The following is a 72,089-nucleotide window of genomic DNA, read 5'->3' on the forward strand; positions in this document are numbered from 1 at the left end:
AACTATTTTAACAAAATTAGTATGTTTGAAATTGCCCTATTTTGACCACCTATAACTTTCTCATTTTTCCGTATATGGGGCGGTATGAGGGCTAATTTAAGCACCCTGAACTGTAGTTTTTATTAGTACCACTTTTGCTTAGGTTTTACATTTTTATTCAAGAAATACCGTATATACTCGAGTATAAGCCGAGTTTTTCAGCACGATTTTTCGTGCTGAAAACGCCCCCCTCGGCTTATACTCGAGTGAACTCTCCGCCTGTCAATCCCTTTCAGTAGTCTTCAACCTGCGGATGTCCAGATGTTGCAAAACTACAACTCCCAGCATGCCCGGACAGCCATTGGCTGTCCGGGCATGCTGGGAGTTGTTGTTTTGAAACATCTGGAGGTCCACAGGTTGAAGACCACTGCGGCCTTCGTCATCATCCAGACCCCCCCCCCTTTTTTCTACTCACCTCCCCTCGGTGGGAAGGAAGGATGAGCTGGTCCTGGCCATCTATGCTGCAGGGACCGTCCGGTGGGGAGGGTTAGTCGTTCCAAGCTGTCCATTTTCACTGGGAGGCCCTCTTCTCCGCTCTGGGCCCGGCCCTGGAGTAGTGATGTTGCCTTGACCATGACGCAGAGGGACGTCCCTGAACGTCCCTGTGCATCGTCGTCAAGGCCACGTCACTAGTCCGGGGCCGGGCCCGGAGCGGAGGACCTCCCGGTGAAAATACTGGGAGTTGTAGTTTTGCAACATCTGGAGGTCCGCAGGTTGAAGACCACTGAAGGGTTTGACAGGCGGTGATGATGATGACGGGGGTGATGATGATGGGTGTCTTACCCTAGGCTTATAGCCGAGTCAATAACTGGGTTTTTGGGGTGAAATTAGGGGCCTCGGCTTATATTCGGGTCGGCTTATACTCGAGTATATACGGAAGTTTTATTATAATAAAACATGTAAAACATACAATCCTAAACCATATTGTCTCCATAGCAATGGAACAGTAAGTGGCTAAAGGCAACATTATGGCCGTACAATATATTAAATGCAATACCAAACTGGGCGGGATGGCATAACATATCAGTGCTAATGGAGATCGAGGGATTCAGAGAAGGAAGATAAAAAAAAAGGGTAAAACAATGGAATAGTAAGGACCAACTTGGGGAAGGGGGAGGTAAGGTAGGCTAGGGTAGAAGGCACCAGGAAGAGGGGGAGGGGGGTATGGGGGAGTGGGAAAAGGGGGATGGGGGGGAGGAGGGGTGGGAAAGCAAGGAGCATGAGGAGAAAGGGGAGGGGGGGGAGAAAGGAAGGGGTATGGGTAGGAGAGGGGGATATGGGTGCAGCAAGAGCAAAAAAGAGAAGGGGGGTAGAAAAGGTCTCGGGAGACCAACGTGGGTGGGAGAGGAACGGTGAGTGGGATGGATAGGAGGAGAGAACAGGACGAAAACAGTATAAACTACAAACCTGAACGTCACCAGTCCACTAACCCAGAGTCGCGGCCCACGCCAAGCCTCACAGGAGTGACAGCCGTAAGGCCAGAAAAGAGGTCCAGTAAGTGTGTGTACATCTAATCAGAACGATAAAGAGGAGTTTCGGTGAACGCCAACCATGGTTGCCAAACCGCGGTATACCTGGCAGTAGCACCAAATGAATCGGCCATAAGCTCCTCCATACGACTAATGAAGTGTACCTCCCTATACCATTCGGAAATTGATGGGGGGGGGCAGGTCTCTTTCCAATGGCGGGGTATCACCGTCCTAGCCGCCATCAACAGGAAATGCGCCAATTTCTTGGACGGAGATTTCTTAACAGAAGAACTTTCGGATGCTTAGGTTTTACTTTTTATAATTTTTTTATTAATTTTTTTGGTAATAATATGTGATAAAAAAAAGTAGCAATTTTGGATTTTTTTACATTTATGCTGTTCCCCGTACGGGATAATTAACAATATATTTTGATAGTTCAGACTTTTATGTACACGGCGATACCAAATATGTTTATCCATTATTATTTTTTATGCTTTTTGGGGGGTAAAATGGGAAAAAAGGATGATATAAATTTTTATTGGGGGAGGGGATTTTTCACATTTTTTTACACTTTAATAGTCCCCATAGGTCACTATTTCTAGCTATCCTTTGATTGCTAATACTGATCAGTGCCATTTATAGGACACAGCACTGATCAGTATTATCGGTCATTTTCTGCTCTGGTCTGCTCGATCTCAGACCAGAGCAGAGCAGAAGAGCCCAGGAGACGGCCGGAGCCAGGTGAGGGGACCTCCGGCCGCCATGTTGGATGATCAGATCCTCGCAGCAGAGCTGAGGCCGATAGGCTCATCCATATAAAGTACCGCACTGCCGTAGATGCCGTGATCTGCATTGATCCCGGCATCTGAGGGGTTAATGGCGATCGCGGATGTCCGCCATTACCGGCGGGTCCCTGGCTGCTGATAGCAGCCAGGACCTGCCACGCATGACAGAGTGTAAATGTACGGTCATGGCGAAATGTAAATGTACGTCATGGTGCGTTAAGTACCACGGCACCATGACTTACATTGTCGTTAAGGGGTTAAAGTGTTTTTAAATATTTTCTAATTATCACAAAATCTATCCAACTTGAACAGTAGATCTCACTTGTTCACTCCAAAACTTTGTTGCAATTGTTGAGGTTTACTTTAAAATTTATATTCGTATAAATCAGGGCTGTCAAACACCCGGCCCGCAAGCCGAATCTGGCCCGCCAGACCTCGTCATGTGGCCCGCAGCCTTCACCTTTAATCTCGCTTTTTTTTTTTCTTTTTTAAAGAAAGCCGCCTCTTCAGCGCATGCGCAGCGATCCACCTTCAGTCCTCCTGGTCCTTCGCCTCTATGGTTGTACGTCAGTGACGTCCCGTGCGTACAACCATAGAGACGCGGGAGGAACAAGAGGACGTGCGCAGGCCCTGGTAAGTGACCGGCGGCACGTTATCTTCTTCAGCGTTCCGGTCACCGCTCGACCGGTCCTGGCACCTACTGTTATGGTCCATAGGCCATAGCAGTAGATGTGACCCCGGGCCGGAGGAGCGGTGACCGGATTACAGTGGGGGGTCACACAGACATACAGCCTCCAGCCATATACTGTATATGGCTGGAGGCTGTATGTCTGTGGGGAGGGAGGGGGGGGGGTGCTGCCAACCTAATGTGGGGGGAACTATACTGCCATCTAATGTGGGGGAACATGCTGGCATCTAATGTGGGGGAACATGCTGGCTACCTAATGTGGGGGAACATGCTGGCTACCTAATGTGGGGGAACATGCTGGCTACCTAATGTGGGGGGGAACTATACTGCCAACTAATGTGGGGGAACATGCTGCCTACCTAATGTGGGGGAACATGCTGCCTACCTAATGTGGGGGGAACTATACTGCCTACATAATGTGAGGGGAACTATACTGCCAACCTAATGTGGGGGAACATGCTGCCAACCTAATGTGGGGAAACTATACTGCCAACCTAATGTGGGGGGAACTATACTGCCAACCTAATGTGGGGGGGAACTATACTGCCAACCTAATGTGGGGGGGAACTATACTGCCTACCTAATGTGGGGGGAACTATACTGCCAACCTAATGTGGGGGGAACTATACTGCCAACCTAATGTGGGGGGAACTATACTGCCAACCTAATATGGAGGGAACGATACTGCCTACCTAATGTGGGGGGAACTATACTGCCAGCCTGATGTGGGGGGGAACTACAAGGTACTGTACATTGTGGTAGGACGAGTAGTCTTATATGGCGAGTATATCCCAAACTCTACATTTTAACTGTAAAAGTTGGGGGTCGTCCTATACACCCAGTTGTCTGGGGCCCCCGGGACCTCTGCTGCTGCACCCACCTGTACGGCTTCCGGCAACGCTGGAGGCTTCGGAGCCCGACCACAATGGCGGACGAGCGTGACGTCTTGACTCCGCCCCGTGTGATGTCACGCCCCGCCCCCTCAATGCAAGTCTATGGGAGGTCCGTCACGCCCCCCTCCCATAGACTTGCATTGAGGGGGTGGGGCGTGACGTCACACAGGGTTTAGTCATGACATCACGCTCGTCCGCCATTGTGGTCGGGCTCCGAAACCTCCAGCGTTGCCGGTGTGAGATGGAAGCTGTACAGGTGGGTGCTGCAGCTGAGCTCCCGGGGACCCCAGCAGCAGGACCCCCACGATCTGACATCTTATCCCCTATCCTTTGGATAGGGGATAAGATGTCTAGGGGGGGGTGGAGTACCCCTTTAATAGTAATGGCAACAAGAACAAGATTGGCAGCTTACGTGTGTACAAATTTTAATCCGTATACGGTTTGAAAAATGATGTCCGGTTGCATCCGTTTTTTTAAGAAAAAAAAAAACCTAAACGTTTTTAACTTTTCACTCCATTATGAATAAAGTTTCACTTGTTTGATTGAAATTCCAAGAAAAAAAAAAAGTCAAAAACCGTAGGGTGACAACAGGATTGAACCGTACGCACATACGGTTCTGTACAGTTTCCATTGACTCCCATGTTAAAAAAAAAAAACGTACACAGTTTAATACGGATTTTCACCCGAACCAAAAAACGTGTTGGTCTACAGTTTTAGGTGCGGGTAAAAAAAAAAAAAACAGACAAAACCGTATAAGACGCAAAACGGACTAAACTGTATCATGCGTTTGAAATACGGTTTTCTATACGGTTCCGTACAGTTTGTAACTTGGAACTGTATAGCAAAAACGTGTTGTGCATGCACCCTTCGTCTGCCATATCCCTCCGACACATTAAAGTCAAGGGTAGCAAAATCCACTGCGGATTTTCCGCAGGTAATCCGCCCATGTGGGTGTATCCTAAGGATACATGCAGACGGGCGGAGCAACAGCAGATTTTACGTAATGGATCCGCCGACGCTGGACCCCTACAGGGTGCCTCAGATGTGCCTGCTCGGAGCGGCAAGGAGCAGACACGAGTCGCTGCGCGCATGTATACTCGTAACATCGCGGCTGCTCTCTGCCTAGCTCAGTGAGAAGGGGGAGTGGCCATGATGTGTGCAAGTACACCGCGCATGCATGGCGACTCGAACATCGCAGCAGTCTGTCTGCTCGTAGCATATTGCTGCTCCGAGCAGACACATCTGAGGCACCAACTAGGGGTCCATCGTCGGCAGATCCGCAGCGTAAAATACGCTGTGGATACACCCATGTGAACGAGCCCTAACAGTGTTTTTTATTATTTTTTTTTTTGCTTTACAGCCTACTACAAACCATCATGTTTTTATTTTTATTTTTTTCAGGAAAAGTTGTACTATTCATTGGCAACCTTAATTTTACCACAAAAATAAAAATAAAAAAATTAAATTGTGGCTACATTTTGAAAAATAAAAACGCAATTTCACAATTTTGTAGGGTGATCCATTTTTTATTCACATGGTAAATTTATTCTGCAGGTAAGTACAATTACAGCAGGCCCCAATTCACATACCGTATATTTTTTGTTTTATTGTACTATTTGTAAAAATAATAAATAATAAAAAATATTGCATTGCCATATTGTACCCCCTATAACTTTATTTAGATTGCTTTTTGCTCTATGTTGAGGTGACAAAATACACTTTATTATTACCGTATGTATTTGTATTTTTGAAGCTTATAGTAGTCACTGTGCCAAGAAAAAAAATCTACCTTACACTGTAATACTTTGCACTGTAGGAAAAGAATAAACAGCCTAGTGAAGCCCGCAGGGACAAAAGTGGTGGTGAAAAATGTTAAAGGGTACCTCTCATCAAAAAAACTTGATATATTATAGATTAATGTATGCAGAATAACTTTACAATTGCATGTTATTAAAAAATATGCTTCTTTCTATTTAATTTTCCACGTTGAAGAAATGACCACTAGGGGTCTCCCTACCAGTCCTGGCAGCAAGCATTTCAGACTCATGCTGGAGTCCTAAACACTACGAGCTGCCAGTCTGCTTTGTTCACAAAGGAGAACACTCAGAGCTGCCAGCCTGCTTTGTTCACAGCCTGTTTGGCTGTGAACAAAGCAGGCTGGCAGCTCTGAGTGTTTAGGACTCCAGCATGAGTCAGAAATGCTTGCTGACAGGACTGATCGGGAAAAATACAATAGAAAGAAGCATATTTTTCATTAACATGCTATTGGAAAGTTATTCAACAATCATTAATCTAAAATATATCAAAAGTTTATTTGATGAGAGGTACCCTTTAAAGGGGTACTCCGGTGCTCCAGCGTTCTGAACATTATGTTTAGAATGCCGTGTTAGTGACGTCACAGCCATGCCACTTCGGTACGACACGTCTCCTCCATTCATGTCTATGGGAGGGGGCGTGTCTCAGACATGAATGGAGGAGGCATGGTGTGATGTCATGAGGGGGCGTGGCCATGACGTCACGACCACTGCCACAGGAGCCCGGAGTTTGCGTAGAACGCCAAGTGCTGTGGAAGATTGCAGGGGCCCCAGCAGCGGGACCCCCACGATAAGGGATAAGAGGTCTAGCAGCGGAGTACCCCTTTGAAGGGTTATCCAACATCAGTCCCGCCTCGGCCGTCAATAGGCTGAGCAGCAGTGTGACGTTTTCGGCCCAGGCACTGGTGGTCTTCCTGGTGGCGGAACTGAAAACGTCACACTGCCACTCAGCCTATTGACGGCCGAGTCGGGATTTCGCTGCGGCCGGTGATTGGCCGGTGAGTGCAGTATGATTCGGCAACCAGGAAGAGGATCGCGGCGGAGGCCGGAGTGGGTTACCAGAGCCTTATAGCGGAGCAAAGGAATGTATTAGAGATGAGCGAACTTACAGTAAATTCGATTCGTCACGAACTTCTCGGCTTGGCAGTTTATGACTTTTCCTGCATAAATTAGTTCAGCTTTCCGGTGCTCCGGTGGGCTGGAAAAGGTGGATACATTCCTAGGAGACTCTTTTCTAGGACTGTATCCACCTTTTCCAGCCCACCGGAGCACCGGAAAGCTGAACTCATTTATGCAGGAAAAGTCATCAACTGCCGAGCCGAGAAGTTCGTGACGAATCGAATTTACTGTAAATTCGCTCATCTCTAGAAGGTATGTATCTCTTTATTTTTTTTACTTCCGGAAGTCTGAAAGACAATTTTTACATCCCGGAATAATCCTTTATGGTCTAGTCACACGTACAGTATTCTGCGCAGATTTGATGCGCAGGATTTTCTGCTGCAGATGTCAATATAAACTGAATGACTGGACACAGCTTGAAATCCTGCACATCAAATCTGCGCAGAATACTGTACGTGTGAATAGACCCTTAATGAACATGCTTACCAAGGATCCTTGCTTATTTTTGTGGCAAATGCCCGTGTCCTGTGTCCCGCATAACACTGCAGGTTCTCTTTCCTCCCTGTGTCGTCACTTTCCTCCCCCAGGATGCTGTTGTACAAGTCAGGATTCTTTCCCTCCCACCAATGGCAGCACAGCCACATTCCCACCCATTGCAGCACAGCCACGTTTCCTTATGTGCGTGCTGCACTACATCCATACCATACTACATCGGCCTTCACTGCTGCCTCCGTCAGCTGACTTTTCTCCCGCGTTCCGCCAACCCATTGCAGCACATGACTCGCCTGAAATCATGTGACACAAAAGAAGAGGACGAGCGTCATGAGGAAAATAGGTAACTTTTAGAGATGAGCGAACTTACAATAAATTCGATTCGTCACAAACTTCTCGGCTCGGCAGTTGATGACTTATCCTGCGTAAATTAGTTCAGCTTTCCTGTGCTCCGGTGGGCTGGAAAAGGTGGATACAGTCCTAGGAAAGAGTCTCCTAGGACTGTATCCACCTTTTCCAGCCCACGGGAGCACCTGAAGGCTGAACTAATTTATGCAGGAAAAGGCATCAACTGCCGAGCCGAGAAGTTCGTGACGAATCGAATTTACTGTAAGTTCGCTCATCTCTAGTAACTTTGTACCTCTGACATTGTAAGGGGGATTGCTTACAAAAAACAAAGCAGCCAAGCCCAATAGCAACAATAGAATAGTGATACAATGTCTCGGGAAGCAATGCGACATGGGAAAATACAGAGACAACACTCATCTTGTAGGCAGGAAAACAAGAACCCTCGGGGAACAACACAGAAGATAACAAAAGTAAAAAAAGTTAATAAAAGTTAAGTTTTAGAAGCACTGCTGTTTAATGCCACTTTGTCCCTACTCATAAAACTGGCGGCCTCTTCAAAAGATAGGCAACTCATATCTCCGAAAAGTTGCCAAAGCCGCCATGTTTCTTTCAGCTTTGGTTGTGTGGTGCATCATGTAGTCACTGACCACGTATTGCTGCTCATATAGACCTTCTAGGATGTGCAGATCAAGTAACGCAAGTCGAGGAAGGACAGAAATGGGAAGACACTGTCCTCCACATGGTCAGCACTAGAGATGAGCAAACTTACAGTAAATTCGATTCGTCATGAACTTCTCGGCTCGGCAGTTGATGACTTTTCCTGCATAAATGAGTTCAGCTTTCCGGTGTTCCGGTGGGCTGGAAAAGGTGGATACATTCCTAGGAAAGAGTCTCCTAGGACTGTATCCACCTTTTCCAGCCCACGGGAGCACCTGAAAGCTGAACTAAATTTATTCCGGAAAATTCATCAACTGCTGAGCCGAGAAGTTCGTGACGAATCGAATTTACTGTAAGTTCGCTCATCTCTAGTCAGCACCTTCTTCACACCTTCATTTATTTAAAGGGGTACTCCGATGGAAAATTATTATTATTATTTTTTATTTTTTTTTTTTAAATCAACTGGTGCCAGAAAGTTAAAACAGATTTGTAAATTACTTCTACTAAAATCTTAATCCTTCCAGTACTTATTAGCAGCTGAATACTACGGAGGAAATTCTTTTCTTTTTGGAACACAGTGCTTTCTGCTGACACCATGAGCACAGTGCTCTCTGCTGACATCTCTGTCCATTTTAAGAACTGTCCAGAGTAGGAGGAAATCCCCAGAGCAAACATATGCTGCTCTGGACAGCTCCTAAAAATGGACAGAGATGTCAGCAGAGAGCACTGTGCTCGTGATGTCAGCAGAGAGCTCTGTGTTCCAAAAAGAAAATGATTTCCTCTGTTGTATTCAGCAGCTAATTAAGACTGGAAGGATTAAGATTTTTTAATAGAAGTAATTTACAAATCTGTTTAACTTTCTGTAACCAGTTGATAAAAAAGAAAAGAGTTTTCCACCGGAGTACCCTTTTAAAGGAGTACTCTGCAGAAAAACATCTTATCTTCTATCCAAAGGATAGGAGATGTCTAATTGTGGGGGTCTCGCCCAGGGCTGGTGCAAGGATTTTTGCCACCCTAGGCGAAAGCTAATTTTGCCACCCCGCCTTTGACACGCCCCCCCCCCCCCATTCCTACTGGGGTGACACACTGTAACACCCCCCTCCCTGCGACGGTGGTGCTGGCTAGGTGGGTGTTTCGGATATTGGCTGGCTTCTAACTTTTTTGCAGCAGGCAGAGTGGCGCCCCCATCAAGAGGGCGCTCTAGGCCGCTGCCTTTTTTGCTTATAGGCAGAACCGGCTCAGGTCCCACCGCAGGGGATCTCAGCTGCTTCACCCCAGTCATCCGTGCAGGAAGCAAAGTCCGCTCGGTGCCAGATGACTGGCGACTACAGCCGCCACAACCCCCCTCCATTCATGTCTATGGGAGGAGGTGTGACGGCTACGTGATAATATTGCAAATTGTCAGAGAGCACTGTGGTCAAACAGAAAGGAAATTCAAAAAGAAAAGAACTTCCTGTGGAGCATACAGAAGCTGATAAGTACTGGAAGGATTAAGATTTTTTAATAGAAGTAATAGAAGTTTAACTTTCTGCCACCAGTTGATTAGTTTTCCAGTGGAGTACTCCGCCCCTGGACATCTTATCCCCTATTATTACTTGGTACAGTGTTTCCCAACCAGGGTGCCTCCAGCTGTTTCAAAACTACAACTCCCAGCATGCCCGGACAGCCATAGGCTGTCCGGGCATGCTGGGAGTTGTAGTTTTGTAACAGCTGGAGGCACCCTGGTTGGGAAACACTGTGCCAAGTAATTATAGGGGATAAAATAGGGGAGCTTGTCCACAGGATGGGGGGAATGTGAACCCTCGCTTTTGGACTTCTGCAATGCCTATCCTAGATGTCCTCTTTCCATAGAGGTCCAAGATGGAGGCTAAAAAGACTACAGAGTCTTTACGTTTAGACTGTGAGAGGTTGGTGGGGGTATGGAGGCAGGACGGTGTGCAGAGCCTTACTATGAGGAGCGTGGCTTTTGCTAGCCTTGGAGGGGGAGGTTTGTATTATCCCGAGGAGATGGAGAAGATTACACAGCATATGATCTGACCATTCATTTCTATGGGAGCGCCGATGATGCCCGAAAGCATCATTACTGAGAGATGGGTCCCATTCCAGAGATCGTGGGGGCCCCAGCGGTCATACCCCCCCCCCCCCAAGATCAGCTCCTTATCCCCGATCCTGTGGATAGGGGATAAGTTGGTTTTAAATTATTTAAATAGTCTGTATAAATCCTATGTATATCCCCTGAATATAGTGGAGTATTAAAGGGGTACTCCAATGGAAAAACATTTTTTAATCAACTGGAGACCACTGGTCTGGAGACTCCATCCTGTTCACCACACACAGCACAATTTAATCTAACGCTAATCTGTTTAAAGGGGTACCCCGGTGGAAATTGGTGCCAGAAAGTTTAACAGATTTGTAAATTACTACTATTTGAAATTCTTAATCCTTCCAGTACTTATGCTGTATGCTCCACAGGAAGTTGTGTAGTTCTTTTCTGCCTGACCACAAGTGCTCTCTGCTGACACTCTTTTTTTATTATAAAAGAACAAAACACAAAACAAGTTCAATTTACTGTAACATAATTAACAAAACTGAACATAAAAAAAAACTATGCGTCTCAAAATAACAACTTAAACCTTCCTAACCGGCCAGCCCAGATAAACCAAAAATTCATCATTACCTACTATTGTTCAACACACACACACACACACACACCTAATGAACACAAATAAAGCTTTCCTTGCTGTGATTAAAAACTAAAAAAATATGGCTAGTTGCCGTAACTAAAATAATCCAACTTGGAAAAAAAAAATATATAATAACCATATATAATAAATATATATATACACATAAAACGATACAGAATATACATAACAAACAACTCAATAACACAGAAACAACCTATACTAAAATATCCCATCACCCACCACCCCCTCTGGACATGGGTCAGAGTCCATAGGTCACAGTTTTTGTCCACAATTGACCCATGCCAGATCCCAAAAATAGTACCCACTGCACCAGTCCAGTCCTGGGTACACAACACCACCACCCCCCAAAACCCCCCACCCAACCTAAAATCTACCCCTACCCACCTAAACAGAACAATATATACAAAACAATATATACATACTCTACAACAAAGCAATATTAACAATACAATACACCAAAAACCACAAGGCCCAAGTTTGGTTGCCTGCAAGCCCTTTACAATCCAACCATAGAAAACAAAACAAAAGGCTAAGTTGACATGCATAGCCCCCCACCAGGAAGAAGGATGGCAATCCTGATTAAATTAAATTTAAATTCCTCTCCCTATCAGCATCCCTTCATGAAACTGACCCTATACTCACTACACACTACCCCTAGCCAAAATCAAGGTACTTCACCTTAAGTGCCTAGTACCTAGGGCACATCAAAAGAAAAACCTCTCCATAGGAGAGAAGCCCTACTGGTACCAAGACTGCCATACTCCAAAGACCTGATCTTCCCGAGGTCACCAGTGATGTTCCTACAGACCTCCACCTCGGAGAGGATTTTCTGTTGGGTCGACACTAAACACAGTGCATTCCACGTGTAGTACCTAACCACTAAACTGACTAAGAATAAAGTGCCCCGGTCTCGGCCACCCAGGGTCCTGAATGCCCCATAAGCCCACTCCGGATAGGTAAGGCCGGCAAGTTGACTCCAGCCGATGGAAGCACCCACCCTGTTGTAAACCCCTATATTAAAGGGACAATGAAGCAGGAAGTGGTCCATGCTTTCCAGCGTGTCCCCACACTCTTCTCGGGGACATCCCCGGTTATCAGAGTGTCCCTTACATATAGCTTCCCCTGAAAGCAGCGCCAGGCCAAGTCCCAAAACTTCTGGGGGATCCTTTTCATGTTTGAAAGATACAACCCCACCCTCAGATCCCGACCTGGGCAGTCCCTGAGCGCCAGAGGCTTCTGGAAGCGGGTCAACAGAACCCGTTTTTCAAGGAACTGCCTTGACTGGGTCCCGATCTCCCACACTCCCAGACCCCACCGACGTATCGCCTTCAGAGTCGGGGTAGCGTAAGCCGGAAGATATCCATGGGGCGTACGGAGGTCCTTCTCTCGCCCTCCTCTCTCCCATTCCTGGAAGAAAGGCCGAGGTTTGCGATGTTAGCTTTCAAGAAGGTGTTCGTAAAGAACACCACAGGGTTTACCATAGAAAAACCCCCTAGTCTCCTCGTGCGGTACGTAACCTCCCTCTTGACCAGGTTCATCCTGTTCCCCCATAACAGTTGGAAAAACAGGCCGTAGACCCTAGTGTAGTAAGCCTCTGGCAAGATACATACGCTGCCCTGATAAACAAACAAGGGGAGCAGGTACGATTTGATCAGGTGAACCCTTTCCCTGAGGGTCATAGACCAACCCTTCCACTGGTCCACCTTCTGAGCAGCATCCTGGAGCTTACCATCCCAGTTTTTGGTGGGATAATCATCCTGGCCGAATGTGATGTCTAAGACTTTTGCTGATTCTTGGGGCCCTGGAAGGATGTCCGGGAGATCAAACGTGGGTTCCCCCCCTCCCAGCCAGAGACTCTCACACTTATCCCGGTTGATCTTAGACCCGGATGCCTCCGAGTAGCGGTCCACCTCCGACATCACCACATCGACCTCCTCTCTTGAGGAGACGAAAATAGTGACATCGTCAGTGTACACCACCACTCTTTGGGCGACAGCAGGCTCTGCCAGACTCATCCTGACTCCCGCCAATGGTCCGCGACTCACCCTCCTAAGGAAGGGATCGATCGCAAATACATATAAGAGTGGGCTCAAAGGACAACCCTGACGGACTCCGGATCCCACCTCAAAAGAGCGGCCAGACCACCCGTTCACCAGCGGGAAACACTCTGCCCCTGCATACAAGATCTTAAGCCAATTCACGAAAGTACTCGGTAAGCCATACCTAAGGAGGACGGACCAGAGGTACTCGTGGTTCACCCGATCAAATGCTTTGGCCTGATCCAAGGACAGCATGTACCCCTTCCAGAGACCTGCACTACTCCGCTCCACTGCCTCCCTGACACTAAGGACAGCACTTAAGGTGCTTCGGCCTGGAACAGAGCAGTGCTGAGCCCCCGAAAGGAGCCGGGGTGCAAACTTCACCAACCGATTAAACAGTATCTTGGCCAGAAGCTTCCTGTCCGTATTGAGAAGAGCTATGGGCCTCCAATTCTCAATACGGCTGGGATCTTTACCCTTTGACAGAAGAATCAGGGCTGACCTCCTCATTGACTTTGGCAGAGTGCCCGAGGAGAGACACTCATTGAATACCTCAGTCAAGAGGGGAGCTAAAGACTCCTTAAAGGTCCTGTACCACTCGGATGTTAAGCCATCCGGACCTGGTGACTTCTTAGGGGCAAGCCCCTCGATCGCCAGTCTCACTTCCTCTTCCCTGATCTCTTCTGCCAAAACGCCAAGAGAGGGGTCTACCCCTGGCTCAGGAATGGTTTCAGCCAGGAAACCCGAAATCACATCCCGATCCAGATCCTTCCTCCCCAAGAGGTGCAAGTAGAAGGATCTGACGACCTCCAAGATCCCTGATCTGGACCGATTCTGAGATCCTGTACTATCAATCAGTCCTGAAATTACTTTACTACTCACTGACATCTTGCAGTTTCTATAAGGGTCGGGCGAGCGGTACTTCCTGTAATCCCTCTCAAAAACGAAAAATGCGTGCCTATCGTACTGACACCTCATCAGCAAGAACTTCACTCTGGAGATATCCTTTCGGCTACCTCCAGTCGAGAAGTTCGAGTTTCCTCCTCAGACCCTGATACAGGCGATACCTGTTCAGGGACCTGAGGCTCGAGAGCTGGCGGAAGAACCCCGCAACCCGCTTCTTGGATATCTCCCACCACTCCAGCTTATTACTACAAAGATCCAGTAAAGGTACCTGACTCTGAAGAAAATCCTCAAAGGACTGTCTTACCTCCGCTTCCTCCAGGAGGGATGAATTCAGCTTCCAATAACCTTTTCCCATCCGGGGGGTCTCTGAAAAATTCAGGGAAAACAAAATCATACAGTGATTGGAGAACTCCACCTCAACCACGGACACTGCGGAAGAGACGGCTTCCTCCTTTAAATAAAACCTATCTATCCTAGACCTGCGACTACCTTGATGATAGGTGAAACCCGCGTGGCTCGAGGGGCTCCGGATGTGGGCGTCCTCTAGGTATGCTAATCAGTGCCACACTATCGCAAGTCAGCGGACCATTGGAGCCTCTCCTATCCTGGGACCTTGTGACATTATTGAAGTCCCCTCCAAAGATCACTTGCCGACTCGTAAAAAGAAAGGGCTTAATCCTCATAAAGAGATCTTTACGGCCCGCTTAATTTGCGGGGCGTAGATGTTAATGAGCCGAAGTTCTTGTCCCTTCATGAAGACATCTAAGATCAGGCACCTCCCCATTTCTAATTCAATAACTCGTCGGCATTCAACAGGAGTGGTAAAAAGGACCGCCACCCCACTATACGGCTCAGCCGCAAGAGACCAGTGGGAGGGACCGCACCTCCACTCTCTTCTTGCTTTTACCAGAGAGGCTAGATCTGACAACCTGGTCTCCTGTAAAAAGAAAATGTTGGCTTCAACGCGGCCGAGAAAATCAAAGGCTGCGAATCTAGCCGTATCAGACTTTATGCTGGCACAGTTAATAGATGCCAGCGTCAATGGGGTGAGAGCCGCCATACAGGGTGATTGAATTAGATGGCCTCACCCTTTATTTCTTTTTCCCCTTCTTTTTCGCCCCCTCATCCCCCGAAGACGACGAGAGGGCTGGACCACACTTAGACCTTTTTTGGGATTCCGATTGATCCATTTGATCCCCGTCTCCATCCGGCCCCGGTCTAGCCCTGCCCTCCGAGGAAGGTGTCCCGACAGGACAGGGCCCAGTTCCCCCCAGAGGCTCTTTCTTCCTAGGCACCCCGCCCTCACCTTCCCCCTCCAAGGAGGGGGAGGAGATGGTATCGAGGACGAGGTACCGGTTTGACAGGTCAACCAGAGGGGGGGCAGTCAGGCTTCCGTTTTGGACCTGGCCAGTAGTACAAGGAACAGAGGACTCTGACCTCTTCTTTCTCCCTTTCCTTTTGCCCTTATCTTTCTTTTTAGGCCTCTCTCCACTCTCCTCATCCACACTTTCATAGTGGGAGGAATCAGAAGGGTCGGCCATATTGCCATCCTCTTTGCGTAGCCTCCTGATCTCATCTAGCATGTTCTCCTCCGGGGCTTCAGTGGTTACAGGGCCAGCTTCAGGAGCAGGGGCTGAAGCTACCCCCGCCACCTGGGCACTCTCCAGCTCCCTACTCCTTCTACGATTTTCCTCCCGCCTTAGTTTGGCGGGGCCCTTTTTCCTCCTCAGAAGCCCTGTTGCGCCCCCATCCCTGCCCGTACCCTCCCCAACCGAGGCAACTTCACAGCTCTCCTCAGCTGGAGTGGCCGCTGCACAGGCGAAGGTGCTAGGACAACGGCTAAAAGGGTGTCCGAGGACACCACACAGGTTGCACCGGATCTGCCGACAGGATGCAGCCAGATGACCCACCCCACCACACAAAGCGCAGACCTGCACAGTACAGGCTGCGCTAAGGTGGGTGGGGCTGCCACACCTGTGACAGACCTTAGGCTGCCCCTGGTAGAAGACCTGAATCCTATCACGTCCAACAGAAGGCAGCTGACGGAATGTGGGCAACTGTACTCCCTGAACGCTTGAGTTTGACGAAAAACGTCCAGGCCCCAGACCAGATCCCATGCTCATCAAAGTTTTTCTTGGGCAGGTCCGTCACATCCCCATACCGACCGAGCCAGGTCATGATGTCATAACAAGAAAGCGACTCGTTACGGGTCAAAACGGTCACTTTCTTGACAGAGTTCTGACGGGAAATCGCCTTTACGGCGAAATTCCGCCAGCCGGGCTCGTTCTTCGCCACTTCGTAGTTTGACCAGAAGAGTTCAAGACCCTCCGGCCGAACGAAACTGACGTCAAACTCAGACGAACCGTTGGGGTGAATCAGGGCAAAGATGTCACTCGCCCTGAATTCCATCTGAAGGAGGAGCTCAACCACTTTAGAGCGAGGTGGACACGCATCCTCGCCCATCCAAATCAGACGGGCCACATTCCTACGGTTATTGTTCTGCCTGGGTGTCGGGAGGGACCAGACCACCTCCCCATTCCGCTCTCGGAAAGCCCCCAAACCATGCCTCTCAATCCAGAAAGACAGGTCGACCTCACCCCTTCCCTCTACCTGGATCGACCTGTCACCCCTGCATAAAGCCTCCAGGAGGCGCTGTTGCAAATGGCCCCCAGGGCCGGACAGAGACGGGGACCCCCCTGAACCTCCGGCAGTGACATTGGCATAGCTCCTAGGAGCAGTCACTACCGGGGGGGCAGCCAGACCAGAACCACCTATACCACCATTCACACCACTACTCTCATCCACGCAAGACTTCCCATTCATATCACTACCACTTCCACCAACATTCACTCCACTGACACTCCCACATACACTCCTCTCATCCACAACACTACTATACTCAGCATTCACACACCCTGCACTCTTGACCTGACTAATAGATTCTGGGCTGGTTGGGAGTTGTAGTATTGCTGGCTTAAGAATAGTCTTTTTCTCTGGCTTGGGTGCTGCTGCTGGGGTCGACACCGATGGCTCCTCCTCCATGGCTGGTGTTATTATCCGAGTCTGAGACTGCCCCACCGGGCGCACCCCAGCTCCTCCCACAATGCCAGCACCTGCTTTGCCCGACCGCACGGGCTCTGCGGATGATTCCGGCACACCGGACACTCCCCCCCCTCACAGAGGAGTGCCCCGCAGAACACACTATACTCGGAGGACCGCCCCCCCGAGCACATGGACCTACCACCGGCACCCGGACACTCCCCCCCCCCTCACAGGGGAGTACCCTGTAGTGCTGGTAGTGCCCACAGCACTCAGGGAATCGCCCCCCGAGCACACGGTGGCATAGCTCGCCTCTGGCACTTGGACACGCCCCCCCGCCACCCTGGGGCAGTCCTGTAGTGCCAGAGCTGCCCACCATGAGCCCATCCTTCCCCTCCCTACCGGCAGGATGGGTGGGCTTCACTTCTATTGCGTCCACAGCCTTTACTGACGCCATGCTGTACCCCCCATGCTGGGTCCGTTCCACCACAGAAACGGGGTCTGGCAGGGAAAGGAACAAATACATACTGTACAGATTCTTGGGTCTTTTGCTTCTTAGCTTTCCTCTTCACTGCCACATCCTCACATAAATCATTCCCAAAAGTAACATTCTGGAGGTGGGCTGGCGACTCCTGCATGACTATAGCCCTCAATAAGCCCCCAGCCTCACTCTCCACATCATCCTCGTCACTGGAAGGAAGCGCCACCTGGGCCGGTTCAATATAGCTGTCCTGGGTGGTCTGGGTATCACAGGGAGCAGCCACAGGCCCAGCATGTTCCTCCACCCTCTCCTCCTCATCACCTCCTCACTTTCTTCACCGCCACTACTCTCCCCATCATCCACCTTACCTGGGGATTTCATGGCGGTAAACCGGTCTCCATACCTCGTAACATTGGCTGTTGCAATTTTCTCTCCACTCCCCGCCAGCCTGGAAGAACGAAGAGTGGATGCCTGAGACTCCATACAGGGAGGCTCTCCCGAGGAGCCTGCCACGCTCCTGGGAAAGGCTGATGTAACACCTGCTGCTTTGCCTCTGGAAGTCTGGAGGAGCTCAGAAAGGGACACCCGCTCGCTGCACACACTGAACTTCTCTGGACTACAGGAAGTGCTCTCTGCTGACACCTCTGTCCATGTCAGGAACTGTCCAGAGTTGGAGCAAATCCCCATAGCAAACCTCTCCTACTCTGGACAGTTCCTGACATGGACAGAGGTGTCAGCAGAGAGCACTGTGGTCAGACAAAAAGGTAATTCAAAAATTAAAGAACTTCCTGTGGTGCACACAGCAGCTGATAAGTACTGGAGGTATTAAGATTTTTAAATAAAAGTAATTTACAAATCTGTTTATTCTTGCACCAGTTGATAATTTATTTTATTTATTTTTTACACAGGAGTACCCCTTTAAACAGATAAGCGTTAAATAAAATTGCGCTGTGTGTGGTGACCAGGATGGAGTCTCCAGACCAGTGGTCTCCAACCAGTGGACCTCCAGCTGCTGTTGCAAAACTACAACTCCCAGCATGCCCAAACAGCCTTTGGCTGTCCGGGCATGCTGGGAGTTGTAGTTTTGCAACAGCTGGAGGCACCCTGGTTAGGAAACACTGTACTAAGTAATAATAGGGGATAGAGGATAAGATGTCCAGGGGAAAACTATTTTTTCTAATCAACTAGTGGCAGAAAGTTAAACAGATTTGTAAATTACTTCTATTAAAAAAATCTTAATCCTTCCAGCACTTAGCTGCTGAATGCTCCAAAGGAAGTTCTTTTGGAATTTCCTTTCTGTCTGACCACAAATGCTCTCTACTGACACCTCTGTCCATGTCAGGAACTGTCCAGAGCAGGAACAAATCCCCATAGTAAACCTCTCCTGCTCTCGACAGTTCCTTACATGGACAGAGGTGTCAGCTCTCTGCTGTGGTCATACAGAAAGAAAATTCAAGAAGTAAAGAACTTCATGTGGAGCATACAGCAGCTGATAAGTACTGGAAGGAATAAGATTTTTAATAGAAGTAATTTACAAATTTGTATAACTTCCTGTCATCAGTTGATTAAAAAAAAATGTTTTTTTTTTCCAGTGGAGTACCCCTTTAAGGAATCATGCACCAAAAAAACCCAAAGATCTTGTAACCCTAGTTGCTGCTATGAGGGGGTGCTTATAAGTTTTGAGCCTGTAAATTGTAAACAATTTGTTTATAGTCACTGGTGCAAAAATCTACGACCTATGATTTTAACGTATCTTAATTTTTCTTGTCTAAAATGGTGGAACATCCAGAAAAGTCCCATGTGGAAGATCATAAAACCATAGACAAGCTCATGTTCCTCAAAGGAAAAGGTGTGAATCATATCCATGACAAAATGTCACAACCTTTGGGAGGCAGTGACCCTTTATATGCAACAGTTAAAGGGGAACTCTGGTACATAATTGCTTACTCACTATCCACAGAATCCTGTCTGACTGCTGGGACCCCTGTGATCTCCTGCCCAGTCTCCCAGCTCTCTCCATGCATAAAGTAGTGGCCAACACCGCCCTCCACGTACCTCTATACAGCTCTACTGTGTACACAGACAGCTCAGCTACATGTACATTACACATATACAGCTCTACTGTGTACACATACAGCTCAGCTACATGTACATTACACATATACAGCTCTACTGTGTACACATACAGCTCAGCTACATGTACATTACACATATACAGCTCTACTGTGTACACATACAGCTCAGCTACATGTACATTACACATATACAGCTCTACTGTGTACACATACAGCTCAGCTACATGCGCATTACACATATACAGCTCTACTGTGTACACATACAGCTCAGCTACATGCACATTACACATACAGCTCTACTGTGTACACATACAGCTCAGCTACATGCACATTACACATATACAGCTCTACTGTGTACACATACAGCTCAGCTACATGCACATTACACACATACAGCTCAGCTACATGTACATTACACATATACAGCTCTACTGTGTACACATACAGCTCAGCTACATGTACATTACACATATACAGCTCTACTGTGTACACATACAGCTCAGCTACATGTACATTACACATATACAGCTCTACTGTGTACACATACAGCTCAGCTACATGCACATTACACATATACAGCTCTACTGTGTACACATACAGCTCAGCTACATGCACATTACACATATACAGCTCTACTGTGTACACATATAGCTCAGCTACATGTACATTACACATATACAGCTCTACTGTGTACACATACAGCTCAGCTACATGCACATTACACATATACAGCTCTACTGTGTACACATACAGCTCAGCTACATGCACATTACACATATACAGCTCTACTGTGTACACATACAGCTCAGCTACATGCACATTACACATATACAGCTCTACTGTGTACACATACAGCTCAGCTACATGCACATTACACATATACAGCTCTACTGTGTACACATACAGCTCAGCTACATGCACATTACACATATACAGCTCTACTGTGTACACATACAGCTCAGCTACATGCACATTACACATATACAGCTCTACTGTGTACACATACAGCTCAGCTACATGTACATTACACATATACAGCTCTACTGTGTACACATACAGCTCAGCTACATGCACATTACACATATACATTACACATATACAGCTCTACTGTGTACACATACAGCACAGCTACATGTACATTACACATATACAGCTCTACTGTGTACACATACAGCTCAGCTACATGTACATTACACATATACAGCTCTACTGTGTACACATACAGCTCAGCTACATGTACATTACACATATACAGCTCTACTGTGTACACATACAGCTTAGCTACATGTACATTACACATATACAGCTCTACTGGGTACACATACAGCTCAGCTACATGCACATTACACATATACAGCTCTACTGTGTACACATACAGCTCAGCTACATGTACATTACACATATACAGCTCTACTGTGTACACATACAGCTCAGCTACATGCACATTACACATACAGCTCTACTGTGTACACATACAGCTCAGCTACATGTAAATTAAACATATACAGCTCTACTGTGTACACACACAGCTCAGCTACATGCACATTACACATATACAGCTCTACTGTGTACACATACAGCTCAGCTACATGCACATTACACATATACAGCTCTACTGTGTACACATACAGCTCAGCTACATGTACATTACACATATACAGCACTACTGTGTACACATACAGCTCAGCTACATGTACATTACACATATACAGCACTACTGTGTACACATACAGCTCAGCTACATGCACATTACACATATACAGCTCTACTGTGTACACATACAGCTCAGCTACATTACACATATACAGCTCTACTGTGTACACATACAGCTCAGCTACATGTACATTACACATATACAGCTCTACTGTGTACACATACAGCTCAGCTACATGTACATTACACATATACAGCTCTACTGTGTACACATACGGCTCAGCTACATGCACATTACACATATACAGCTCTACTGTGTACACATACAGCCCAGCTACATGTACATTACACATATACAGCTCTACTGTGTACACATACGGCTCAGCTACATGCACATTACACATATACAGCTCTACTGTGTACACGTACAGCTCAGCTACATGTACATTACACATATACAGCTCTACTGTGTACACATACAGCTCAGCTACATGTACATTACACATATACAGCTCTACTGTGTACACATACAGCTCAGCTACATGTACATTACACATATACAGCTCTACTGTGTACACATACAGCTCAGCTACATGTACATTACACATATACAGCTCTACTGTGTACACATACAGCTCAGCTACATGTACATTACACATGTACAGCTCTACTGTGTACACATACAGCTCAGCTACATGTACATTACACATATACAGCTCTACTGTGTACACATACAGCTCAGCTACATGTACATTATACATATACAGCTCTACTGTGTACACATACAGCTCAGCTACATGCACATTACACATATACAGCTCTACTGTGCACACATACAGCTCAGCTACATGCACATTACACACATACAGCTCTACTGTGTACACATACAGCTCAGCTACATGTACATTACACATATACAGCTCTACTGTGTACACATACAGCTCAGCTACATGTACATTACACATATACAGCTCTACTGTGTACAGATACAGCTCAGCTACATGCACATTACACATATACAGCACTACTGTGTACACATACAGCTCAGCTACATGTACATTACACATATACAGCTCTACTGTGTACAGATACAGCTCAGCTACATGCACATTACACATACAGCACTACTGTGTACACATACAGCTCAGCTACATGCACATTACACATATACAGCACTACTGTGTACACATACAGCTCAGCTACATGCACATTACACATATACAGCACTACTGTGTACACATACAGCTCAGCTACATGTACATTACACATATACAGCTCTACTGTGTACACATACAGCTCAGCTACATGCACATTACACATATACAGCACTACTGTGTACACATACAGCTCAGCTACATGTACATTACACATATACAGCTCTACTGTGTACAGATACAGCTCAGCTACATGCACATTACACATATACAGCACTACTGTGTACACATACAGCTCAGCTACATGCACATTACACATATACAGCACTACTGTGTACACATACAGCTCAGCTACATGTACATTACACATATACAGCTCTACTGTGTACACATACAGCTCAGCTACATGCACATTACACATATACAGCCCTACTGTGTACACATACAGCTCAGCTACATGCACATTACACATATGCAGCTCTACTGTGTACACATATACAGCTCAGCTACATGTACATTACACATATACAGCTCTACTGTGTACACATACAGCTCAGCTACATGTACATTACACATATACAGCTCTACTGTGTACACATACAGCTCAGCTACATGTACATTACACATATACAGCTCTACTGTGTACACATACAGCTCATCTACATGTACATTACACATATACAGCTCTACTGTGTACACATACAGCTCAGCTACATGTACATTACACATATACAGCTCTACTGTGTACACATACAGCTCAGCTACATGCACATTACACATATACAGCTCTACTGTGTACACATACAGCTCAGCTACATGTACATTACACATATACAGCTCTACTGTGTACACATACAGCTCAGCTACATGCACATTACACATATACAGCTCTACTGTGTACACATACAGCTCAGCTACATGCACATTACACACAGCTCTGCTGCAGACATATATAACACACACATACACAGCTCTGCACCACGCACATCACACACACACAGCTCTGCTGCATACACATAACTTCAGCTCATCCAGCAGCGATCACAACCAGCACAGCAGAGTCCTGCATACACTGAGCAGATGAGCCTAGAGCAGCAGCCCCTGATCATGTGACTCCTCCTCCTCTTTCTCCATGTGACTGATCACATGACTGTGACATCATCGCAGGTCCTGTAAGCAAAGGACAGGTAGACAGGTTCGGAGGGGCTGGGCTGTTCCACTGGGTTTTTAGGGTAATAATGGGTGTATCAGTAGTGTATGCGTGTTTATCAGACATATGGGGGGAGATTTATCAAAACCTGTCTAGAAATAGCATTACTGAGTTGCCCATAGCAACCAATCAGATCTCTTCTTTCATTTTTGAAAAGGCCTCTGAAAAATGAAAGAAGTAATAGTTGCTATGGGCAACTTTTCCTCTGGACAGGTTTAGATAAATCTCCCCCTCATCAGTCCTCATTATATACTGGTAATATCAGTATACAGGATTTGGTCAATTACAGTATGATGGTAATATGTAGATTGATAATATTTCCTCCTTGTATATTGCTATTATTGGTAATATTGGTCTCCGTATACAGGATTTGGTCAGTAACAGTATGATGGTAATATGTATGGTGATAATATTCCTCCTTGTATACTGGTATTATTGGTAATATTGGTCTCAGTATACAGGATTTGGTCAGTAACAGTATGATGCTAATATGTATGGTAATAATATTCCTCCTTGTATACTGGTATTATTGGTAATATTGGTCTCTGTATACAGGATTTGGTCAGTAACAGTATGATGGTAATATGTATGGTGATAATATTCCTCCTTGTATACTGGTATTATTGGTAATATTGGTCTCCGTATACAGGATTTGATCAGTAACAGTATGATGGTAATATGTATGGTAATAATATTCCTCCTTGTATACTGGTATTATTGGTAATATTGGTCTCCGTATACAGGATTTGGTCAGTAACAGTATCATGTCATATGCATGGTGATAATATTCCTCCTTGTATACTGGGATTATTGGTAATATTGGTCTAAGTATACAGTATTTGATCAGTAACAGTATGATGGTAATATGTATGGTAATAATATTCCTCCCTGTATACTGGTATGATTGGTAATATTGGTCTCCGTATACAGGGTTTGGTCAGTAACAGTATGATGTCATATGTATGGTAATAATATTCCTCCCTGTATACTGGGATTATTGGTCAGTATACAGGGTTTGGTCAGTAACAGTACGATGTCATATGTATGGTAATAATATTCCTCCTTGTATACTGGGATTATTGGTAATATTGGTCTCTGTATACAGGATTTGGTCAGTAACAGTTTGATGTTAATATGTATGGTAATAATATTTTCTCCTTATATACTAGTGTTTTTTTTTTGTAACTGTGATTTATTGAGAAGTGCATCGTATTAAAATGGAAGGTTGTCTTACCTATGTTAAAATGATATTTAAAAAGTAAATAAATATAAATATATAGTAACATTCCTTCCCGACTCCAAATATGACATCAGAATAAATCCCTGGATCAACCTTTTGTCCCTATAAATCTAATATACATAACCAGCGATGTTATTATTCTCTAAAAATGCATCCAGGACCCTTTTATACTAATAAATATAAATATATATATATATATATATATATATATATATATATATATATGGGCTGCGCGATATATCGCAAAAGCAATCGAATCGCGTTTTTTGCAATCGAATCGCGATTTGAACCCAAACCTCTCCTTCCTACACCAGCTTCTGAGCCACTTGTTTACCTCCCTAATCTCCCGCTGCCTCTCTGGTGCGGCTCATAGTACAGGTAATTTTTCAGAAAATATTACCTTGGAGGTCCTTGCCTTAAGCTTCCGGCCTAAGTCCCTGAAATCATTTTTAAGGACACTCCACCTACCTCTTACTTTGTCATTGGTGCCGATATGTACCATGACCACTGGGTCCTCTCCAGCCCCGCCCAGCAACCTGTCAACCCGATCCGCGATGTGCGTAACGCGATGACACAGCCAATTTAACTTTTTCCTCCTATCTTTTTTTTCCCATAATCTAGAGGGTATATTATTTTTTCCAGGGATGCACCGAAATTCTGGCCGCCGAAAGTTACCATCCGAAAATGCCCCTTTCTGCATTTTCGGCTGATGCATTTTCCCGCCGCGGCTATGACGCGAGTGCCCGAGCTGCGCTCGCATCATAGCCTGTGGGTCCTAGATGCTTTTAGCAGCCAGGGGCCCATCGGTAATGGTGGACATCAGCGCTGATGTCCGCCATTAACCCCTCAGATGTCATGATCATTATTGCTCACGGCATCTGTGGCGGTTCCAGTGGCTGATCTGATCTGATCGCCCGCAGCACGGAGGTCCCTCACCTGCCTCCTGCTGCCAGCATGGGGTCTTCTTCTCTCGTCTGCAATCAAGCAGACCAGAGGAGTAGATCACAGATAACATTGATCAGTGTTATGCCTATGCATAGCACTGATCTGTATCAGTAATCTAAAGATTGCTAAATATATAGTCCCCCGTGGGGACTATAAAAGTGTTTAAAAAAAGTAAAATGTTTTAATAAAAGTGAATAAGCTAGTCCCGCAATAAAAAAATAAATAAAATAAAAAATCCACCTCTTTTCCTATTTTAAAAAAAACTCTGTAAAAAATGTAAATAAAACATATTTGGTATCGCCGGATGCGTAAACGTTGGTACATAAAAACATTATGTTAATGATCCCATATGGTGAATGGCGTAAACATAAAAAAAAAATTATAAGTCCAAAAATACCCCTCATACATCGTCGTATGTGGAAAAATAAGAAAGTTATATAAAAACTATATTAAAAAAGGGGGCGGGGCAATGCATTTTCGGTTTTTTTTGCGAAGCACAGCCTAAATTTTCGGTTTTGGTCCAAAATTTTCCTTTTGGTGCATCCCTATTTTTGGTGAATCTTAATTTTTGTTTTATATAAAATGCAATTACATATCATTAATCAGTTAGATAGGCTTCCTAGTGAGTGTGCCTTGATTGCAGCATTTAACCCCTTAAGGACTCAGCGTTTTTCCATTTTTGCATTTTCATTTTTTCCTCATCACTTTCTAAAAATCATAACGCTTTCAATTTTGCACCTAAAAATCCATATGATGGCTTATTTTTTGTGCCACCAATTCTACTTTGCAGTGACATCAGTCATTTTACCAAAAAATCCATGGAAAAAAACATAATTGTGCGACAAAATTTGAAGAAAAAATTTCATTTTGTAAATTTTGGAGGCTTCCGTTTCTACGCAGTATATTTTTCGGTAAAAATGACACCTTATCTTTATTCTGTAGGTCCATATGGTTAAAATGATCCCCTACTTATATAGGTTTGATTTTGTCGCACTTCTGGAAAAAATCATAACTACATGCAGGAAAATGTATATGTTAAAAATTCTCATCTTCTGACCCCTATAACTTTTTTTATTTTTCCGCGTACGGGCCGGTATGAGGACTCATTTTTTTATCTGTACCATTTTTATATTGATCTGACTTTTTGATCGCTTTTTAGTCATTTTTTCATGATATAAAAAGTGACCAAAAATACACTATTTTGCACTTTGGAATTTTTTTGCGCGTACGCCATTGACCGTGCGGTTTAATTAACAATATATTTTTATAGTTCGGACATTTTCGCACGCGGCGATATCACATATGTTTATTTACTTTTTTTTTTTACACAGTTTTTTTATGGGAAAAGGGGGGTGATTCAAACTTTTAATAGGGAAGGGGTTAAATGACCTTTGTTAACTTTTTTTTCCCCACTTTTTTTTGCAGTGTTATAGGTCCCATAGGGACCTATAACACTGCACACACTGATCTCGTATGCTGATCCCTGCAAAGCCATAGCTTTGCACGGATGAGTCAGATAGGGGCTCGATTGCTCAAGCCTGTAGCTCAGGCTTGGAGCAATCAATCGACGATCGGGCGCGGCGGGGACAGGTAAGGAGACCTCCGCCTGCGTCCCAGCTGATCGGAACATTGAGATTTTATCGCGATGTCCCGATCAGCCCGACTGAGCTGCCGGGAACCGTTTACTTTCATTTTCAGACGCGGCGGTCAACTTTGATCACCGCGTCTGAAGGGTTAACAGCGTGCAGTACAATGATCGGTGCCGCACGCTGTTAGCCCAGGGTCCCGGCTATAGTCGTGACCCCGTTTTTCACACCGGGCTTAGGGCGTACAGGTACACCCTAAGTCCTTAAGAGGTTAAAGGGGTACTCCGGTGCTTAGACATCTTATCCCCTATCCAAACGGGGACTGATTATAAACGGGGTGCCACGTGCAAGATCACGGGGTCCTGAGCGGCGGGACTCCCACGATCAGGCATCTTATCCCCTGTCCTTTGGATAGGGGATTAGATGTCTAAGCACCGGAGTACCCCTTTAAGGAGAGCAGCCATCACTCACCACCTTCTTATTTCGTTTTTTATGGGGGTTGTCCACAAATACACATTATGAGGATAGGATATAACTGATCTGCTGGGACATTATACAGTTATGGAGGGGTCTGGTGATGACTGGAGAGGTGACACTGCTGGGACATTATACAGTAATGGAGGGGTCTGGTGATGACTGGAGAGGTGACACTGCTGGGAATGCTGGGACATTATACAGTAATGGAGGGGTCTGGTGATGACTGGAGAGGTGACACTGCGGGGAATGCTGGGACATTATACAGTAATGGAGGGGTCTGGTGATGACTGGAGAGGTGACACTGCTGGGAATGCTGGGACATTATACAGTAATGGAGGGGTCTGGTGATGACTGGAGAGGTGACACTGCTGGGACATTATACAGTAATGGAGGGGTCTGGTGATGACTGGAGAGGTGACACTGCTGGGAATGCTGGGACATTATACAGTAATGGAGGGGTCTGGTGATGACTGGAGAGGTGACACTGCTGGGACATTATACAGTAATGGAGGGCTCTGGTGATGGCTGGAGAGGTGACACTGCTGGGACATTATACAGTAATGGAGGGGTCTGGTGATGACTGGAGAGGTGACCCTGCTGGGACATTATACAGTAATGGAGGGGTCTGGTGATGACTGGAGAGGTGACACTGCTGGGAATGCTGGGACATTATACAGTAATGGAGGGGTCTGGTGATGACTGGAGAGGTGACACTGCTGGGAATGCTGGGACATTATACAGTAATGGAGGGGTCTGGTGATGACTGGAGAGGTGACACTGCTGGGAATGCTGGGACATTATACAGTAATGGAGGGGTCTGGTGATGACTGGAGAGGTGACCCTGCTGGGACATTATACAGTAATGGAGGGGTCTGGTGATGACTGGAGAGGTGACACTGCTGGGAATGCTGGGACATTATACAGTAATGGAGGGGTCTGGTGATGACTGGAGAGGTGACACTGCTGGGAATGCTGGGACATTATATAGTAATAGAGGGGTCTGGTGATGACTGGAGAGGTGACACTGCTGGGAATGCTGGGACATTATACAGTAATGGAGGGGTCTGGTGATGACTGGAGAGGTGACACTGCTGGGAATGCTGGGACATTATACAGTAATGGAGGGGTCTGGTGATGACTGGAGAGGTGACACTGCTGGGAATGCTGGGACATTATACAGTAATGGAGGGGTCTGGTGATGACTGGAGAGGTGACACTGCTGGGAATGCTGGGACATTATACAGTAATGGAGGGTCTGGTGATGACTGGAGAGGTGACACTGCTGGGAATGCTGGGACATTATACAGTAATGGAGGGTCTGGTGATGACTGGAGAGGTGACACTGCTGGGAATGCTGGGACATTATACAGTAATGGAGGGTCTGGTGATGACTGGAGAGGTGACACTGCTGGGAATGCTGGGACATTATACAGTAATGGAGGGGTCTGGTGATGACTGGAGAGGTGACACTGCTGGGAATGCTGGGACATTATACAGTAATGGAGGGGTCTGGTGATGACTGGAGAGGTGACACTGCTGGGACATTATACAGTAATGGAGGGGTCTGGTGATGACTGGAGAGGTGACACTGCTGGGAATGCTGGGACATTATACAGTAATGGAGGGGTCTGGTGATGACTGGAGAGGTGACACTGCTGGGAATGCTGGGACATTATACAGTAATGGAGGGGTCTGGTGATGACTGGAGAGGTGACACTGCTGGGACATTATACAGTAATGGAGGGGTCTGGTGATGACTGGAGAGGTGACACTGCTGGGAATGCTGGGACATTATACAGTAATGGAGGGGTCTGGTGATGACTGGAGAGGTGACACTGCTGGGACATTATACAGTAATGGAGGGGTCTGGTGATGACTGGAGAGGTGACACTGCTGGGAATGCTGGGACATTATACAGTAATGGAGGGGTCTGGTGATGACTGGAGAGGTGACACTGCTGGGAATGCTGGGACATTATACAGTAATGGAGGGGTCTGGTGATGACTGGAGAGGTGACACTGCTGGGAATGCTGGAACATTATATAGTAATGGAGGGGTCTGGTGATGACTGGAGAGGTGACACTGCTGGGAATGCTGGGACATTATACAGTAATGGAGGGGTCTGGTGATGACTGGAGAGGTGACACTGCTGGGACATTATACAGTAATGGAGGGGTCTGGTGATGACAGGAGAGGTGACACTGCTGGGACATTATACAGTAATGGAGGGGTCTGGTGATGACAGGAGAGGTGACACTGCTGGGAATGCTGGGACATTATACAGTAATGGAGGAGTCTGGTGATGACTGGAGAGGTGACACTGCTGGGACATTATACAGTAATGGAGGGGTCTGGTGATGACTGGAGAGGTGACACTGCTGGGAATGCTGGGACATTATACAGTAATGGAGGGTCTGGTGATGACTGGAGAGGTGACACTGCTGGGAATGCTGGGACATTATACAGTAATGGAGGGGTCTGGTGATGACTGGAGAGGTGACACTGCTGGGAATGCTGGGACATTATACAGTAATGGAGGGGTCTGGTGATGACAGGAGAGGTGACACTGCTGGGAATGCTGAGACATTATACAGTAATGGAGGGGTCTGATGACTCGAGAGGTGACACTGCTGGGAATGCTGGGACATTATACAGTAATGGAGGGGTCTGATGACTGGAGAGGTGACACTGCTGGGAATGCTGGGACATTATACAGTAATGGAGGGGTCTGGTGATGACTGGAGAGGTGACACTGCTGGGACATTATACAGTAACGGAGGGGTCTGGTGATGACTGGAGAGGTGACACTGCTGGGAATGCTGGGACATTATACAGTAATGGAGGGGTCTGGTGATGACTGGAGAGGTGACACTGCTGGGAATGCTGGGACATTATACAGTAACACCACTGGAGGGGTCGGGGTGATGACTGTATCATTGTGTGTCAGGTTCCTATAAGGTGTCAGGACGTGGCGGTGTATTTCTCCATGGAGGAGTGGGAGTATGTAGAAGGACACAAGGATCAGTACAAGGATCAGGTGATGATGGAGGATCAGCAGCCCCTCACATCAGCAGGTAATAGACATGACTATATACACACGTCCTCTCATTATTTGTATGTAAAGAATGAATTCAGTCTCTGTATGTGTTCCCTACAGTCAGATCCAGTAAGAGAACAGCCCCAGAGAGGTGTCCCCGTCCTATAAAGGAAGAAGAGGAGACAGATGTGAGCTGTGATGAGCAGTATAAGGAGGACATTCCTACAGGAAAAGATCTGATCTATATTAATGCTACAGACATAAAGGAAGAAGATGAGACAGATGTGAGCGGTGATGAGCAGTATAAGGGGGACATTACTACAGGGAAAGATCTGATCCAAATTAATGCGCTAGACATAAGGGTAAAAGAAGAAGAAGAAGAAGAGACAGATGTGAGCGGTGATGAACAGTATAAAGAGGACATTGCTACATGTCCAGGTGAGTAGTATCCACTTGTGGAGAACACTCGCAGATTATTCTCTGTCACGAACTGCAATCACTTTTCTGTTGAATTGTGGGAAACCAAAATATTCAGTAACTGAGTTATAACAATTTGTGAGGGAGACACCAGAATTAAAAATGTAAAAAGTTGTTGTTGGGTGATTATTGACAGCCAGGAAGGGGCACTGGGCAAAGTGTGTGGCAATAGAATCCCTAATGCACTTAGTAGGACGAGAAGAGGAGAGGACGTCTGCTGTTATTGGGTCAAATGGTGAGCGTGACCAAGAGGGAAGGGGATCGATGCTACTTGTACAGTCTACAATAGTTTCATGCCAAGTGCTGCCTAAGTGACCTATACAATTGGTGTCCATGTCTTCAGTCTGGGGATGTGTGATAGGCCCCTGCACTTTGGGAGTGTGAGGGAGCAAAGGCTCGTTTTGGATTACTAGATAGTGTAGAAATAAAGGAGGCAAAATAGGCTTATAATAGGGTCCTCACACGCTGTAGGTTTAGAGCATAAGGTTGGCATGGACAAAAAATCTGTGTGATATTGTCCCAAGATATTCAAGTATAGAGAAAAGCTGAAGAAAAAAAATTTGTGCCAAAATTGGCTCCACTTTTGTTAGGAGGATTAGGGGGCTATACTTTTCGAGCGCACGTTCATGAGTCTCTTTATAATGTTTAGCAACCTGATTTGTTCATGAGATGGAAGAGATTGGGGACAGTGCTGACTGTATACAAAATGTAGCTAGCAAGTAGATTTCTATATGTGCGATGGGTAGTTGTGTGCTGTGAATGATGGGAATTTTTTATACTAAAAGAGAGTAGATCAAAAGCTATAAACGCCCATCTTATTTCTCTTTATTCTTGCCATGTTCTTATACTGGTGCATATACAGCCGCTATAGTTCGCCCTGTGGGTTATTTTCTCTTATTGTGCACAGCCTAATCTATTCTGTCCTGTAGACTGCCTTGTATGTGCTCTCCTCTCTATCTACAGCATGTGTGGATCTTCCCTCAAAGCATTCTAATTATCCACGCTAATCGACAATCTGAGTTGGTGATTAACCACCTCCTTACTATCTCTAACATCAGAAAGTCTGTGGGGTAAATTGTATCTTTCTCAGCTAAATAGTAGGATATATTTTTATGAAGACTATTTAGAAAGTTGCTTAACCCCTTAACAACGCAGGACGTAAATGTACGCACCATCACGTACATTTACGTCCTGAGCATAACCGCAGGCATCGGAGCGATGCCCGGATCATGCGTAGCAGGTCCCGGCTTCTGATTGCAGCCAGGGACGCGCCCATAATGGAAGACATCCGCGATCCCGCGGATGTCCGCCATTAACCCCTCAGATGCCATGATCAATACAGATCACAGCATCTGCAGCATCGCGATCACTTAACAGGATGATCGGATCGCCAGCAGCGCTGCCGTGGTGATACGATCATCCAGCACGGCAGCCGGTGGTCCCCTCACCTGCCTCCGCTGTCTTCCGGGAGTCTTCTGCTCTGATCTGCCTTCCCGCAGACCAGAGCAGAAGATGACCGATAATGCTGATCAGTGCTGTGTCCTATACATAGCAGTGAACAGGATTAGCAATCGAATGGTTGCTATAAATAGTCCCCTATGGGGACTATAAGAGTGTAAAAATGAAATAAAAAAAAGTAAAAAAATAAAGTTAAAAAAATTTGAAAAACCACCTCCCCCAATAAAAACATAAATTGTCCCATTTTTACTATTTTACCCCCAAAAAGTGTAAAAAAATTATTTTATATACATATTTGGTATCGCCTCGTGCGTAAATATCTGAACTATCAAAATAAAATGTTAATGATACCGTACGGTGAACGGCGTGAATTAAAAAAAAAAAAAAGTCCAAAATAGCTGCTTTTTTTATAACATTTTATTCCAAAAAAATTTTATAAAAAATGTAATAAAAGTTTTATATAAGCAAATATGGTATTAATAAAAAGTACAGATCACGGTGCAAAAAATGAGCCCGCATACCTTATACGGAAAAATGAAAAAGTTATAGGTCTTCAAAATAGGGGGTTTTAAACGTACTAATTTGGTTAAAAAGTTTGCGATTTTTTTTTTAAGCGCAACAGTAATAGAAAAGTTATAATCATGGGTATCATTATAATCGTATTGACCCAGAGAATAAAAAACACATGTAATTTTACCATAAATTGTACGGCGTGAAAACAAAACCTTCCAAAATTTGTAAAATTGCGGTTTTCTTTTTAATTTACCCACACAAATAGTATTTTTTTGGTTGCGCCATACATTTTATGGTAAAGTGAGTGATGGCATTACAACGGACAACTGGTTGCGCAAAAAACAAGCCCTCATACTAGTCTGTGGATGAAAATATAAAAGAGTTATGATTTTTTGAAGGGGAGGAGGAAAAAACGAAAGCGTAAAAATAAAATTGTCTGCGTCCTTAAGGGGTTAAAGGATTAGTCTCATGGAATAATTTCATAAGTTTTAGATCGCAAGGGGGTCCGAACGCTGGGGCCCCCCTGCGATCTCTTGCATGGAGCCCGGGCACTTCAGTGGAGCGGCGCGTCACAACTCCCGACCGAAGCAGGGGCCACCACGCCCTCTCCATTTATCTCTATGGGAGAGCCCTCGGCTATCTTCGGCTCTCTCATAGAGAGATATGGAGGGGCCGTGAAGCTCCGCTCTACAGGAGAGCCGGGGCTCCAAACAGGAGATCACGGGGGGCCCCAGCGATTTAAAATCTATCCCCTATCCTGTGGATCAGACCACGCCTACCAATTCCAGCATTCTGAACATAATGTTCAGAATGCCGGGTGTCTGCACGGAGATCGCGGGGGTCCCTGCTGCCAGACCCCGCGATCAGACATCTTATCCCCTATCGTTTGGATAAGGGATAAGATGTCTAGCAACTGGGTAACCCTTTAAAGGGGTATCTGCTTAGCATTTAGAACAAATTGTTCTGAATGCTCGAGCCGGTGCCGGGAGCTCGTGACGTCATAGCCCCGCTCCTCATGATGTTATGCCCCACCCCCTCAATTTAAGTCTATGGGAGGGGGCGTGGCGGCCGTTATGCCCCCTCCCTTAGACTTGCATTGAGGGGGGGCATGTCATCATGGGGGGTGGGGCTATGATGTCACAAGCTCCCTGCATCGGCTCCAGCGTTTGGAACAGTTTGTTCCAAACTCTTGAGCAGTGGAGTACCCCTTTAAAGGGGTTCTCCGGTGCTTAGACATCTTATCCCCTATCCAAAGGATAGGGCATAAGATGCCTGATCGCGGGAGTCCCGCCGCTGGGGACCCCCGTGATCTTGCACGCGGCACCCCGTTTGTAATTAGTCCCCGGAGCCGGTTCGCTTCGGTTCTCATTACCGGCGACCACAGGGCCGGCGGCGTGTGACGTCACGCCTCCGCCCCAGTGTTACATCACGCTCCTCCCCTCAATGCAAGCCTATGGGAGGGGGCGTGACAGCTATCACGCCCCCTCCCGTAGGCTTGCATTGAGGGGCGGAGCCGGATGTCACACGGGGGGCGGAGGCGTGACGTCACATGCCGCCGGCCCTGTGGTCGCCGGTAATCAGACCCGAAGCGAACAGGCTCCGGGGACTGATTACAAACGGGTTGCCGTGTGCAAGATGCAAGACGGGGGTCCCCAGCGGCGTGGTTCCCACGATCAGGCATCTTATCCCCTATCCTTTGGATAGGGGATAAGATGTCTAAGCACCGGAGAACCCCTTTAAAAGACCAAGGCCCATTTTTCCAATCCGATGGTTTAACTTATCTAAGTGATTCTTAGTATTTGGGCCTTGTTTGTTTTTTTCATGATACATTGTACTTTATGTTACTGATAAATTATATTTTATTACTATATATATATATATATATATATATATATATATATATATATATATATATATATATATATATTTTTTATCATTTAGCAAACATTTGGAAAACCAAAATAGCATTTTTTTTCTTCAGGTTTTTAATTTTCTCCCTTTTTGCAAATTAAATACATAACACATATGAGTTAATAATTCACATTTACGATATGCCATCATTCGGTTAATGTCAATTTACTTTAATTATAAATTATAATTTTTTTGGCTTAGAACTTAGTAGCAAATGTTCATGAAATTTTCCTAAATCAGTTTCTTTTTAGGTACCATTTCATTTCTGAAGTGGATTTGAGAGGCCTATATGCTAGAAACCCCTATAAATCACCACATTAAAAAGAAAAAACTGCTCCATTCCAAACATGATTTAGGTTTTTCACAGAAATGAAAGCAAAGCAAAGTGAAATTAAAGCAAGGTGGTGAAATTTTTCACAGAAATTAAACCAAAGTGGTGAAATTTTATTTTAACCAATTCCAAATTTTAATCAATGACAGGATAGGGGATAAGTGTCTGATCAAGAGGATTTCAACCGATCGGAACCCACACGATCTCCTGAGAGGGCCCTGCTATGGTGCATGCTATATTCTGTATGGAATCCCCCAAAGAGACCTGACTGCTGTACTTGGGTATCTATGGCGTTCCCATATAAATGAATGGAGCGCATGTAGTCTGCATGCCGGGTCCCTTTCAGGAGATTTTGGGGGGGTCCCAGAGGTTAAACCCCCCCTGCAATCAGACACTTATCCTTTATCCTGTGGACCTTTTAACTACCTTCCTGTCATAATTTATATATAAGCCATTGAAGGGGAAGGTTTAAGAGATACTTGTAAGCCAGGGGTCTCAAACTCAAATGATCTGGGGGGCCTCTGGAGGAAGAGGCTGGGCCAAGTAACAAGCAGTTCCCTCACATTAGGTAGACAGCATAGTTCAAGTATGTTTTAAAGGTTCCCTTTCAGTCACTCTTTTTGATAGACAGCATAGTTCCCCCACATTAGGTAGGCAGCAGTTCCCTCATATAAGTTAGACAGCATAGTTCCCCCACATTAGGTAGGCAGCAGTTCCCCCTCATTAGGCAGGCAGCAGTTCCCCCACATTAGGTAGGCAGCATAAGTCCCCCACATCAGGTAGGCAGTGGCCCCCACAGACATACAGCCTTAGCCATATACAGGATATGGCTGGAGGCTGTATGTGTGTGTACTGCCCCACTTCGGTGGTCCGATTACGGCTCCTCCGGTCCGGGGTCAGGATCTACTCTACTGATGGCCTATGAGTCATAGCAGTAGGTCCCGGGTCTGGAGTCCCGGGTCTGGGTAACTTCCCATGCCGGCCAGTGCCTGCTTCCTCCTGCACGCTGCTCCGCTCCTATGGGCGTATAGCTGGGACGTCAGTGATGTCAGTGATGGGACAGGGGTCCGCAAAATATCTTGCAGGCCGCAAGGTTGAGAGACCCCTACTGTAAGCGAACAAGTGTAGAATGATAGAGGTAAGAAAGTCAGAGAAAAACTATACACAACAGGACAAAAGATAGATTCTTAGAGCCATTGCATACAACTAGAGACTTGGCATACAACGAGAGTCATACTTGGTTACATTGTGTAGTATTTGGAACTCAGTGGACCTTTTAGTACCATCAGTGTTACTGAGACATACAAGGGAGAGAATTCATGGTCAAATCAGACTATAGGGATGGGGAGACGGATTTCAAATTCTGGTAGAATTCTGTGCGTATATAGTGTTGTATTAGGAATGTTGCATAAAAAGACCAACTATAAAAATATGCAAAATGTATAAATTTATAAATAAAACAATTTGTAAATTACTCAAATCTGTTTTATCCTTGACAGATGACAGTACCGGGAGATCAGAGGAGAATCTTATATCTTCATATTATAAAGCAGATGATGATATCACACAAGATACATATGAAGAACATTCCATTATCCCAGATACACCCTCAGCCCTTCACAGCCAGGAGGAAACAACTCTTATTCTACATCAAGGAACCCACACAGGGGAGAAGCCATTTTCATGCCAAAATTGTGGAAAATGTTTTACTATGAAATCGACACTTGTTAAACATCAAAGGATTCACACAGGGGAGAAACTATTTTCATGTTCAGAATGTGGGAAAAGTTTTACTCAAAAATCAATTCTTGTTGAACATCAAAGAAGTCACACAGGAGAAAGGCCATTTTCATGCTCAGAATGTGGAAAATGTTTTACCCAGAAATCCCACCTTATTAAACATAACAAAATCCACACAGGGGAGAAGCCATTTCTATGCTCTGAATGTGGAAAATGTTTTAGCATGAAATCAAATCTTGTTGAACATCAGAGGATTCACACAGGGGAGAAGCCATTTTCATGCAGAGAATGTGGGAAATCTTTTGCTCGGAAACTAGATCTTGTTCAACATAACAGAACCCACACAGGGGAAAAGCCATTTTCATGCCCAGAATGTGGAAAATGCTTTGCTCAGAAATCAACTGTTGTGCTACATCAAAGAACCCACACTGGAAAGACGCTATACTCATGCCCAAAATGCGAAAAATGTTTCACTCTGAAATCAAAATTTAACAAACATCAAAAAACTCACACAGGGGAGAAACCATTTTCATGCTCAGAATGTGGCAAATGTTTTGCTCAAAAAGCAAATCTTGTTATACATCAGAGAACTCACACAGGGGAGAAGCCATTTTCATGTTCAGAATGTGGGAAATGTTTTACTCGGAAACCAGATCTTACTTCACATCAGAGAAATCACATAGGGGAGAACCTACTTTCATGCCCAGAATGTGGGAAATGTTTTACTAAAAAATCATACCTTATTAAACATCGGAAACGTCACACAGGTCATCTTCACGCCCAGAATGTGGGAAATGTTTAACTAATAAACAAGATCTTGTTAAACATCATGAAATATACAAAGGGGAGTTACTAGTATGTACCACATATACAAAATCTTTTACCCAAAAGTCAACTTCAATTGCACTCAAAGAAAAAAAAATACATCTATGTTAGGAGTGTGGAAAATGTTTTACTCACAAATCACATATTCTTAAAAGAGGAGCTATTGGCAGTTGATGAAAGACTTTTTTTTTTTTCTTAAATACATACTATTAACAAATCTAAAGCTTTCCCTCTTGTACTGTATTAGGCCAAGTGCAAATGTCGTCCTCTGCCCCACATTGGGCTATATGTCACTTGTCAGAAAGGGATGACGACACAGCCCGACGTGTTTCTGTCAGGCTCATTGATTTAAATGCACAACATATGGTGACTATGTTCTGTCCATTTCCTGGACACGTACTGTTTGTGCAGGACTAAAGAGAGTGCTTTTTTTTCCTAATCCTATATATATTTGATGAAAAAAAAAGATATTTTAGTTTATTAGAATTATTGAGGTTTTCCATGAGGGGATGAGGGAGGTAATAGAACTCAGAGAATTGTTTATTTTTTTTATGTCAAATAGTAGAAAACAACTATGGGGGAGATTCATCAAAACTTGTGCAGAGGAAAAGTTGACCAGTTGCCCATAGCAACCAATCAGCTCCCTTTTTGAAAAGGCCTCTGGAAAACGAAAGAAGCGATCTGATTGGTTGCTATGGGCAACTGGTCAACTTTTCCTCAGCACAGGTCTTGATGAATCTCTCCCTTTAAAGGGGTACTCCGCCCCTAGACATCTTATCCCCTATCCAAAGGATAGGGGATAAGATGTCAGATCGCCGGGGTCCCGCTGTTGGGGACCTCGGGGATCGCTGCTGCAGCACCCCGCTATCATTACTGCGCAGAGCAAGATCGCTCTGCACGTAATGACGGGTGATACAGGGGCCGGAGCATCGTTACGTCACGGCTCCGCCCCTCGTGATGTCACGGCCCGCCCCCGTCAATACAAGTCCATGGGAGGGGCGTGGTGGTCGTCACGCCCCCTGCCATAGACTTGCATTAAGGGGATGGGCCGTGATGTCATGAGGGGCGGAGCCATGATGTCACGCTGCTCCGGCCCCTGTATCGCCCGTCAACTCGCTCTGTGCAGTAATGATGGCGGGGTGCCGCAGCGGCGATCCCCGGGGTCCCCAACAGCGGGACCGCGGCGATCTAACATTTTATCCCCTATCCTTTGGATAGGGGATAAGATGCCAGGGGCGGAGTACCCCTTTAAGTCCCTGTTCACGCAACAGAATTTATGAGCAAAATCTGTAAATAAAAAATTCGCTCGGAAATTCCTCAGTTTTCAATGGGATTCTGCCACACTCTGCACACACAGCGGGATTTTTTGCAGCAGAAACGTGTGCTGCCGAAATTCCCCTGATTCCGATCGCGCTCACTATTTTTTGACTGCCTGCTTGTGTTTTTTCCGGGCAAACATTCTGCCGTGTGAACATAGCCTTATACTCAAAATTAAAGGGGTATTCCAGTAAAAAAACATTTTGTTTTCATATCAACTGGCTCCAGAAAGTTAAACAGATTTATAAATTACTAATATTTAAAAAAATCTTAATCCTTCCAGTACTTATCAGTTGCTGAAGTTGAGTTGTTCTTTTCTGTCTGACAACAGTGCTCTCTGATGACACCTGAGGTTTGCTATGGGGATTTTCTCCTACTCTGGACAGTTCCTGAGATAGACAGAGGTGTCAGCAGAGAGCACTGTTGTCAGAAAGAAAAGAACAACTCAACTTCAGCAGCTGATAACTACTGGAAGGTTTAAGATTTTTTAATAAGGAGTCATTTACAAATCTGTTTAACTTTCTGGAGGCAGTTGAAAAAAAATGTTTTTAACTGGAATACCCCTTTAAGTCATAAAATACGGGGGAGAAAGCAATGTAGAGCAATAGACTACGACTGAAAAATGTCTGCATTTGCCAAAGGTGCCTTAAAGGGGTACTCCATTGCTAGACATCGTATCCCCTATCCATAGAATCGGGGATAAGATGTCAGATCGCGGGGGTCCCACCACCGGGACCCGCTGCGATCTTCGTGCAGACACCCCACATTCTGAACTCTGGGTTCAGGAGGCCGTGGGCGTGATGTCACGCCACACCCCTTCCATTCATGTCTATGGGAGGGGGCGTGACATGACATGAATGGTGGGGGCATGGCACTACACCACGGCCTCCCAAACCCAGCGTTCTGAAAAAAGCGTGCTGCATAGAGATCGCTGGGGTCCCCTATGTCTACCCATGAAGTACCCCTTTCAATATTTCACACATATATTATGTATGGTACATGTCATGTCTTGTTACCAATTTTAATTAAACATAATTTTTTTTTTTTAAGACTGAGTCTCCTATCCCTCCATTTCATCCACATAGTTTTGTGTACCAGGAACAAAGTCTCATCTTCCAATCAGAGGTGAACAAATGGGCCCATAATTTTGAAAATGTTTTGGATATCTATGAATTCGAACATTTTAAAGGGAACAAAAAAATGGCGTCTGAAAAAGTTTGGGCACCCTGCAGAGTTAATCTCTTGTACTGCCCCCTTTGGCAAGTATCACAGCTTGTAAACGCTTTTTGTAGGCAGCCAAGAGTCTTTCAATTCTTGTTTGAGGTATCATTGCCCATTCTTCCTTACAAAAGTCTTCCAGTTCTTTGACATTTCTGGGCTGTCTGTCATGCACTGCTTTTAAGGTCTATCCATAGATTTTCAATTATGTTGAGGTCAGGAGATTGTGAAGACCATGGCAAAACCTTCAGTTTACGCCTCTTGATGTAATCCCCCGTGGATTTCGAGGTGTGTTTAGGATCATTATCCATTTGTAGAAGCCATCCTCTCTTTAACTTCAACTTTTTCACAGATGGCATCAAGTTAGCATCCAAAATTTGCTGCAATTTTATTGAATCAATTTTACCTTCTACTCGTGAGATATTCCCTGTGCCACAGGATGCAATACAACCCCAAAGCATGATTGATCCACCCCCATGCTTAACAGTTGGGCAGAGGTTCTTTTCATCCCCTTCTTCTCCAAACGTTCCTTTGCTCATTCCAGCCAAAAAGTTCAATTTTAACCTCATCGGTCCACAGAACTTGTTTCCAAAATGCATCAGGCTTGTCTATATGTTAATTTGCAAAGTTCAAACGCAGATTTTTGTGGTGAGGACATAGAAGAGGTTTTCTTCTGATGACTCTTCCATGAAGACCATATTTGTACAAGTATCTCTTTATAGTGGAATAGTGTACCACTGGTTGTCGGGTTGTCAATTATACTAAGCGGTTGTGCTTACAACAGGAAAATACTGGTTTAGGTAAGTATAGCTCCCCGCCAAAGGGACTTCTTTCGGGGGCCAGAGGGGAAAATTTTTTCTTCTTTTAGATCCACACCATCCCTGCAGGCAGGAACGTCTACCGGGTGGGGGAAGATTTTACCATATATATAACACATTATATTTGGTAAAAGCTCATGACAGGTTCCCTTTAATATTCTGTTTTTAGGTGAAACGCTCAAAATTGTGCCCGCAAAAAACTTTCATTGCAGATGGCCATTCAGATGATTACATGTCCTGGGGCAGTGGCTGGTGGGATTCCCCAAAATGCCTTGCAGTCAGCCATTCTCTGAGCCGGTCATGAGGGACTATAGGGGTGAGTAATGGTCTCACATTGAGGGCTTAAAGCCTATCATAGGCAGTGTATAGGGGGAACCAGGAACAACAGTCTATGACATGGCCGGCTCAGCCTCTCAGGACGTGGGAGCACTGGGCCAATTAGCTGCAGGGCTGGTGCTCACATCTCCCAGCGGTGGGAGATTTAAATGGCATCTCACTAGCTGAGTTGCTTGTAATTGTGGTTCACCAGCGTTCCTGACCCCTGTGGTTATACCCAATGTTCATTATCTAATCTAACTTGCCATGACCTGACCTTTGCCTGTTCCCTGATCATTATCTTGTCTGCTGAGTTTGTACCATGCTACCCTCCTGATTTGACCCTTGTTTGTTTGGCTCAGATTCTGTTTCTGCTTTTTGTACTGCGCTGCCCTCTAGGTTTTGACTTTCTGGCTTTCCCCTGTTTAACCTATTCTGTCTGTGTCATGCTGACCTGAACTGTTGACCTCCCTGATGCCTTGTTCACTTTTTGAGTGTAGGGACCGTCACCCAGTTGGGTGCCATGGGTCGTTAAGCGGGAACCCCTGTGCCACGTCATCTGCCATTAAGCATGTGGGTGCTAGTGTTAGATGCAACATCCATTCAGCCGCATTGTCTGTCATCTCCTGTATGTGTTATTTAGAAAGAAGCAGATGACATTGTGGACTGAATGGCAACAGAGTCATCTCAACCTGATTTTGCCGGGACTATCACTGAGAAGGTGAGTCAGTGTTCAATGTAATCCTTCTCCACATTTTAATTCGCCAGCACTACTCCAGAAAAAAGTTTTTCTCAGTCTTCTCTGGAAACTTCCTGGAGTCTATGCTCCCATTAGAGGCTCCTTCTTTTACCCAAAAAGACTCACAACATCACTAGGGCTGAGAAAGATATTCAACATAGAGTTCATGTTGAGGAGTTGGATGAGAACAGTCAACATTTGGACAATGAAGAGAAGGGGGTTAGATAAAGGACTCACTGTATTGGTGGTGATAATATGGGCATTAGTAGCCCAGGTGTAAGTGGTGTTAATAAGGGCACTTGTAGCCATGATTGAGGTCCTAGAACCACTGTGGTGGTAGTAAAAGTAGGATCACTGCTAACTGTCATGGTAGATGTACGGTACTGATAGCCCTGGTGGTGGTGGTGGTAGTAGGGGCATTGATGATGTTTGTGGTGGTAGGGGCACTGATGGTGGTGGTGGTGGTAGCAGCACTGATAATGGGGGTGGTGGTAGGGGCACTGGGGGTGGTGGTAGGGGCACTGATAATGGTGGTGGTAGTAGGGGCACTGATAACGGTGTTGATTGTAAGAACATTGATACTGGTGATGGTGGTAGGGGCACTGATGATGATGGTGGTAGGAACACAGATAATGTTGGTGGTATGGGCACTGATGATGATGGTGGTGGTAGGGGCACTTGAAGTAAATGTAGAGGTTGGAATCATGAAGGTGAACGGCGATGTCACATCCCAACCTGAGAAAAAGTTTTGGTGGGAGGATGAGGATAACTATGAGTGTTTGTTGGAAAGGTGACAAAGAGGAGATGGCATCAGAGAAGGAGTTTGGTGATGATAAAGAGTGGGGCTGGAGATCAATAACTGTCGGGGTTAAATCTGCTGCGATCTGCTCCAGAGCAGAGCTCCAGAGCATATGCCACTCCTCCTCCTGGTTACGGCTCAAACACTGTTATACAGAGGGAGCACTCAGGTGATGGCAGCATTAATTTTGATGGTGGGTTGTTGTACGGGTATCTCTCGTGTTGAAATCCACATTAACAGATGACAAAACCATCACATTGTGCAGCCATCGCAGGAGGATAATAAGCCACGTCCATTTGGGTATAAATGTTGGGACAACATCACCTGCTCAGGTGGTAAACTGAACAATGTGAGGAAGAGTGCCTCCCACCTCCTTCTCCCCATCATCCAGGCCACATCCATTAGTAGTACATGTCATCATCAGTGTTGCCATCATCATGTATGTCTTCTCCAACTCCTCCTACATTCCAGCAGCAGTCCTCCATTATAAGATTTGGATGCATAAAAGTGACCATAACTATTCCCCAGTTAAACACTGGGATGATTTGTCCTATGGAGCTGAAAGCTCTCATATGCACTGCAGTCAAGAAAGTGTGCGCTCCAATAATTTTGGGTACTAATGCAAACATGGTACAGGATGCATTCAGGGCCTACCTAACAGAAATGGGAGATGTTTCCTTAGCACGACTGATGGAGTTCAGCCCTGTCTTAGGGAAACAGTGCCAACGACTAGCCCTAGAAACAAAACCAGGGTTGTGCCACTATTCAGGCACAGAACCTGTATTAGAGACCAAAACTTTATGAGCCATAGCCTCAATGTACCATGAAATGTTGGGGGGAACTGGACAATATCTTATCGAGTCTCTGCCTGAAGAGGATCAGAAGAAGGGGCGGACTCTCATATCTAAGGTGAAAGATTGGCACAAAAATTGGTGTCGTAGCTTTCCTGATGGTACAGAACTTAACCCCCACGGAAGTCCGGATTGATTGTCATCAGAAGATTGGTGTGATACACATATTAGATCAAGTTTCGTCCATCATGTCTGTGAGTGCAGAACAGAAAGATCATGTGAAAGCACTGGTTGATTTCATTACCACAACAGTGGAAAGACAGCCTTCGTTCTAAACTAGCTACTCCTTTCAGAGAAGGGTCAAGAATAATACACCCTCCATATGTGGAAGATATCTGGGACATACTCCAACAGATGGAAGGAGCTGGCATCATCACAAAGTCCAGGAGTTCCTATGCTTCACCCATCGTAGTAGTGAGGAAAAAGAATGGTGCAGTTCTGCCATGTGTGGACTATCCTACTCAGAACAAGAGGACTGTGCCTGATCAGTACACCTTGCCCTGGATAGACGATCTGCTGAACGCCCTGTCTGGCAGCCAGTGGTTCAGTGTGACCTGAGATCTGGGTATTATCAAGTACCCATGAAGAAGGAGGATCAGGAGAAGACAGCTTTCATCTGTCCCTTGGGGTTCTTCCAGTTTACCAGAATGCCACAAGGAGTCACAGGAGCTCCTGCTACCTTTCCGAGGCTGATGGAGAAAACTGTGAGGGATATGAAACCCAAAGAGTGTCTAGTGTATCTGGATGACCTAACTGTGTTCCGGAAGACACCAGAGGAGCACAAACAGAGGTTGTTGAAGGTGTTGGATTGACTTCAAGCAGAGGGCCTGAAGCTATCAGTTTGCCCAGAACTCTGTCACTTACGTAGGGCACATATTCTCTGCTGAAGGAGTAGCCACAGACCCAGCTAAGATTGAAGCAGTGTTGAATTGGCCAAGACCCAATAACATCAGCGAATTGCAGTCCTTCCTTGGTTTCTGTGGTTACTATCGAAGGTTCGTGAAAGACTACTTGAAGATTGCTCGAGAGTTACATGACCTGTTGAAGATTACCTCTGACGTGGGGAGTGCTAAGGTACCATGTCTTAAAAATCCCTTTGGAGAGAAATGGACATCAGGATGTGAAGAGGCTTCTCTGTCATTGAAGAAGAGACTTACAAAAGCTCCTGTCTTGGCTTATGCAGACCCTGAGAAACCATATATCCTCCATGTGGATGCCAGTAGGGAAGGCCTAGGGCGGTGTATTGCACCAAAGTTATCCAGAAGGATTAAGACCAGTGGCTTACATAAGTATAGAAGTCTTACGGGTGCTGAGAAGAACTATCCAGTTCATAAGTTGGAATTTCTGGCACTCAAGTAGGCCATCGTGGATAAGCTGCATGACTATTTGAATGGAGCAACATTTAAAGTAAGGACTAATAACAATCCACTCACATTACATTCAGACTACAGCCAAGCTGGATGCACCAGGACATAGATGGTTTGCTGCCTTGTCAAACTACAGTTTCAGCCTGAAATACAAGCCCAGCCCCGAGAATGTCAGTGCGGATGCCCTGTCCCACAGACCTGGACTCCCTCCTCACCAAGAAGAAGAGGAATGGGAAGAGATCCTTGGACTGGGGGTGGGAGCCTTTTGTCAAACGTATGTAGTGGCTAAGAGTGAAGAGGAATTTGCTGAGCTAAGAGGAATAGACTCTATTAGTGACTCCCCTAGGTGTTCCATGCTCCATTCATGCTTCAACAGTGGTCCAGCATAACCACAGGAGACAAGAGGAAGGCTCAAGCACAGAACTGGCATATTGGGACAGTTCTCAGGGCAATATTTGCTAATGTTCGGAAGAGAAGCCCTATTACCAATAGATGTCCAGTTGGGAGTGTCTGCTGATGGATCAGACTCAACCTCACACTTTCAATATGTGAGGAACCTCATCAAAACCTTCATCAGGCCTATGAGTTGACCACCCAAGCTGCAGCAAAAATGGAAGAACGGAACAATAGAAGGTATGATGTTAAGGTGAGACATCGGGAGATTCGAGCAGAAGATAGAGTTCTTCTCCGGAATTTAGGAGTGCCTGGAAAACACAAACTGGCTGACAGATGGAAAGATACCCTGTTCGAAGTTGTGTCTAAACTGGAAGCACTGCCAGTGTTCATCATCAAGGGCCCAGAGGGCCGAATAAAGGCTTGGCATAGAAATCATTTGCTTCCAGTTGTGTATGCTGATGAAGAGAGCTGCGGAATCTGTAGGCGCTATATAAATAAATAAATAAAAAATAAATAAGAGAGTAGTGAGGAACTGGAGGAAAATATAACAGAGTCCTGTAAATGGGGCACAGGAGACCCTGGGAACCCCCAGTACAGAGGATCAGTGGTGGTCACCTCCTACTGAGGAAACACAGCAATTGCCTCCTGTAACTCCTGTGCTTTTACAAAGTCCTGGAACCCCTCACGAAGTTCTTCAAGATTGAACCCAGAAAGTCCCTGTTCTGTGCCTGGAACTCTTCTTAGAGACTCTAGTTCAAGGGCAGGAGCCGAGGTTCCACATTTGCTGTCCCAAGACCCTCTCCCACAGTGAGAACTGAGACACAGCACCAGAGTGCGCCAACCCCCTAGGGCAGGGCCGGTTTTAGGCTTAGCGTGGCCCTAGGCAAAATCAAGAGGGGCCCCAAAAGTGGTAATAGTGCACTAACCAGATTTGTACATTTTTGGTCACTTCAAATACCATAAAAAATATCTAAAAAAGCAATTGAAAAGTCCCATCAAAACAAAAATGGTACCGATAAAAACTACAAATCACAGCGCAAAAAATGACCTCATACCACCCCATATACAGAAAAATAAAAGAGTTATAGGGATCAGAATAGTACAATTTTATATTTTTGTATAGTTCCCCCACATTAGGCTGGCAGTATAGTTCCCCCACATTAGATAGGCAGTATAGTTCCCCCACATTAGGTTGGCAGTATAGTTCCCCCACACAGGCCCGTCGCTACAGGACCGGCAATCCAAGCATTTGCTTGGGGCCCTGAGCTGGCTGGGGGGCCCCTGAGCAGAGCCAGTGCTTGCCTGTCATGTAGCGAAGGGGCAATTCCCCCCATCACCAGGGCCGGATTAACAATCGTGCTCTTGGAGCTTGTGCTCCGGGCCTCAGGCACCCAGTCAAACAAGAGGGCCCCCGAAAATGGGGAAATTGCCCCCCCCCCAGATTAATTTCCCCATCACTTTTAAGGACATCCCTATTAAGGACATCCCATGCCCCTGTTAGCCCACTGACGTCCCGTGCGTGCGCCCATTGGAAAGCAACGCGGAGGAGCGGAGCAGCGAACAGGACATGCACTGGTCAGCATGGTAAGTGACCAGCGGCACATCAGCTTCAGTGCTCCGACCACCGCTCCTCCAGTCCCGGGACCTACTGCTATGGTGGCCAGACCAGAGGAGTAGTGGTCGGAGCACTGAAGTAGAGCAGTAATCAGGCATACAGCCTCCAGCCATACACTGTATGGCGAGGTTGTATGTCTGTGGGGGAACATACTACACCTAATGTGGGGGGACTATACTGAACCTAATGTGGGGGAACTATACTGCACCCAATGTGGGGGAACTATACGGCACCTAATGTAGGGGAACATACTGCACCTAATGTGGGGGAACTATACTGCACCTAATGTGGGGGGACTATACTGCACCTAATGTGGGGGAACTATACTGCACCTAATGTGGGGGAACTATAGCCTAATGTGGGGAGAACTATACTGCACCTAATGTGGGGAACTATACTGCACCTAATGTGGGGTAAACTATACTGCCAACCTAATGTGGAGAACTATACTGCACCTAATGTGGAAAACTATACTGCAGCTAATGTGGAAAACTATACTGCACCTAATGTGGGGAGAACTATACTGCACCTAATGTGGGGAACTATACTGCACCTAATGTTGGGGGAACTACAGCCTAATGTGGGGGACTGTACAGCACCTATTGTGGGGAACTATACTGCACCTAATGTGGGGAACTATACTGCCTAATATGGGGGAACTATACTGCACCTAATGTGGGGAACTATACTGCACCTAATGTGGGGGACTATACTGCACCTAATTTGGGGAGCTATACTGCACCTAATGTGGGGAACTATACTGCACCTAATGTGGGGGAACTATACTGCACCTAATGTGGGGGACTATACTGCACCTAATTTGGGGAGCTATACTGCACCTAATGTGGGGAACTATACTGCACCTAATGTGGGGGAACACTGCTAGCCTAATGTGGGGAGAACTCTGCTGCACCTAATGTGGGGGGGAACTCTGCTGCACCTAATGTGGGGGAAACTCTGCTGCACCTAACGTGGGGGGAACTGTGCCGCACCTAACATGGGGGGAACTGTGCCGCACCTAACATGGGGGGAACTGTGCCGCACCTAACGTGAGGGGAACTGTGCCGCACCTAACGTGAGGGGAACTGTGCTGCACCTAATGCGGGGGCCTCGTATCGACGTTCACTCACGTCGCGCTCCCAGAATTTAAGGGCTGGCGTTACTACGTCCTGATGCCGGCCCTAGAGCGTGACGTGCATGAACATCAGGGGGGGGGGGCCTCCATGTCCATTTTGCTTGGGGCCCCCAAATTCCTTCAAACGGCCCTGCCCCCACATTAGGTTGGCAGTATAGTTCCCCCACATTAGGTTGGCAGTATAGTTCCCCCCCACATTAGGTTGTAGTTCCCCCACATTAGGTTGGCAGTATAGTTCCCCCACATTAGGTTCCAGTTCCCCCTAACTAGGTTGGCAGTATAGTTCCCCCATATTAGGTTTGCAGTATAGTTCCCCCCACATTAGGTTGGCAGTATAGTTCCCCCCACATTAGGTTGGCAGTATAGTTCCCTCCCCCCCCCCACATTAGGTTGTAGTTCCCCCACATTAGGTTGGCAGTATATTTCCCCCACATTAGGTTGTAGTTCCCCCACATTAGGTAGACAGTATAGTTCCCCCACATTAGGTTGGCAGTATAGTTCCCCCACATTAGGTTGGCAGTATAGTTCCCCCACATTAGGTTGGCAGTATAGTTCCCCCACATTAGGTTGGCAGTATAGTTCCCCCACATTAGGTTGGCAGTATAGTTCCCCCACATTAAGTTGGCAGTATGTTCCCCCACATTAGGTAGACAGTATAGCTTCCCCACATTAGGCTGGCAGTATAGATCCCCCACATTAGATTGGCAGTATGATCCCCCACATTAGGTTGGCAATGTGTTCCCCCACATTAGGTAGGCAGTATGTTCCCAACATTAGGTTGCAGTTCTCCCCATTAGGTTGTCAGTATGTTCCCCCACATTAGGTAGGCAGTATAGTTTCCCCACATAAGGTGCAGTATATTCCCCCACATTAGGTAGGCAGTATAGTTCCCCCACATTAAGTTGGCAGTATGTTCCCCCACATTAGGTAGACAGTATAGCTTCCCCACATTAGGTTGGCAGTATAGATCCCCCACATTAGGTAGGCAGTATGTTCCCCCACATTAGGTTGCAGTTTTCCCCCATTAGGTTGGCAGTATGTTCCCCCCATTAGGTAGGCAGTATAGTTTCCCCACATTAGGTGCAGTATAGTTTCCCCACATTAGGTAGGCAGTATTGTTTCCCCACATTAGGTGCAGTATGTTCCCCCACATTAGGTAGGCAGCATGGTTCCCCCACATTAGGTTGCAGTCCCCCCCATTAGGTAGGCAGCATGTTCCCCCACATTAGGTTGCAGCCCCCCCCCCAATTAGGTAGGCACTATGTTCCCCCACATTAGGTTGCAGTCCCCCCCCATTAGGTTGGCAGTATGTTCCCCCACATTAGGTAGGCAGTATAGTTTCCCCACATTAGGTGCAGTATATTCCCCCACATTAGGTAGGCAGTATAGTTTCCCCACATTAGGTGCAGTATAGTTCCCCCACATTAGGTAGGCAGTATAGTTTCCCCACATTAGGTGCAGTATGTTCCCCCACATTAGGTAGGCGGTATAGTTTCGCCACATTAGGTGCAGTATGTTCCCCCACATTAGGTTGCAGTCCCCCCTCCATTAGGTAGGCAGTATGTTCCCCCACATTAGGTTGCAGCCCCCCCATTAGGTAGGCAGTATGTTCCCCCACATTAGGTTGCAGTCCCCCCCCCCATTAGGTTGGCATTATGTTCCCCCACATTAGGTAGGCAGTATAGTTTCCCCACATTAGGTGCAGTATGTTCCCCCACATTAGGTTGCAGTCCCCCCCCCCCCCCCACCATCAGGTAATGTGGCGGGTCTTGTGGGCTGTGGGGATAATATGACGAGTGACGTCTCCTGCCGGGTCCTCTATGCTGCATCAGGGACGTCACTCCTCATTTCCTGCAGCCGGACACAGAACGCTTCACGACACAGTTTTTTTCACTACACCGGCGCTGCAGGAAATGAGGAGTGACGTCCCTGACGCCGCATAGAGGACCCGGCAGGATACGTCACTCTTCATATTATTCACACAGCCCGCAAACCCGCCGTTTTAAAGTGACCGTGGCCGGGTTGCTTATCTTTAACAAGCAGCCGGCGCTGCGGACACTTTAAAACAGTTGCCCCCCCCCCTACTGAGCAGCCGGCAGGGGGCCCCCTGGGGGATGGGGGCCCCAGGCAAATGCCTCGGTTGCCCCCCCCCCCCTAACGCCGGCCCTGCCCTAGGGCCCTAGTTTATGATAATCTAGGAAGGCCCAGTTATGCCCCACTGACACAGGCAGCATCTAAAATGACCACTTTCCTACATGCACTAGCTGAAGTGGTAAATGTTTGTCACTCTTTTCCCTAAATCAATAGATAGCTAGGATGTTACTCTGCTAGTTGTACTGTATGTAGAGTGTATATATGCTATACCTTTTTTTTTTTGTTAGCCTCCTGACTAGGACTTGCCAGTGGAAGGCAAGTATTTTTCAGGGGGGAGCATGTAACCCCTGTGGAGTTGGCTGCATTATCTGAAATGCCCAGTAGATGGAGAATGGAGACCACAAATTAACTAATATGTTTTTAATAAAGACTGGAGCTGTGATTACATGATTAGCAGCCATTTCATGAGAGATCATGCTGATTTGCTGATTGGTGGAGACTTCGGTCACATGATTGTGACATCACACAGGTCCTGTGCCCTGAGGATTTGCTCAGATTACCACAAACTCAGCCAGAGAAAATCTTCTAGCTGTGGGAGACTGCACCTCAGAGACAGCACCTAGCTGAGAGAACTTGCTTCACACAGGACCACACTAGCTGAGAGAGAGACCTGCTGGCAGAGACCAACACTGAGTCCAGTGAGAGGAGACTGCTGTCGGACTGACCTAGTTAATGGTGTTGTCTCCTTACTGAAAGTAAAGACTCTGAGGTCCTGTGGCGGATATTACACAGCTCAGGCTGCTTCAGTGACGCTGAGGAGCAGGACTTATAAGGGCCCCAACACTCCTATGTGCACCAACGAATACAGTGGTCCCTCAACATATGATATTAATTGGTTCCAGGAGAACCATCATATGTTGAAACCATCATATGTCGAGTACATATGTCTATGTAAAAATGGTAATTGGTTCTGGGGCCTCGGAACCATTGTATGTTGAATACATCTCTCTATGGGAAACTGCTAATTGGTTCTGGGATGACCATTGTATGTGGAGTGTTTAACAAACCAGGGTGCCTCCAGCTGTTGCACAACTACAACTCCCAGCATGCATGTACAGCCATTGACTGTCTGGGCATGCTGGGAGTTATAGTTTTGCAACAGCTGGAGGCACACTGATAGGGAAACATTGATGTATGGGGTGTATAGTGTGTATATGTATTGTATGTCATGTGTGACATCGCATACAGTACTGTACAGTTCTTTAAATACCTTCAGGGGGGACAGAATGTCCTCCATTACCATCCTGCCGACTACAGCTCTATAGGAAAGGAAGGGGAGGGCAGCCAGCAGCTCATTGGATGCCTGCAGCAAGATGCTGCATGTTATTGGCTATGGCTGCACTGGGGGGCGGGGCTTACACGGAGCTCACAGTGGAAGCTTGCGTGGGTTAGCAGGACAGCATGTGAGTAACAGGAGGCAGAACGGGGCACACGGGGCACATGAAACAACTATCTGTCAGTTGCTGAAGTTGTCAGCGCTGTCAGATAGCTGTTTGTACGATGACCCCGACACACAGCAGCATCATATGTCGAGGCTGCCTTCAACATACGATGGGCTCTGAGAGGCCATCATATGTTGAAATCATCATATGTCAAGGCCATCATAAGTCGAGGGATCACTGTATTAGGGTGAAGATAAGGGGGTGGGCCACAGGTGTGCTAGTGGGTGGGTGAGGAAAATCCCCATTGCATTCCTATCTGTGTTACTCTATTGTATTTTCCTATGTATGTTGTTCATTTGATACTTACTATATAAAGTTAGTTCACATTAGGCAGTGTCAGTCTCATTTGTATCAAGTATGTTCCCAGTGGGACCCCACATCCCTACCCCGGATGCCCCACTGGGTGGCGGCACTGCCGCAGACATGTACCCCAGCTCCCAGATAGCGGACGTAGTGAGGTAGCGAGGGTAAGGGACCACAGTGACACTTGGGGGCACTCCCAAAAACCTGCTCGATGTGCTACAGAGCCTGTATAGCAGAGCCGACACTGTACAGCACATACTAAAAAGCTCTGCTATATGGGGTCTGTAATACATACTGTGCAGTGTTGGCTCTGCTATACAGGCTCTGGAGCACATAGCGTGTGCTTGTGCTCTGCCTATACATGCTATTTAGTGTCAGCTCTACTATACAGGTTCTGCTATTCAGTGTCCGCTCTACTATACAGGTTCTGCTATTTAGTGTCAGCTCTACTATACGGGTTCTGCTATTCAGTGTCCGCTCTACTATACGGGTTCTGCTATTCAGTGTCCGCTCTACTATACGGGTTCTGCTATTCAGTGTCCGCTCTACTATACGGGTTCTGCTATTTAGTGTCCGCTCTACTATACGGGTTCTGCTATTCAGTGTCCACTCTACTATACAGATTCTGCTATTTAGTGTCAGCTCTACTATACGGGTTCTGCTATTCAGTGTCCGCTCTACTATACGGGTTCTGCTATTCAGTGTCCGCTCTACTATACGGGTTCTGCTATTTAGTGTCAGCTCTACTATACAGGTTCTGCTATTTAGTGTCCACTCTACTATACAGATTCTGCTATTTAGTGTCCGCTCTACTATACAGGTTCTGCTATTTAGTGTCCGCTCTACTATACAGATTCTGCTATTTAGTGTCAGCTCTACTATACAGATTCTGCTATTTAGTGTCAGCTCTACTATACGGGTTCTGCTATTTAGTGTCCACTCTACTATACAGATTCTGCTATTTAGTGTCAGCTCTACTATACAGGTTCTGCTATTTAGTGTCCACTCTACTATACAGATTCTGCTATTTAGTGTCCGCTCTACTATACAGGTTCTGCTATTTAGTGTCCGCTCTACTATACAGATTCTGCTATTTAGTGTCAGCTCTACTATACAGATTCTGCTATTTAGTGTCAGCTCTGCTATACGGGTTCTGCTATTTAGTGTCCACTCTACTATACAGATTCTGCTATTCAGTGTCCGCTCTGCTATACGGGTTCTGCTATTTAGTGTCCGCTCTGCTATACGGCTTCTGCTATTTAGTGTCCGCTCTACTATACAGATTCTGCTATTTAGTGTCAGCTCTACTATACAGGTTCTGCTATTTAGTGTCCACTCTACTATACAGATTCTGCTATTCAGTGTCCGCTCTGCTATACGGGTTCTGCTATTTAGTGTCCGCTCTGCTATACGGCTTCTGCTATTTAGTGTCCGCTCTACTATACAGATTCTGCTATTTAGTGTCCGCTCTACTATACAGATTCTGCTATTTAGTGTCCGCTCTGCTATACAGATTCTGCTATTTAGTGTCCGCTCTATTATACAGATTCTGCTATTTAGTGTCAGCTCTGCTATACGGGTTCTGCTATTCAGTGTCCGCTCTGCTATACGGGTTCTGCTATTCAGTGTCCGCTCTACTATACAGATTCTGCTATTTAGTGTCCGCTCTGCTATACGGGTTCTGCTATTCAGTGTCCGCTCTGCTATACGGGTTCTGCTATTCAGTGTCCGCTCTACTATACAGATTCTGCTATTTAGTGTCAGCTCTACTATACAGATTCTGCTATTTAGTGTCAGCTCTACTATACAGATTCTGCTATTTAGTGTCAGCTCTGCTATACAGATTCTGCTATTTAGTGTCAGCTCTGCTATACAGATTCTGCTATTTAGTGTCAGCTCTGCTATACAGATTCTGCTATTTAGTGTCCGCTCTACTATACAGATTCTGCTATTCAGTGTCCGCTCTGCTATACAGATTCTGCTATTCAGTGTCCGCTCTACTATACAGATTCTGCTATTCAGTGTCCGCTCTACTATACAGATTCTGCTATTTAGTGTCCGCTCTACTATACGGTTTCTGCTATTTAGTGTCCGCTCTACTATACGGTTTCTGCTATTTAGTGTCAGCTCTACTATACAGATTCTGCTATTTAGTGTCCGCTCTACTATACAGATTCTGCTATTTAGTGTCAGCTCTACTATACAGATTCTGCTATTTAGTGTCAGCTCTGCTATACAGATTCTGCTATTTAGTGTCAGCTCTGCTATACAGATTCTGCTATTTAGTGTCAGCTCTGCTATACGGGTTCTGCTATTTAGTGTCCGCTCTACTATACAGATTCTGCTATTTAGTGTCCGCTCTACTATACAGATTCTGCTATTCAGTGTCCGCTCTGCTATACGGGTTCTGCTATTTAGTGTCAGCTCTACTATACGGGTTCTGCTATTCAGTGTCCGCTCTGCTATACGGGTTCTGCTATTTAGTGTCTTCTCTGCCATACGGGTTCTGCTATTTAGTGTCAGCTCTACTATACAGATTCTGCTATTCAGTGTCCGCTCTGCTATACGGGTTCTGCTATTTAGTGTCAGCTCTACTATACGGGTTCTGCTATTCAGTGTCCGCTCTGCTATACGGGTTCTGCTATTTAGTGTCTTCTCTGCCATACGGGTTCTGCTATTCAGTGTCAGCTCTATTATACAGATTCTGCTATTTAGTGTCAGCTCTGCTATACGGGTTCTGCTATTCAGTGTCCGCTCTACTATATGGGTTCTGCTATTCAGTGTCCGCTCTGCTATTTAGTGTCAGCTCTGCTATACGGGTTCTGCTATTCAGTGTCCGTTCTACTATACGGGTTCTGCTATTTAGTGTCCGCTCTGCTATTTAGTGTCAGCTCTACTATACGGGTTCTGCTATTTAGTGTCAGCTCTATTATACAGATTCTGCTATTTAGTGTCCGCTCTGCTATACAGATTCTGCTATTCAGTGTCCGCTCTGCTATACGGGTTCTGCTATTTAGTGTCAGCTGTACTATACAGATTCTGCTATTTAGTGTCAGCTCTGCCATACGGGTTCTGCTATTTAGTGTCAGCTCTGCTATACGGGTTCTGCTATTTAGTGTCAGCTCTACTATACAGATTCTGCTATTTAGTGTCAGCTCTGCCATACGGGTTCTGCTATTCAGTGTCCGCTCTGCTATACGGGTTCTGCTATTTAGTGTCAGCTCTACTATACAGATTCTGCTATTTAGTGTCAGCTCTGCTATACGGGTTCTGCTATTCAGTGTCCGCTCTGCTATACGGGTTCTGCTATTCAGTGTCCGCTCTGCTATACGGGTTCTGCTATTCAGTGTCAGCTCTACTATACGGGTTCTGCTATTCAGTGTCCGCTCTGCTATACGGGTTCTGCTATTTAGTGTCCGCTCTGCTATACGGGTTCTGCTATTTAGTGTCCGCTCTGCTATACGGATTCTGCTATTCAGTGTCCGCTCTGCTATACGGGTTCTGCTATTTAGTGTCAGCTCTGCTATACAGATTCTGCTATTCAGTGTCCGCTCTGCTATACGGGTTCTGCTATTTAGTGTCAGCTCTACTATACGGGTTCTGCTATTCAGTGTCCGCTCTGCTATACGGGTTCTGCTATTTAGTGTCAGCTCTATTATACAGATTCTGCTATTTAGTGTCCGCTCTGCTATACGGGTTCTGCTATTTAGTGTCAGCTCTATTATACAGATTCTGCTATTTAGTGTCCGCTCTGCTATACAGATTCTGCTATTCAGTGTCCGCTCTGCTATACGGGTTCTGCTATTTAGTGTCAGCTGTACTATACAGATTCTGCTATTTAGTGTCAGCTCTGCCATACGGGTTCTGCTATTTAGTGTCAGCTCTGCTATACGGGTTCTGCTATTTAGTGTCAGCTCTACTATACAGATTCTGCTATTTAGTGTCAGCTCTGCCATACGGGTTCTGCTATTCAGTGTCCGCTCTGCTATACGGGTTCTGCTATTTAGTGTCAGCTCTACTATACAGATTCTGCTATTTAGTGTCAGCTCTGCTATACGGGTTCTGCTATTCAGTGTCCGCTCTGCTATACGGGTTCTGCTATTCAGTGTCCGCTCTGCTATACGGGTTCTGCTATTCAGTGTCAGCTCTACTATACGGGTTCTGCTATTCAGTGTCCGCTCTGCTATACGGGTTCTGCTATTTAGTGTCCGCTCTGCTATACGGGTTCTGCTATTTAGTGTCCGCTCTGCTATACGGATTCTGCTATTCAGTGTCCACTCTGCTATACGGGTTCTGCTATTTAGTGTCAGCTCTGCTATACAGATTCTGCTATTCAGTGTCCGCTCTGCTATACGGGTTCTGCTATTTAGTGTCAGCTCTACTATACGGGTTCTGCTATTCAGTGTCCGCTCTGCTATACGGGTTCTGCTATTTAGTGTCAGCTCTATTATACAGATTCTGCTATTTAGTGTCCGCTCTGCTATACGGGTTCTGCTATTCAGTGTCCGCTCTACTATATGGGTTCTGCTATTCAGTGTCCGCTCTGCTATTTAGTGTCAGCTCTGCTATACGGGTTCTGCTATTCAGTGTCCGCTCTACTATACGGGTTCTGCTATTTAGTGTCCGCTCTGCTATTTAGTGTCAGCTCTACTATACGGGTTCTGCTATTTAGTGTCAGCTCTATTATACAGATTCTGCTATTTAGTGTCAGCTCTGCTATACGGGTTCTGCTATTCAGTGTCCGCTCTACTATACAGATTCTGCTATTTAGTGTCCGCTCTGCTATACGGGTTCTGCTATTCAGTGTCCGCTCTGCTATACGGGTTCTGCTATTTAGTGTCCGCTCTACTATACAGATTCTGCTATTCAGTGTCCGCTCTACTATACAGATTCTGCTATTTAGTGTCCGCTCTACTATACGGGTTCTGCTATTTAGTGTCTGCTCTACTATACGGGTTCTGCTATTTAGTGTCCGCTCTGCTATTTAGTGTCAGCTCTGCTATACGGATTCTGCTATTTAGTGTCAGCTCTGCTATACGGGTTCTGCTATTTAGTGTCAGCTCTACTATACAGATTCTGCTATTTAGTGTCAGCTCTGCTATACGGGTTCTGCTATTTAGTGTCAGCTCTACTATACGGGTTCTGCTATTCAGTGTCCGCTCTGCTATACGGGTTCTGCTATTTAGTGTCTTCTCTGCCATACGGGTTCTGCTATTTAGTGTCAGCTCTGCTATACGGGTTCTGCTATTCAGTGTCCGCTCTACTATATGGGTTCTGCTATTCAGTGTCCGCTCTGCTATTTAGTGTCAGCTCTGCTATACGGGTTCTGCTATTTAGTGTCAGCTCTACTATACGGGTTCTGCTATTTAGTGTCAGCTCTATTATACAGATTCTGCTATTTAGTGTCCGCTCTGCTATACGGGTTCTGCTATTTAGTGTCCGCTCTGCTATACGGGTTCTGCTATTTAGTGTCCGCTCTACTATACAGATTCTGCTATTCAGTGTCCGCTCTACTATACGGGTTCTGCTATTTAGTGTCAGCTCTGCTATACGGGTTCTGCTATTTAGTGTCCGCTCTACTATACAGATTCTGCTATTCAGTGTCCGCTCTGCTATACGGGTTCTGCTATTCAGTGTCCGCTCTGCTATACGGGTTCTGTTATTCAGTGTCCGCTCTGCTATACGGGTTCTGCTATACATGCTATTCAATGCTGGCTCTGCTATACGGACTCTGTAGAACATGAACAGTTTCTACTCTACTATATATTCTGTGCAGTGTCGGCTCTGCTATACGGGAGGAAGTTTCGACTGAGGGAGGAGGTGGGGACGGTGTTGTGGCTGATGACTGACAATGTCCTAAAATGGACACCGTACCATGTGACTGATCACATGACTGTGACATCATGGCAGGTGGTGTAAGCACAGGGTAAGTACACAGCTCTGTACAGTCTGCGGTGGAGGTATGTAGTATATATATGAAGTGTTGTGTATTGTGTTTATATCTATTGTCTTCATTTAGTCTGCGTTCGGTTCGTTTTTTATGTTTGTTAGTTGTTTTTTGTTGTGCGTTTCCAAAACTACAACTCCCAGCATGCCCGGACAGCCAAAGGCTGTCCGGGCATGCTGGGAATTGTAGTTTTGCAACAGCTGGAGGCACTTTGTGTTAAAAACACGGGAAAGATCCATATTTTTATATAAGACGTGTGCATGTTCTGCCAATATGAGCATGCATACAATAGATGTAAGCATCAGCAACCCTGTTTTGCACACGTTAAAGAGGTTATCCTTCATAAGGTGATTTTAGTACTTACCTGCCGTACAGTAATAGACATGCTTACGGAAGGAACCGCGCTTGTCTTGGGGCTAAATGGCGCTGAGGCTGATCTTTTTTGTGAGCTGGATATTTCCTGTTAGAGTACCCTGTTGGTCAAGTTGTGGTAATGGCGGGGCGTGTGGTGCAGGGCAGATGTTGTTACCCTAGGGGTAGATTACGCCAGGGCGTGGTTTACCCTTAACCACCCGAAGGTATACCGCTGGATCCTGGGCTAGGCGCAGGGGCAATAAAGACACCGACGCCAAGTTACAGACAACAGTAGCTTTACTGAAGGTATACAGTTGTTACAGTCTATGGCGGTACAGCCAGGGCCCAAGGTGACCAGTGACACAGAGACCTCGCAGGTTTGCTGGGACTTGTAGTAGACAGGAGAATGTAGTGCAGGCCACACTGGGTAGACAGAAGACTTGACTTGACTGACAGGACTGTGACTTTAGCTTACTGTGCACTTGACTGGAGGCTGCAGGACTTGACTTGAGGCTGCAGGACTTGGCTTGAGGCTGCAGGACTTGGCTTGAGGCTGCAGGACTTGACTGGAGGCTGCAGGACTTGACGTGTACAGTAGCTACAGGACTTGACGTGTGGCTGCAGGACTTGACTTGTGGCTGCAGGACTTGACTTGAGGCTGCAGGACTTGACTTGAGGCTGCAGGACTTGACTGGAGGCTGCAGGACTTGACTGGAGGCTGCAGGACTTGACTGGAGGCTGCAGGACTTGGCTTGAGGCTGCAGGACTTGACTTTAGGCTGCAGGACTTGACGTGTAGCTGCAGGACTGGACTTGAGGCTGCAGGACTTGACTAGAGGCTGTAAGACTTGACTAGAGAATGCAGGACTTGACTTGTGGCTGCAGGACTTGACTTGAGGCTGCAGGACTTGACTGGAGGCTGCAGGACTTGGCTTGAGGCTGCAGGACTTGACTTTAGGCTGCAGGACTTGACGTGTAGCTGCAGGACTGGACTTGAGGCTGCAGGACTTGACTAGAGGCTGTAAGACTTGACTTGTGGCTGCAGGACTTGACTTGTGGCTGCAGGACTTGACTTGTGGCTGCAGGACTTGACTTGAGGCTGCAGGACTTGGCTTGAGGCTGCAGGACTTGGCTTGAGGCTGCAGAACTGGACTTGAGGCTGCAGGCTGCAGGACTTGACTAGAGGCTGCAGGACTTGACTAGAGGCTGCAGGACTTGACTTGTAGATGCAGGACTTGACTTGAGGCTGCAGGACTTGACTTTAGGCTGCAGGACTTCACTTGAGGCTGCAGGACTTGACTTGAGGCTGCAGGACTTGACTTGTAGCTGCAGGACTTGACTTGTGGCTGCAGGACTTGACTTGAGGCTGCAGGACTTGACTTGAGGCTGCAGGATTTGACTTGAGGCTGCAGGACTTGACTTGAGGCTGCAGGACTTGACTTGAGGCTGCAGGATTTGACTTGAGGCTGCAGGATTTGACTTGAGGCTGCAGGACTTGGCTTGAGGCTGCAGGACTTGACTTTAGGCTGCAGGACTTGACGTGTAGCTGCAGGACTGGACTTGAGGCTGCAGGACTTGACTAGAGGCTGTAAGACTTGACTAGAGAATGCAGGACTTGACTTTTGGCTGCAGGACTTGACTTGAGGCTGCAGGATTTGACTTGAGGCTGCAGGACTTGACTGGAGGCTGCAGGACTTGGCTTGAGGCTGCAGGACTTGACTTTAGGCTGCAGGACTTGACGTGTAGCTGCAGGACTGGACTTGAGGCTGCAGGACTTGACTAGAGGCTGTAAGACTTGACTTGTGGCTACAGGACTTGACTTGTGGCTGCAGGACTTGACTTGTGGCTGCAGGACTTGACTTGAGGCTGCAGGACTTGGCTTGAGGCTGCAGGACTTGGCTTGAGGCTGCAGGACTTGGCTTGAGGCTGCAGAACTGGACTTGAGGCTGCAGGCCTTGACATGTAGCTGCGGGACTTGACTAGAGGCTGCAGGACTTGACTAGAGGCTGCAGGACTTGACTTGTAGATGCAGGACTTGACTTGAGGCTGCAGGACTTGACTTTAGGCTGCAGGACTTGACGTGTAGCTGCAGGACTTGACTTGAGGCTGCAGGACTTGACTTGTAGCTGCAGGACTTGACATGCAGCTGTAGGACTTGACTTGAGGCTGCAGGACTTGGCTTGAGGCTGCAGGACTTGGCTTGAGGCTGCTGGACTTGACTTGAGGCTGCAGGACTTGACTAGAGGCTGCAGGACTTGACTAGAGGCTGCAGGACTTGACTAGAGGCTGCAGGACTTGACTTGTAGCTGCAGGACTTGACTTGTATCTGCAGGACTTGGCTTGAGGCTGCAGGACTTGACTAGAGGCTGCAGGACTTGACTAGAGGCTGCAGGACTTGACTAGAGACTGCAGGACTTGACTTGTGGCTGCAGGACTTGACTTGAGGCCTCCAATGTTCTGGACACACACACTAAGACAACTTGACTGCACTGGACCTCAGGAACAAGAGAGAGAACCTACCTCCACCAAGGGTTTATATGGGGGAGACTAGCAGGGAGCACATAGGTTGCCTTTGGGGTCAGCTGGTCACTAGTAACTCCTGGGTAACAATCACATGGTACATTTATTAAAGATACAGTACACAATATAATATATAACCTATTTACATGGGGGAAACCATTGCAGGGGGCCCTAGGAACACTGCCTGACAGGGCAGGAAAGCTACGGGGAAACACCATCCCGTACTGGACTACCACATAGGCACTCGGGGTGCTGGTGAGGATAGGTGCTGCATGGAGGCGGCCAGTGTACCAGGGCATTCCGGGGATGGTTCTGAGGAATTAGTTCGACAGCTGCCCCGACAAGACCTGTCCCCTCTGGGTCTGATTATAGTCCCGGGGGGGGGGGGGGGGGGTGGTTAATGGGAACTCACTGAGTGTTTGCACCAGGCACTATCATCTACACCTTTTGGCACTTCTCTTGATTCCTGGCCTTCCCGGCTAGGATCAGAGAATTTTTTATAGATCCGGCTGGATCTCCAGGCCATACTTCATGGCAACATTCACTTATTTATTTTATATGTATTTGTCACTGTGCCACTACATGGAGGAGTCGGAGTATGTAGAAGGACACAAGGATCAGGTGATGATGGAGGATCAGCAGCCCCTCATATCACCACGTAATAGTCTGAATACACAGTTTAAGAAATGCCATGGTAGGGTACTACAAGGAATCACAGTCAAGAATACTCTTGCGAAACCACAGACAGACTGAACTGTTGCAGTTGAAATAGCCAGGACCCAGCAGGGAACTGGCTGGCTGATTTTTTAGGTAGCCAAGGAAATGAGATGCTAATCATTAATATCAGCTAAGGTGTTGCTCTCTTGTTTTTTGTGGCACTAGTCTTATTTCATAGAATGATGCTGCGGTTCTTATAATTCATTAATTTACCAGTCATTACTAGTGATCAGCCAATTGTGTTCACACATACGCAGATTTGATGCACAGGATTTTCTGCTGCAGATTTCAGTGTAAACTAAATGACTGAGCACAGCTTCTAATCGGTAGTTACAAATCCTGCGCATCAAATCTGCGCAGGATCCTGTATGTGTGAACGTACCCTTAAAAAGTAGTGTAGAGAGTAGAGTTTTTGTTCACAGGATGAGGGTGCTGTAGCCCTTCTGGGTGTCCCTCCTGGTGGTCTAGGGGAGGTGTGTGTGGCCATCAGGTTCCTCATCTCCCTGCAAAAACCCAAGTACTCCTTCATGAGCAGGGTACCGACCGTATACGGCTCGGCAGACAGCAGGCTAACGCCTAGGGTGATGCTGGGAGCACCTGTGGTCCCTTAGTAGCTTCGGCGAAAAGGGTCATTGAATCTGGAACCTCGCAGGTACCTTTTGGCCCGGAGGTGAAGGGTAAGGTTTGTTGGGGGCCTCTCTCGTTTTGGAGAAGGACTTGCAACAGACCGCACTTAAATAGTTTCCTATGTTTTCCTGGAGTCCTGGGCGAAAAATGTTACAGTTCTACCATCGGATCAAGAGCTACCGAAACCCCAAACGCGTCTTGATAACCAAACCCCCCCCAGAAAATGTGAAATGTGGGGCCCAACTCCAACTCACAGCGCCAACACAGGGGGGCAAATGGTCAAAAAGAACTTTAATTATCTTCCTTTGACATTTGGGTATATGATCATTTTACTATATTATTATAATCTGCATATTTACCTAATTATTATAGTCACTGGTCTCCCCTTGTGTTACCCTTTTAGTACATGCATGTGAGCATACAGATAGAGGCCTGAGAAGCCTGTCCATAACAATAAGTATATACTGCAGGAGGAGATGTACATAGCAGCCGGCACTGATTACTGATGGTGCGGCCATTGCCCCTGTGTACACACCGCCCTGTCATGTGACTGTATGTCTATGGGAGAGGATAAGATCTTCACTTTGATCTGACCCCAACCTGACCATCCCCTATATACTCACATACCCCATATACCTGCATCCCAAACACCTCTAGACTGTATGGAGATATTGACCTTGTGTTACTGTTTTCTAAAGTGATGTTACATTGGATCATCTTCTTTTCAATTAATATTTCTACAGCAAAATATCCTCTACTGATTGACCGATCAACCATGGAGAGAGACAGGAACAAGATGGCCGACAGGATAATAAACCTCACCCTACAGATACTCTTCCAGCTTACTGGAGAGGTGAGGGATTCTGGGAGTGATGTCACATGACCTCATTCTTATCTATGTAATAACAGATGGATATGACTGGAGAGGTGAGGGATTCTGGGAGTGATGTCACATGACCTCATTCTTATCTATATAATAACAGATGGATATGACTGGAGAAGTGAGGGATTCTGGGAGTGATGTCACATGACCTCATTATTATCTATGTAATAACAGATGGATATGACTGGAGAGGTGAGGGATGCTGGGAGTGATGTCACATGACCTCATTCTTATCTATGTAATAACAGATGGATATGACTGGAGAGGTGAGGGATTCTGGGAGTGATGTCACATGACCTCATTCTTATCTATATAATAACAGATGGATATGACTGGAGAGGTGAGGGATTCTGGGAGTGATGTCACATGACCTCATTATTATCTATGTAATAACAGATGGATATGACTGGAGAGGTGAGGGATTCTGGGAGTGATGTCACATGACCTCATTCTTATCTATATAATAACAGATGGATATGACTGGAGAGGTGAGGGATTCTGGGAGTGATGTCACATGACCTCATTCTTATCTATGTAATAACAGATGGATATGACTGGAGAGGTGAGGGATTCTGGGAGTGATGTCACATGACCTCATTCTTATCTATGTAATTACAGATGGATATGACTGGAGAGGTGAGGGATTCTGGGAGTGATGTCACATGACCTCATTCTTATCTATGTAATAACAGATGGATATGACTAGAGAGGTGAGGGATTCTGGGAGTGATGTCACATGACCTCATTCTTATCTATGTAATAACAGATGGATATGACTAGAGAGGTGAGGGATTCTGGGAGTGATGTCACATGACCTCATTCTTATCTATGTAATAACAGATGGATATGACTGGAGAGGTGAGGGATTCTGGGAGTGATGTCACATGACCTCATTCTTATCTATGTAATTACAGATGGATATGACTGGAGAGGTGAGGGATTCTGGGAATGTATGTAGTGATATTAATGTGTCTCTCCATACACAGGATTACACAGTAGTGAAGAAGTCCTCTAGTGGGCGCTGTCGGGCCCCTGTGTGTCAAGGATGGGGAAGAACCCTGAGCCCAATCCCGGGGCCCCCACCTCACTCCCTGATACATGAGGAAATGGAGGAACAGAAGATCCTAGAACTGATCAACAAGATGATGGAGCTGCTGACTGGAGAGGTGACACTGCTGGGACATTATACAGTAATGGAGGGGTCTGGTGATGACTGGAGAGGTGACACTGCTGGGACATTATACAGTAATGGAGGGGTCTGGTGATGACTGGAGAGGTGACACTGCTGGGAATGCTGGGACATTATACAGTAATGGAGGGGTCTGGTGATGACTGGAGAGGTGACACTGCTGGGAATGCTGGGACATTATACAGTAATGGAGGGGTCTGGTGATGACTGGAGAGGTGACACTGCTGGGAATGCTGGGACATTATACAGTAATGGAGGGGTCTGGTGATGACTGGAGAGGTGACACTGCTGGGAATGCTGGGACATTATACAGTAATGGAGGGGTCTGATGATGACTGGAGAGGGGACACTGCTGGGAATGCTGGGACATTATACAGTAATGGAGGGGTCTGGTGATGACTGGAGAGGTGACACTGCTGGGACATTATACAGTAATGGAGGGGTCTGGTGATGACTGGAGAGGTGACACTGCTGGGAATGCTGGGACATTATACAGTAATGGAGGGGTCTGGTGATGACTGGAGAGGTGACCCTGCTGGGACATTATACAGTAATGGAGGGGTCTGGTGATGACTGTAGAGGTGACACTGCTGGGAATGCTGGGACATTATACAGTAATGGAGGGGTCTGGTGATGACTGGAGAGGTGACACTGCTGGGAATGCTGGGACATTATACAGTAATGGAGGGGTCTGGTGATGACTGGAGAGGTGACACTGCTGGGAATGCTGGGACATTATACAGTAATGGAGGGGTCTGGTGATGACTGGAGAGGTGACACTGCTGAGAATGTTGGGACATTATACAGTAATGGAGGGGTCTGGTGATGACTGGAGAGGTGACACTGCTGGGAATGCTGGGACATTATACAGTAATGGAGGGGTCTGGTGATGACTGGAGAGGTGACACTGCTGGGAATGCTGGGACATTATACAGTAATGGAGGGGTCTGGTGATGACTGGAGAGGTGACACTGCTGGGAATGCTGGGACATTATACAGTAATGGAGGGGTCTGGTGATGACTGGAGAGGTGACACTGCTGGGAATGCTGGGACATTATACAGTAATGGAGGGGTCTGGTGATGACTGGAGAGGTGACACTGCTGGGACATTATACAGTAACACCACTGGAGGGGTCGGGGTGATGACTGTATCATTGTGTGTCAGGTTCCTATAAGGTGTCAGGACGTGGCGGTGTATTTCTCCATGGAGGAGTGGGAGTATGTAGAAGGACACAAGGATCAGTACAAGGATCAGGTCATGATGGAGGATCAGCAGCCCCTCACGTCACCAGGTAATAGTCTAAATGCTCAGTTTATGATCGATTAAGATATGCCAGGGTAAGGTCCTACAAGGAATCACAGTCAGATACAAGGCAAAAGCAGAGACAGACTAAACTGTTGCAGTTGAAATAGCCAGGACCCAGCAGGGAACTGGCTGGTGGATTATTAGGTAACCAAGGAAATGAGCTGCTGATCAGCTGAGGTGTTGCCGTCTTGTTTTTTATTATTATTTCATAGAACTATGCTGCGGTGCTTATAATTCATTGATTTACCAGTCATTACTAGTGATCAACAAATTGATTTAAAAATAATTTGTTCAGAATTTTACTAAGTAACAGAGTAGTGTAGAGGAAACAGGAAGCGCGGGAGTCTTCTCACACTACCCCTATATGGCTGCTTACTGTTTCTGGTCCATAGGAGTTGTGTAGCCGTGCTGTACTTTGCCACTTAAAGGGGTACTCCGCTGCTAGACATCTTATCTCTTATCCATAGGAGCCACCAGAGTCACTAGCTGACTCCGGTCGGCTAATTGAAATGAATGGAGTACGGCGCAGGTCCGGCGGGGATACGGGAGGAGCCAGTTTTTAAATTCTTCAGCAGCCATGTCCCTAACTCATTATGTCATGATGTGAATGCAGCCTTACATGATTTCAAATGCTGGTATAATTCTGAGACAGAGGGATGTCAAACACAAATACTAACTATAAATCTATGTAACATTTTTTTAAGGTTATATTACTCCAAAAAATTCTGTTTTATCCTTGGCAGATTCTTGTACCAGGAGATCAGAGGAGAATCTTATATCTTCATATTATAAAGCAGATGATGATATCACACAAGATACATATGAAGAACATTCCATTATCCCAGATACACCCTCAGCCCTTCACAGCCAAGATCTCTCATCTCATCCTGTTATACCCGTCCTGTCTTCTGATCCATCACAGACTGTTAAACAGATTAAAAGCAACAGATGGAAAGAGAAACCTAAAAGAGCTCACACAGGGGAGAATCCATTTTCATGCCCAGAATGTGGAAAATGTTTTACTTTGATATCACGTCTTGTAAAACATCAGAAAATTCACAAAGACCATAAGCCATATTTATGTGCACAATGTGGGAAATGCTTTACTTGGAAATCAAAACTTGTTGAACATGAAAGAGCACACACAGGGGAGAAGCCATTTTCATGCTCAGAATGTGGGAAATGTTTTACTCAGAAAGCACATCTTGTTGAACACCAGAAAATTCATATAGGGGAGAAGCCATTTTCATGTTCAGAATGTGGGAAATGTTATATCTTGAAAACAGATCTCGTGAGACATCTGAGAATTCACACAGGGGAGAAGCCATTCTCATGCCCAGAATGTGGGAAATGTTTTACCTGGAAGTCAGATGTTGTGAGACATCAGGTAATTCACACAGGAGTGAAGCCATTTCTATGCCCAGAATGTGGGAAATCTTTTATTCAAAAGTCAGATCTTGTTAAACATCAGAGAACTCACACAGGGGAGAAGCCATTTTCATGTCCAGAATGTGGGAAATGTTTTAATAAAAAATCTAAACTTGTCGAACATCAAAAAATCCACAAAGGGGAGAAACTGTTTTCATGCCCCGAATGTGACAAATGTTTCACTCTGAGATCTTACCTCGTTGGGCATCAAAGAATTCACACGGGGGAGAAGCCATTTTCATGTTCCATATGTGGAAAGTCATTTAACCAAAAGTCAACTTTAACAGTGCATCAAAGAACTCACACAAGAAAAATATGTCCGTGACCAGAGAAATTTAAAACTACAAATCATCAGATTGGAATTTTATTTATTTTTTGATTTTTTTGACTTTTTGGCAGTATTTTTTATTTATTTAAGCGGTACTGTGCATTTAATAGGAAATACCAGATCTTGTCTTTTTGTATCGGTGATGATAAAGAGATGAGCTCCAGAATGGACGAGTAGATTACTGCTGGTTCGCATCGATTGCCTACAAACATGTCTTGTTCAGTATTATTGATTCTTTTTTAGACCCTCTTTGCGTAGGAAACTTCTGCTGTTCACTTATATTGAAAATTGGTAAATGAAGAATTATTCTTTTATTTTACAGTGTGTAAACATGGCTATATACAAACACGCAAAAGTCAATGGGAAGGAGAAGTCAGGAAAGAGAAAGAAGAGAAGTAGATGGGGGAGAAGGAGGAAAAACAGAGATAAGGGAAGGAAGAAGACCGGGGACAACACAGGATAAACACAAAACAAGGACTACAACAGGAAGGGGGGGGGTGTCAAGAGAGAGAAGGGGAAATGACATGCAACCAGGCGCAGAATTCAGATGTTTCCTGAGATGCGGACCAGTAGAGTCAAGTCTTGGTAAACGGATCTGTACGGTGAAGGAGGTGAGAAGTGAGCTCCTCCATGCGCTGTATCTCCAGGATCTTTGTGATCCACAACCGTAGAGGCGGGGGGATTCCAATAGCATTGACCAAGTGCGGCAGGATAGACCGTAGGCAGAATATAGGGATGGTGAAGAAGTAAGAAGGCAGGGGAAACGGCAAAACCTGGTCTGTAAAGGACGACAGTAACTTCCAGAGAAGAGCAGCGGGCATTCCCAGAACACATGTTAAATGGACCCAGGATGACCACAACCTCTCAAACTGGGAGGCAAATAGTGGGGGAAGACTTTTTGGGGGCAAATTTGGAGCTTAAAACCCGCCTCTTCGTACTTGCTGGAGATGGAGGAGGAATGAGCAAAATGGAACAGTGCACCCGGCTGAGACTAGGAAAAGGAGATCTCCAGGTCCCTCTCACAGGCTGCGATGTAGCTAAGAGGAGGGGAGTCCAGGGAGAGCCCCAATATGGAAAAAACTCCGGTGCCAGAACAGAGCAGCTCGAAGGGGGGGGCGCGTTCAGGCACAGAGACAGAATGACGGGAGGGTGGAGAGAAACCCCATGAACCCAAGATCCTCTACTGGTAACAAGAGCCATTGTGGATATAATCCATTCCTCTCATCTGCCAGTTAGCAAAATTCCAGGTCTGTTAGGACAGGAGGAAAACAAGGATTCCGAAGAAGAATAGGATACATTGCCAAAGGGGCAAGAATGCCCCCTTACAAATAATTGCCACAGAGTTTCAAGGTAGTGGAGAGAATAGAACGAGACAGAGGATGGCGTAGTGCCGGGGCCAACCAAGGGGAAACCAGCAAGGGTAGCAGACAGAGCAGAGCGTCCATGGAGACCCACAGTTTTGTACCTGCATGGTAATGCCAGTCTACCGCTCGTGTGAGATGAGATGCCATGTAGCAATGGTAAATATTTGGAAGGCCAAGACCCCCCTATAACTTAAGTCTATAAAGAAGAAATCTAGCCAACCTGGCTGGTTTGTTGGCCCAGATGAACAATCATTAGGGTAACATTTAATAAGAGGAAGGCGTCCTGCAGATCAGCAGGAGACTGGAGAAGGAACTCCGCCCCAGCCTTGGATAAGATGAAAGGTGTTACCCCAGCAGTACGTGGCTCCAGACTGCTCATGCGGCCTCCAACAAGGGTTTCAGCAGGCGTCTCAGACAGAGTTCGGTGAGAGACATCAGGGAGGATAGTGATCTGATCTCCGTCAAGATCCATGGGGCCTTGTTTGGAAGCCCTGCACATGATGGCGGACTAAACCCAGCAGACGACATCACAAGGTCTGTTACAGACGGCCGAGCTCTGTCCCGCCACTCTGTGCCTACAAATATTGAGTAAGAACAGCAGCCACAGCCCCCACAAGCTTATTGCCAGTGAGAAATTCTGGGAGACCTCTGGGTTTCTCAATGTTGCAACGGCCCTGGAGGAAACCTGAACAGCCAAGAGCATTATGTGCCCTATCCAGAGCAGAATGTTACTGTGAGAGGGAATGGACCACCACTGTGGAGAGGGAGTTGTTGATAGCGATCATGTTCTGAGTGTGGCGTGCCTCTATGCAGGCGATATGGGCATTAAGGTCCGCTTTGTTAGGCAGGGCCTGCATCATGGTCTTTATCCTGGTCAACCATTGCGGATATACTGCTAGTCCTGCAAGATGGGAGAACCTGGCTGCAGAGCGGGATCCCTGCATGGGGTAGAGAGGAGCCGTGGAAAGTGCTGGCCTAGCTCCGGCAGGGTAGTCACCGGACTGTGACTGAAGAGGAGGGCAGCGCCATGTTGGATCTGGAGGCCGTGGAGAAGCAGCAGCGGGGGAGCGAACCAAGCGAGCTAGTGACTGCACAGGGCTCCTTGACGTTTAAGGGTCAGTCTTGCGCATCCAGCAGGGAAAGGAGGATGACTGGAAGTGCTGGTAGGAGTGCAGGTCCCAAGGCTCACATTGAGTGCAACATTACGTGGCCATGGTCAGGACAAAGAATTCTGATATCAAAAGGCACAGGTAGAAGTTCTAAATTGTGTGATGTAAATCAAGCAGTTGGCCACTAGGTGGCAGAGAAGCCAAGTACAGTAAAATCTCCCTTAGCGGACGCCTCCCATTAGCAGACAGTTTTTAATTCCCTGGCATAGTCCCATAAGACTTAATGTATTTGCACCATCCAAATAGAGGACACGACAAAACACTCCCAATAAGTGACAGTTGGGGACAAAACGCACCTAATAGGGGACAAAACACTCCCAATAAGTGACAGTTGGGGACAAAACGCACCTAATAGGGGACAAAACACACCAAATACGGGACAGTAGGGGATGAAACAATCCCAATAGGAGACACCCAAGCTTATGTGCCGGCTCTACCTTGTACACAGGGCCACCATCAGGGGGTACAGCCAATACCCCAGTAACGGGCCCAGACCCCCTCTGCACCCCCTGCAGAAGCCCCAGCACATAAGCAGAAGACTGATGTTTAAACAGTGATCTCCTGCTCCTGTACGTCCGCCGACCACATCCTTCACCCCCCCCCAACCCCCGAGCCACTTTATTCCCCGTGCCAAATAATTTCCTCTTGATTCCTCCTGTGCCATATCATTCCCCCTTTATTGCCCTCTGGGCAAATTCATCACCCCCTCTTTACCACCCCTGTGCCATTTCATTCCTCTGTGGCACTTCATAAAGAGGGGGTGATGTGTTTACACAGAGGGTAATAAAGGGGGAATGAAATGGCACAGGGGGATCAAGGGCAAATGATGTGGCACAGGGGGTAAGGGGGGGGATAATTTGGCACAACGCATGGGGGGGGGAATAAGATGGCACAGGGTATAAATGGGGGGGATGAAATGATACACGGGGGTGATAAGTGAAGCCTCCGGTGCTGCGATAAGGCAGTTCAGTTTCTTCTCCAGCTGCGTGACTTGAGGGAGGCGGCAGGCTCAGTGCTGGTCAGAAGATGGCAGTGCTCTGTGCAGGGTCCAGGGAGGCTCGGGGCTCCTCACGGAGGGTGCAGGAGGTCACAGGGTGTATTGGGGTACTATACCTCCCTCGATACGACGACCGAACAATACTTCCTCAACAGCGAGCAGCACTACATGAGCTGGGTAAGTGATCACGATCCCTTCCTTGGCTCATTCTTACTGCCGCAGTATATAATATTGTGGATATGAGCTCCGGGGAGCAGGCGCATCGGATGACGGCAGTTTCCTTTAGTGTTCCTGAACGCCTTCATACACATACAGCTCAGCTACATGTACATTACACATATACAGCTCTACTGTGTACACATACAGCTCAGCTACATGTACATTACACATATACAGCTCTACTGTGTACACATACAGCTCAGCTACATGCACATTACACATATACAGCTCTACTGTGTACACATACAGCTCAGCTACATGTACATTACACATATACAGCTCTATTGTGTACACATACAGCTCAGCTACATGTACATTACACATATACAGCTCTACTGTGTACACATACAGCTCAGCTACATGTACATTACACATATACAGCTCTACTGTGTACACATACAGCTCAGCTACATGCACATTACACATATACAGCACTACTGTGTACACATACAGCTCAGCTACATGC

The 72,089-nt window shown here is 46.3% G+C and overlaps 2 protein-coding genes across 5 annotated transcripts; both read left to right on the forward strand.

Moving 5' to 3' along the window:
- Positions 1–23,512: 23,512 nt before the first annotated feature.
- On the forward strand, positions 23,513–38,998 carry LOC130297055 (zinc finger protein OZF-like). 4 transcript variants are annotated; one of them, XM_056549269.1, is made up of 4 exons: positions 23,513–23,551; positions 30,762–30,888; positions 30,972–31,289; positions 37,041–38,997. In XM_056549269.1, exons 2-4 carry the CDS (start codon positions 30,801–30,803, stop codon positions 38,081–38,083), a joined length of 1,449 nt encoding a protein of 482 aa, XP_056405244.1. In that variant the 5' UTR covers positions 23,513–23,551; positions 30,762–30,800; the 3' UTR covers positions 38,084–38,997. The 4 variants fall into 4 exon arrangements, with proteins under 4 accessions (XP_056405244.1, XP_056405238.1, XP_056405253.1 ...); XM_056549263.1 differs by having other exon boundaries at positions 23,534–23,588; XM_056549278.1 differs by lacking the exon at positions 23,513–23,551 and adding an exon at positions 23,757–23,821.
- Positions 38,999–58,494: 19,496 nt separating this feature from the next.
- LOC130297201 (zinc finger protein 501-like) lies at positions 58,495–68,188 on the forward strand. The gene is made up of 5 exons (XM_056549418.1): positions 58,495–58,501; positions 63,483–63,592; positions 64,609–64,788; positions 65,978–66,104; positions 66,862–68,188. Exons 2-5 carry the CDS (start codon positions 63,515–63,517, stop codon positions 67,869–67,871), a joined length of 1,395 nt encoding a protein of 464 aa, XP_056405393.1. The 5' UTR covers positions 58,495–58,501; positions 63,483–63,514; the 3' UTR covers positions 67,872–68,188.
- The last annotated feature ends 3,901 nt before the right edge of the window (positions 68,189–72,089 follow it).

The sequence above is a fragment of the Hyla sarda genome, chromosome 1, assembly GCF_029499605.1.
Source record: "Hyla sarda isolate aHylSar1 chromosome 1, aHylSar1.hap1, whole genome shotgun sequence".
Classification (NCBI taxonomy): domain Eukaryota; kingdom Metazoa; phylum Chordata; class Amphibia; order Anura; family Hylidae; genus Hyla; species Hyla sarda.

Bases quoted from the DNA above. Each gene is read 5' to 3' on its own strand.
- LOC130297201 (XM_056549418.1), top strand. From the start codon at position 63,515: ATGGAGAGAGACAGGAACAAGATGGCCGACAGGATAATAAACCTCACC. The intron at 63,593-64,608 runs GTGAGGGATTCT...CTCCATACACAG, and splicing joins TCTTCCAGCTTACTGGAGAG to GATTACACAGTAGTGAAGAA. The intron at 66,105-66,861 runs GTAATAGTCTAA...TATCCTTGGCAG, and splicing joins GCAGCCCCTCACGTCACCAG to ATTCTTGTACCAGGAGATCA.
- LOC130297055 (XM_056549254.1), top strand. The intron at 30,889-30,971 runs GTAATAGACATG...TGTTCCCTACAG, and splicing joins GCAGCCCCTCACATCAGCAG to TCAGATCCAGTAAGAGAACA. The intron at 31,290-37,040 runs GTGAGTAGTATC...TATCCTTGACAG, and splicing joins GGACATTGCTACATGTCCAG to ATGACAGTACCGGGAGATCA.